Here is a 72,089-nt window from a genome sequence, read left to right as displayed (position 1 = left end):
TTGTGTTTCATGAAACAATTCCCCCTCCTAACTTTAACCCATTATTTTTCAAGGTGAGTTTATTTTTAAAATATATGTCCTTTCTAGCTGCATTGAAGTCTGTGCTCTCTCCCTCTCTTTATTTTCCTTGTATCTAGGTCTGTGCGGGAGTATGGAGAAGAGTGAGCAGTGCCAGCAACCTAGAACTTGTGTAGTGCCAGAGCCAATCAGAATCCCAACCTACCAAGTTCTGTTGTGCCCTCAGTTTTTGAGTTGGTGCAAAATAAGTTCACGCATCCCTCTGGAAACGCTTTAGCCCAGTCACTTCTCTCTTCATGTTTCACAGCTTGAGATCATTCAGATTCTTTTTACTATCTACCAGTCTACCCTCCTCACCCCCCAACAATGGACAAACCCAGAGCAGCTCAGGTTGTGGTTTGAGTGAGTATTGAGTAAAGCTTGAGCTTGTTTTCAGTAACAGACCCATATGTCCATATTGTACCTTCCCCGGGCATGAAAAAAATAACTTCTGCCACAGTCACTCTGGATTGTATCTGTATGATCCGCGATATCCCCGATGGTTCATCAGGACCACTTACTGCTGCTGTTCCAAGAAGCTTTACCAACACTCCCGTTCTCTTAGGGCCAGAAGTCTTTCTCCAGCCCCAGTGACATTTTTGTGGCTTTCTTTGGTTGCTTTAATCAGAAATTTGGCCCATGAATTTAAACTGGGCTTGTATTTGTGAACTCTTCCTATGAGCTTCCTAATTTCTACTGGCTGGTGGGAGGATGGGTTGTTAAAATAATTATTTGGGGGCAATTATTACTGTGGGTCAGCAAGGCCACGCTCTTGTGAGTTTTGTACTGTTTGTGCTACTTTTTTGTAAGTGGATCTTGATTTCGCCTAGACCACTTAATAAATAAATAATAAGTCCTCAGCCTTCATCAAACATGTTGCAATCAGATCTTAATTGATGCTGATGAGGCAGAACAAGATCTGGCTTGATCCTCTCTATTTTTGGCTCCTTTTACAAAGTCACTTTTCCATCCATAATCACACTTAAAAAATCTGTCTGTTTTAGAACCAAATCCTTTCAAAACTCACAAGCTGTGTCAGATCTGTCCAAAGACCCAAACAGGCTCCAACTGCCACATGGTAAATTCTACTGTTCAAGGGGCATATAGGGTAGCAGAAGCATCAGGATCCATTAGACTTGGGGCATATTACATTAAGGATGTGTCCTCCTGTTGGACTGAAAATCTCAGCAGAAGAGTATGTCAGACCAGCCACTTACAGGTGTTTGCACACATTTGCTAAGCAGTAAAGGGGAAGCTTAATGTTACCTTGTGTAAGGTGTGGCATTTTGCTGTTGACTGATTTTAGAAGACAAATTCTTCCGAGAAACTGAAGAGAGCAAGGAAGGGTTCTTCCTCTCTCCTTTTAATTTCATGATCATAACTCTTCCATTTAGCATTCATCATCTATGTCCTGTCTCCTACTCTGGCCTTGGGGGATGCCACATAGAACCATGTGGTCTGAACTATGGGCAGGTAAATTGCAGAGAAAACATGATTATCTATCTGCCTATTGTTCTCTGTGTCTTTGCCCCAGCATTATAGATGCCCACCAAAGTGGAAAGTTTTGAATAGATGCATGGGGCCATATTCAGCCTTGATATAACAGAGCACAATTCCAGTGAAGTTAGTACTGTTGTAACCATTTATACCAAAGCTGATTTTATTGTTAATCCAGGCAGAATAAATATTAGAATAGAATAAACCTAGTTCAGGTTTAGTGATGTTAAGAAACAGTCTGGGAATAGTTACATGAAATGGAGGAATTACTATGGACACTATATATACTATTTGTTGACACCAGCATGGTTGATGATAGGAAGAGAAACACCTCTTAAGGTCACAGTAATGCAGCCAGGTGCTTATGACAAATTTGCCATTAGAAATATGTGTTTTTTCCAGAATTATTTGCTACTTTAAAGTGAAGGACTTTCTATTTTTCTTTTTCCGGGTGATGTTGAGGTCTTTATTCTTATACAACTACTCATGCTACATATCCGGGCGGCTGATTTTTGTTAAATACTATTGAGAGTCACTCAAACTAACATCAGACATCACCAAGTATTATGCAAGATGAAATGCTACATAAAAAAGTAGAGTTTCAGGGAGCCCAGGCTCGAAGCCCCCATCGAACTAACGCCTGTGTTAGCCTTTTAATAGATCCCTCTCTAGTTTGTAGCAGTATTGCTTATCTAGCATTCACTTTTCATCTGCTTCGAATCCACAGTTGTCAGTTGAGTCTTCAGTATGTTCTGATTAAATTCTCACTGAATCTCTATGGGTACCCTGTCTCTTCACACTGAGAGAGACGAGAAAGAGAAAGCAGCGAAGTGGTCGAAAATCTTTTGCCAAACACAGATGGCATACTGATTGCTCTTTCAGCCTACCTGTGTCTATCTGTGGAGTTGCAGATGTTCTGGACACGTGCATGAAGAATTCCAATCCTTACACAGCATTCACTAGCGTAAGAATTTCCATCTAAGTCTTAATATTAAACTCATCATCTCATCATAGAGTTCTGAGAAATAAATAAAAATATTTAGGGTTTTTCTCTGGATAAATGCATGGTTGTGTGTATCTCTCTATACATGGAGATAAATAGAGTGGGAGAGGAAAACGACACTAAAATTACACTGCAGTTTGAATTTTAAAATTAACGACAAAAGCAGTTACAGTGCTTTGATGGTGAACACAGTGTATAAATGTGAAAGTGCTGAGTCCATAAAGAGTAAAAGATAGTTTTATGTCTCCGCTACCTGTCCCTTTCTTATATACAGCATTTCCCTTCTGAGCCCAAGTTTTTAAATAGTTTTTGGCAAACCTAGTCCATTTAGTTCAGTATTCCCTTCCGAGAAAAGGCAACATCTGATGAATCAGAGGAAAGTGAAACCTCCTTTCCATGCACTTACCAATTGTGCATTTAGGACATGGAGGAAAAATTCCTTCCCAATTGCTGTAGGTGATCATTTTATAGAGTTGCGCATGAGATTTGATTACACGTATAGTGGCTTTGATACCTTCAAATGGTGTTAGTTGTCATGAAACATCCAACCTTTTAAAAATCCAGTCATAGTATTTGACTCAATGATGTATGATGGCACTCAATTCCATGTCATACCTTTGCATGACAATGAGAATTTCTTTTGATCGGTGTTACATATACAACCTTTAATTTAATGAAGGAGACTTCCTCACCCCCCTTCTAGTATGGGGTAGGGTACAAAGAAAAAGGGAATGAACAGTTTTTACAAATGCCCTTCATAAGCAGCAGTTCTTCAATCAAGTCCACCCCAATTATTCTCCTTTCCAGGCTAAATTATTTATGTTTGTTGCAGTCTTTCAACATGTAGAATTAATAGGTCAGATTCCTGGGTGTGGTGTGACTCCTCTGTGCTGCATCACTGCTAGAATTTGGCTGTGAAATCAGTTCAACTGGCCACAAGAGGTTCATGCCAGTGTCGCTCCGAATAACATAGCCATTCCTGCAGCACACTTGCTGCCACTATAGAAGAAGCATCCTGAGCAAAGGGATGATATTCGAGGCTTTCACCCCACTGATCCTTAGTGCTATTTTGGGCATTTGGAGTTGTTGGCAGCCAGTGTAATTTAGGGCAACCTTTATGCTTCTTTAATTCGTGCCGGGAAACCAACCCTGAACATTGCTAGGAGTGGGGGAGTGCAAAGGTGAGCTTTACATCTTCTTCTTTCAGAGCTGTCCTGGGTCTGCCTTTCCCACATCCCCACCCTTGATCAGTACTCCAGGCTCCGTGGTGGTAGAGGGTCTGTTCCAATGTGAAAATCTTCACATCCTTTAATTAATATGTTTTTTACTGAAAGCTTTATGGGAGTGTTGTCACGGCTGCGATTCCTGCTCATCTACCCTGTAACTTGGCAGCATTTAAATGCGTGCTAAACAAATTTATCTCTCTTGCCCATCTCAAATATATACAAGCTACTTTATAATAACATTGTGCACCCCAGGGTGCGATTATACTCTGAGATAGCATCACCCATACAATGGTTGAAGGTCCTTGAATTTTAGCCACATGCCTAATCATGTGTTTTAATTCTTTCCAAACACTGTGCTTTTGTAGATCTCGGCAGTTCTGTACTTGTTACAACTAATATGGTTACTGATATACCTGATATCATAGCTGGCATCAATGAAGCAAACCATTTGGTCAGGCTAGACAGAGCTGCACCATGACTGCAGTCATCAGTCAGTTAATTTGCCAAATTACTGGCAAATTTATTCACTGCTTCCTTCTGTTGTTTTCTGCAAAGTGTTAATGCAACTCTGACCTGTGGCAATCCTCTGTTTTGGTTCTTCCTAACCTTGAAGCTCACTGTTCCACCTGGGTGTGTTTTCACCAGTTTTCCAAACCATCCCACTTCTCAAAGGAAGGAAACAGTATTTTCACCTGTAATCCCACACTTATTATCATATCAATTTGCAGGCATTCTCAATTAATTCCCAACACTGTTCCCTTTCTTCAGACTTCAGACCTGGTTAAGCCTGTGTTTCTGCCTGCCGCTGTCCCTGCATCCCTCCAATCTAGGCAGGTTGTCTTAAAAGTGTTTTGATATGAAAAGTAATTTTAATATAAGGAAAAATTGAGATGATTATTTTATTAATAACTCATGATATAGTAATGTAGGGCTTGTTCCTGCAATCACCGGTTACTTCTCATTTACACTAATGCACTTCTATACCGCTCTGCTAGTGTAAAGGGGCTTATAGTAAATTACATTTATACCCACTCTAAGTTCTCCTTATAGAGTCAGAGTGTAAATGCAAATTGATCCATGAGGGTTTACTACCAAAAGTAGTTCCAGAAAAGGTACTAGGCCTGATATTCCTTACATTTAAACCAGTGTAAACCAAGAGAAAATACATTAAAGACAATGGGCCTGATTCTCACATACACTAAGGTCCCTTTACACTGCTCTAAAGCAAATTATATTTACCATGCCAGGACAGTGCAGAGGGGCCTGACTGTAAATGAGAATCAGGCCCAGTGGCATCACTTAGGCACAAATGAGAAGAGAATAAAACCCCTAGGGATTACACCCTGTAATAACTGGCTGCAGGAATGGGCCCTTAGATCATAAACTAAGAGTACTTGCTTTCCCTGGAACGCTGCCTCTCTCTATCTTCTTATAATGTTTATTATCAAATAAACCAATCTAGACACTCTTTAACTGAAGTTTAATCCTGTCACTTTTAGAATTAACCCATTACCTTTACTTGATTGAGATCCAGGAATTGCAGAGCTTTGATACTTACGTGTTTTTACATGGATGAGATAACTGGCTCTGTGGATATGGGGAAAGCGGTGGATGTGATATGTATTGACTTTAGCAAAGCTTTTGATATGGTCTCCCACAGTATTCTTGCCAGCAAGTTTAAAAAGTATGGATTGGATGAATGGACTATAAGGTGGATAGAAAGCTGGCTAGATTGTCAGGCTCAACGGGTAGTGATCAGCGGCTCGATGTCTAGTTGGCAGCCGGTATCAAGCGGAGTGCCCCAGGGGTCAGTCCTGCGGCCGGTTTTGTTTAACATCTTTATTAATTATCTGGATGATAGGATTAATTGCACCCTCAGCAAGTTTGCAGATGACACTAAACTGGGGGGAGAGGTAGATATGCTGGACGGTAGAGATAGGGTCCAGACTGACCTAGACAAATTGGATGATTGGGTCAAAAGAAATCTGCTGAGGTTCAACAAGGACAAGTGCAGAGTCCTGCACTTAGGAAGGAAGAATCCCATGCACCACTACAGGCTGAGGACCAACTGGCTAAGCAGCAGTTCTGCAGAAAAGGACCTGGGGATTACAGTGGATGAGAAGCTGGATACAAGTCAGCAGTGTGCCCTTGTTGCCAAGAAGGCCAATGACATATTGGGCTGTATTAGTAGGGGCATTGCCAGCAGATTGAGGGAAGTGATTATTCCCCTCTATTCGGCACTGGAGTACTGCGGCCAGTTTTGGTCTCCTCACTACAGAAGGGATGTGGACAAATTGGAGAGAGTCCATCGGAGGGCAATGAAAATGATTAGGGGGCTGGGGCACACTGAGGAGAGGCTGAGGGAACTGGGCTTATTTAGTCTGAAGAAGAGAAGAGTGAAGGGGGATTTGATAGCAGCCTTCAACTACCCGAAGGAGGGTTCCAAACAGGATGGAGCTAGGCTGTTCTCAGTGGTAGCAGATGACAGAACAAGGAGTAATGGTCTCAAGTTGCAGTGGGGAAGGTCCAGGTTGGATATTAGGAAACACTATTTCACTAGGAGGGTGGTGAAGCACTGGAATGGGTTACCTAAGGAGTTGGTGAAGTCTCCATCCCTAGAGGTTTTTAAGGCCCGGCTTGATAAAGCCTTGGCTGGGATGATTTAGTTGGTGTTGGTCCTACTTTAAGCAGGGAATTGGACTAGATGACCTCCTGAGGTCTCCTCCAACCCTAATATTCTATGATTCTACAAGTAAAAAAACAACAACAACACTTTCAGACTCATTCTGGTTGCAGAAATGAGAGCATTTGAGACTGGCTTTGCTTTAGAAAGGGCAAATTTGCTAGAGCTGGGCAAAAATACCTCAAATTATTTTTCCATAAATGTATACTCTGAAAGAAAGTTGAATTCTCTTTGCCTGCATTCACTTTCAGTGGATGTTCTAGCAAATGAGTTTATAGACTGGAATATATGGCAAAATGGTGGGTTTTAAGTGAATGCTAAATAGTGTTTACAAAGAGTAAAATTTGATTTGTAAATTGTTGTAATTATTTTTTCTTAATTATTTATGCATTTTTATTTAGAACAATATACTCTCTGAGTGCCTGCTAATTATTTAAAATTACAGAATCACATCCACATTTCAATCACCTCATCCTTTCTATCAGGCAGCAGCTTCCAATACAAATAACAACACTCCAGCACATTTGCCTGTATTTCAGTAAACTCTGTTTTTTCTCAAAGGCCAGGAAAAATGAAAAAGCCCTGTAGCATGCCTTGAAAATTGAGAAATCCAAACAATTTTGGACCAGGACAGGCAGGCAGTCCAGAGCCCTGGGTCCCTTATGAAGAACGCCTTGTCAGCTACTCCTTTCTCTTATATCTAAGGGGATCTAGCATCAGTGCAACTGATTGCAACTGCTGCAATGTGTCACTTATTTCTATTGTGGTAATACGCTAGGCATATTTCAGAGACACCAAAAGACACAGTCCCTGCTCTGTAGAGCTTACAATTTGAAAGACTACTTGCACTCCAAATTTGATTCTAAGAAATTCACCATCTGACCTATGTCTCCAATCAAAACCTGAAATGTGAATATTGAACACTCACAGTGAAGTGGTCATGAGCAATCTACAGACTGAGGGTTATGTGTGGAAATAATTCAGTAAATGTTTTCCAATATCACATAAATCCAAGTAAAACATAAACCAGTGAACAGGAACAGTGAACAGGAAAAAGCAAATTTCATGAGTTTAATATTGCTACAGACTATTTGCTCAGTTTTGTCACTTACCCCAAAAGAGCAGGGTTTTGGTGTATGGTGAATTGTATTCTGCAATGTCTGCTGCTTTAAAAACCTAGCTTCAAGAGTCGTGTTTAGGTTCTGAAGCTTGCTATTGAGGTCACTTATCAGGGTATGCCCCACCACTTGAGTTGGGTGAAAAATTGTGACATTTTAAAAAATATTTTGGGTGAGTTTTCTCATATTTTGGAAAGGGTTGACCAACTGTACCCAGAACTGCTATTGAATAAGCTTCTTTCTTGCCATGTGTGCTCATGCAGATGAGTAAGTTGTCCCCCCTTTCTCCTCAGCCTGGGCTATCTGCCCAGTGCATTGGAGCACAGAAGGAGAGCTGCCTCTGTTAAGCTACATGCAGGTGGGCAGGTTATGGGTGGACCTCATGGCTCTACCTCCCACCATACCAATCATCAAAGCAGACCCGAGCTGGATTTGGGACTACACATTGCTGCATCCAATGGCCTGGGAATACACACTAACCAAGCTTAGAGGCACATTTCTCTCCCTGGAGTTTTTCTGAATTACCAGGACAGTAAAGTATGGAGCTTAAATTTGTTTTATAGCTCTAGCTGGAAGTTTCATCTGAACTTCCTCATCAGACTTTGATTTTCCATTTCACCTAAAGGGACACCATCAATTAGTTTAAGTTGCACGTTCAGATTTTTATTAAGCTACCAGAGACAATTTCACCTGTTGTTTTCAATTGAACCTCAAGAAAACTTTCCTCCTGTTTTCCAGTGATGGCTGCAGCGTGACATTTATCAGCAGTTTTAAAGGCTATGGAGCACATTTTCAGCTGATGTAAATGATCATAGCTCCACAATGGAGTTGTGACCATTTATACTGGCTGAGGCTCCGCCCCTCCTTACACAAATGATGGATCTCTTGGTGCTGAGGTGTCACAGCTCATACTTGAGACAAGCTCAGTTGCAAGTCCTGTGAAAATGGTGGTCACAAAGTTTGCCATTACCAGCCATTCTTTTCAGCTAAGTCTGCCTGACTGCACTAATTAGCTGTGCACACTATAAAAAGTCATTTAGGTACAATAAGAATGATTTTTATATAATGCCAAGGAAAACAAATGTGTGTTTTAAACAGTTTCACTCTAATAACATATTTTGAGCTCTTGTTAAATCCCCCAGTTCTAGAAAAAAAAACACCCTTTGGATTAGGATCACTTATAACTGGGAATGCTAAACTAGTTATGGAAGTGTGGAAAGTAATAGAACATATTTTAATGTTGAAATTATTCGAGAGGGTTAACTCTTGAGAGCTTATCTGCAACATCCAGCTTATGCCTTCACAAAATTCTAGTCACACATGTAAACTGAATTATGCAGGTCTTGTCAACAACTGCCTCAAAAGGGTATAACTGGTAAAGAGGAATAAGCAGGGAGGGGAGAGGTAAAAGTATGTGTTCATCCTTTTAGAAAAGGGGAAAAGACATCTTTTATCCAGTGTTTGAGAACTGCTTGTAGGGGTCAGAACATTTGTACTACTATGTCAAACCTAAGACAAAAGGCATTTGACTGAGAGGATAAACAGATGTAAATACCTAAATGGCAGTTGTTGGCATCTGTCCAAAGGTTACGGTTGTTCTCCCAAAGGTTGAGCTGATTAGACAACTAAAACAATGTCCTCTTTTTTTTTGTTGATTTCCAACCTCACTCTGCTTTTTCTAGAGTATTTATATTCTGAAAGACAATGTACATAAAAAAGTAAAGTAAATAAAGGCAAAATGAGGAAATTAGACCACATTCCAGCATGTCTGAATCTCTGTCCTCTCACAACCTTCTATAGAAGGAGACCACAACAGTTGCCAGAGAGAGGAAAAAATCAACCCGTGTGTCTTGGTACTGCACTGAAATACACCCAGAGAGATTTATAGCAGAGATGTATATGTGTCTGATTCTGCTCTCCCTATACGGTAGATTAAATCAGGAGTAATTCTAAGTTGGTGTAAAAGCCAGTGTAAAATTTCAGGCCTATATTCTTTACTAAGGGTATGGCCAAGATAGTTAGTGTGATCTTGGAACAATTAAAAAATTAAACCATTAAGACATATCAATCGTACTTTGTGTTGGACTGATAGGAAGGGAATTACAAATTGACTCTTCCCTTTTATGCATTCAATTTATATTCCAAGGTGAAGGTATACTGTATGCTAAATATTGTAAATAGTGTAACACATACTGTTCTTTTCAACTATCAATACCATGATATCTAAGCACCTATAGTGTGAGCCATTAGCTATCAATCTCTTATAATATTCTTAGTTGAGACGGGCTAATTCTTCAGGGACTGATCCAGTTCTGGAAGCTGCCAAAATTAGAATCTCCATGGTTAAACTGCTAATTCTAAACAGAAAGTGAAAAACTCAGGCTAGTTTCACTGTCCAAAATGTGTGGAGTGCAAAAAACTATACAACAGGCCCTTGTGTTATGACCTGTGCTCTGTTCTGCAAAGCCAGTGATTCTGGCTAGTGGGGCATTCTCCAACAGCTGCAGAACCAGTGTAGATTGGAGGGAGTTCTGAAATGTCTGGGGACTAAGTTGTGTTGCTATTCTCTCTCCTTCTCTCTCTCTCTCTGGGTTGTAAGGGTTTTCTGGGGTATTTTGCTGCTCTCTGCACTATATAGCAAAGGGTTTTGCTTTAACTCAGTCATTTGTTTTTCTGCAGCATTGTTCAGCTTTCCTTTGTGCTCGAGGTACCAGTATAGCTAAATATCAAATGTAAGACATAAAATATTGATGGATAAACTATTCTTACCTTGCAAACTGCCCTCCCTTGCTTTTGTTAATTCTTATATATGGTCCCTTTGTAGAAAAGTAAATCTTATTCTTACTAAACACTCATGGGATGGGGTGCTTTACAACACCTCACTTTAATTAATTAATGTTCTTACAAACTATTACTCTTTATCAGAGATTGAACACAGGTTTGGGGCAGAGATATACCCATTTGTAATACTTGGTTTTCTCCAAGAGATACTAAACTACTAATTGATAGATTTCCACTCCATACGGCTAAATGCAGTGCCTTGCATAATGACAGGTTTCAGAGTAACAGCCGTGTTAGTCTGTAACACGGCTGTTACTCTGTAAACTACTAATGTTAGTTAAGTAGGACTTTGGGGCCTGATTTTCAAAGGTGGCTGATAAAAAGAAATACATTGTTATCTTCAACCTGATTCTGTGAAGTGTTCCCTCCAATGAAGCGGGCAGTTTGTAGTAAATTGAAAACAGCAGATACCTAACCTCTTATAGTGCTAATTTCTGAAAAAACCAAACTATGCAGCTTCACTAGATGTATTTCCCAATCCACAAGTGTTTATAAGTATCTTTCCATTTGGATTGCAGCTGCTTTTGAAGGAACTCGTAAATGCATCTTCCAATCTCTATACAAAAGACTTTGGAAAACCAAGGGACCAATCCTGAGATGGCGTAAACCAGCATAACTCAGTTGAATTTCAATAGGATTACTCACGTCCTTAAGTGCTGTGCTGGATGAGGAGCAAAGTGTTTGGCATCTTGCAGTATCAGGCCTTAAATGTCAAAGAGGCTTAAGACTTTTGCTTGGCCTCACCCTGGCCTCACGTATAATTCACTATGCACCAGATTCTGCTGTTAGTTCTGGCCCAAACTTTGACCTTTTATTCAGGTTCAGTAGTACTTCACTCCTCAAGTAGAATCAGAGAATCTAGGAGAGATGAAAAGGGTCATTAGTCTAGCCCGCTGCCAAAATGCAGGATTTGTTGTGTCTAAACTATCCAAGACAGCCTCTTTTTGAAAACCTCCAGTGAAGGAGCTTCCATGACCTCCTGAGGCAGTCTGTTCCATTGTCCTGCTGTTCTTACAGTTAGAAAGTTTTTCCTGAAATTTAATCTAAATCTACTGTGCTGTAGTTTGAACCCATTGCCTCTTGTCCTGCCCTCTGTGGAAAGAGAGAACAACTTTTCTTCATTTTTCTATGGCAGCCTTTCAGGTATCTGAAGACTGCTATCATATCCCCTCCCCTTAATCTCCTGTTTTCCAAACTAAACGTACCCAGTTCCTTCAGCTTTTGTGGATATGGCTTGAGTTGCATCCCTTTGATCAAGTAGTGTGATTGATTTCTATTTGTGGAGTAAGATAGCATTTAGTACGAATAAAAGTTGCAGAATCTGGCCTCATGTAGTATCACAGCAATCTCACTATTGATTTCCCGTATCAAGGAATGTGGTGTACTAGAGCAGCATACATGGTATATGGAGATCTGGATTCTGGATTTAGCCTTGCCCCTGCCAATATATAAAGTAAGGAAAACAATATTTACTACCGATCTTGCAGAGGTTTTCTGGGAGGCACAATTAATTAACATTTGTAAGGTACTTTGAGATCTCTGGTGAAAAAAGACATATATTTATTGCTATTATTTTTAGAAGTAGAATTTTAAAACAATGCAAAAATCACAGAATGTCAAAAGCAGATGAAGACTGAGGGCTTGATTCTCCACTATCTTGCACCTCCTCTGCTCATTTCCCATTGTACAAAGAGTATAAAACTCCACTATTTGATAGCATTTGATAGTATTTTGGGCCCTTTTTGCACAGGTGAAAATGGCTGCTCAAAGGGGCGATGCTCTGTAATATCAAACCCTAAGATTTTACACACAGAGAAGCCAGACAATTAATGTAAGGTTCCCAGCGCACTTACAATTGACCATCATTGTTCACATGTAGCATTCTTGTAGTATATAAGCTGCAGGTGGAGTTGGCTCATAAAACTGGCCTATCTACCTCAAAGAGGGTCTTTCCAGCACTAGAGAGAATCTTTCACTGGCACAGAGACAGTATAGGGACTCCTAGTGAAGGAGAGAAGGTATTACTGGGGTCCCTCTAGACTGCACTGACCCTGGGCTTCTGCTTTAGCCTTTTGGGACCATTAGCAGCTGGTGTGAGTTAGAGCAGCCTCAGGCTCGTGATTTTTACAGCCTCTCATACAACCTACGCGGTGGGCATTTCAGCTGGAACCAGAGATCGAGCTCTATGATGTGTGGACAGTGTTAACATTGTGAGTGCTAATGTAATTGTGTTACCAGTCGTTGTGATGGTAAAATAATTTTATCTTAGCCTTGTCACAGTTTCTTTTAATTGAATTTTATTTAACATGAGTGTTGAAAGAGCCAGAGCTCAACACGTTCATGTTTGAGAGGGCAGGGCTCCTGCCTCATACTGAGAAAGAAGGACGATCAGCGAGTTATCTCAAGTGCCTGTACACAAATGCAAGAAGCCTGGGAAACAAGCAGGGAGAACTGGAAGTCCTGGAAAAGTCAAGGAATTATGATGTGATTGGAATAATAGAGACTTGGTGGGATAACTCACATGACTGGAGTACTGTCATGGATGGATATAAACTGTTCAGGAAGGACAGGCAGGGCAGAAAAGGTGGGCGAGTTGCACTGTATGTATGGGAGCAGCAGTATGACTGCTCAGAGCTGAAGTATGAAACTGCAGAAGAACCTGAGTGTCTCTGGATTAAGTTTAGAAGTGTGAGCAACAAGGGTGATGTCGTGGTGGGAGTCTGCTATAGACCATCGGACCAGGGGGATGAGGTGGACGAGGCTTTCTTCCGGCAACTAACGGAAGTTATTAGATCGCAGTCCCTGGTTCTCATGGGAGACTTCAATCACCCTGGTATCTGCTGGGAGAGCGGTGCACAGACAATCCAGGAAGTTTTTGGAAAGTGTAGGGGACAATTTCCTGGTGCAAGTGCTGGAGGAACCAACTAGGGGCAGAGCTCTTCTTGACCTGCTGCTCACAAACCGGGAAGAATTAGTAGGGGAAGCAAAAGTGGATGGGAACCTGGGAGGCAGTGACCATGAGATGATCAAGTTCAGGATCCTGACACAGGGAAGAAAAGAGAGCAGCAGAATATGGACCCTGGACTTCAGAAAAGCAGACTTTGACTCCCTCAGGGAACTGATGGGCAGGATCCCCTGGGAGAATAACATGAGGGGGAAAGGAGTCCAGGAGAGCTGGCTGTATTTTAAAGAATCCTTATTGAGGTTACAGGGACAAACCATCCTGATATGTAGAAAGAATAGTAAATTTGGCAGGCGACCAGCTTTGCTTAGCAGTGAAATCCTTGCTGATCTTAAACGCAAAAAAGAAGCTTACAAGAAGTGGAAGATTGGACAAATGACCAGGGAAGAGTATAAAGATATTGCTCGGGCATGCAAGAGTGAAATCAGGAAGGCCAAATCACACCTGGAGTTGCAGCTAGCAAGAGATGTTAAGAGTAACAAGAAGGGTTTCTTCAGGTGTGTTAGCAACAAGAAGAAAGTCAAGGAAAGTGTGGGCCCCTTACTGAATGAGGGAGGCAACCTAGTGACAGAGGATGTGGAAAAAGCTAATGTACTCAATGCTTTTTTGCCTCTGTCTTCACGAACAAGGTCAGCTCCCAGACTACTGCACTGGGCAGCACAGCATGGGGAGGTGACCAGCCCTCTGTGGAGAAAGAAGTGGTTCAGGACTATTTAGAAAAGCTGGACGAGTACAAGTCCATGGGGCCAGATGCGCTGCATCCGAGAGTGCTAAAGGAGTTGGCGGATGTGATTGCAGAGCCATTGGCCATTATCTTTGAAAACTCATGGCAATCGGAGGAAGTCCCGGATGACTAGAAAAAGGCTAATGTAGTGCCCATCTTTAAAAAAGGGAAGAAGGAGGATCCTGGAAACTACAGGGCAGTCAGCCTCACCTCAGTCCCTGGAAAAATCATGGAGCAGGTCCTCAAAGAATCAATTCTGAAGCATTTAGAGGAGAGGAAAGTGATCAGGAACAGTCAGCATGGATTCACCAAGGGCAAGTCATGCCTGACTAATCTAATTGCCTTCTATAATGAGATAACTGGCTCTGTGGATGAGGGGAAAGCGGTGGATGTGTTGTTCCTTGACTTTAGCAAAGCTTTTGACACAGTCTCCCACAGTATTCTTGCCAGCAAGTTAAAGAAGTATGGGCTGGATGAATGGATGATAAGGTGGATAGAAAGTTGGCTAGATTGTCGGGCTCAACGGGTAGTGATCAATGGCTCCATGTCTAGTTGGCAGCCAGTATCAAGTGGAGTGCCCCAAGGGTTGGTCCTGGGTCCAGTTTTGTTCATTATCTTCATAAATGATCTGGAAGATGGTGTGGATTGCACTCTCAGCAAGTTTGCAGATGACACTAAACTGGGAGGAGAGGTAGATACGTGGGAGGGTAGGGATAGGATACAGAGGGCCCTAGACAAATTAGAGGATTGGGCCAAAAGAAATCTGATGCGGTTCAACAAGGACAAGTGCAGAGTCCTGCACTTAGGATGGAAGAATCCCATGCACCGCTACAGACTAGGGACCGAATGGCTCGGCAGCAGTTCTGCAGAAAAGGACCTAGGGGTTACAGTGGATGAGAAGCTGGATATGAGTCAATGGTGTGCCCTTGTTGCCAAGAAGGCCAATGGCATTTTGGGATGTATATGTAGGGGCATTGCCAGCAGATCGAGGGACGTGATCGTTCCCCTCTATTCGACATTGGTGAGGCCCCATGTGGAGTCCTGTGTCCAGTTTTGGGCCCCACACTACAAGAAGGATGTGGAAAAATTGGAAAGAGTCCAGCGGAGGGCAACAAAAATGATTAGGGGACTGGAACACATGACTTATGAGGAGAGGCTGAGGGAACTGGGATTGTTTAGTCTGAGGAAGAGAAGAATGAGGGGGGATTTGATAGCTGCTTTCAACTACCTGAAAGGGGGTTCCAAAGAGGATGGATCTAGACTGTTCTCAGTGGTAGCTGATGACAGAACAAGGAATAATGGTCTCAAATTGCAGTGGGGGAGGTTTAGGTTGGATATTAGGAAAAACTTTTTCACTAGGAGGGTGGTGAAACACTGGAATGCGTTACCTAGGGAGTTCTACAGTTCTACCTTCCTTAGAAGTTTTTAAGGTCAGGCTTGACAAAGCCCTGGCTGGGATGTTTTAGTTGGGGATTGGTCCTGCTTTGAGCAGGGGATTGGACTAGATGACCTCCTGAGGTCTCTTCCAACCCTGATATTCTATGATTCTATGTTGAGCACCAGCCGCAGCTTTGAAACGTATGGCTTTGGTGGGCATTAGTCACATCCTTAACATTACCTTAATACAATTTTTGTGGCTTAATATTTACATTTTTTATTGATGCCTCAAGATAAATGGGAGGTTGATCCCAGAAGAAGCCTGGAGCAGGATTTTAATATGTTGCATTAATATAATATTTATGCAACGTTAAGGTTGCCAGGGAAAATAGAGGTGAGAAGAATCACAAAGGTGAAGGATTGCTACAGTTTTGCTGTAGAGAAAATGATTCTGTATATTTGGGGTGCATATTTGAGAACAATAGTGTATTTAAAAATAGGGGGGAAATGCTACAAAGGTGCAATGAGGCTGAATTAGTTTTGCCACAGGAACCTTAACCTTTGCATTTTTGAATAGTAACTCTGCAACTGTAGCATTGCACTAAAATAATGCCATACCAGAAAGTTTTCACTTGCTTAAGATCTTTGATTTCAGTGGTGGTTTACCTGAGTAAAGACTGAGTAAATCTGAGTAAGGAATTCAAAATTTGGTCTGTTTTTGTCCATTTTGTGAATGATTTAAGCCAACCCATCTCATTTTGAACCTTTTTGATATACATTCCGGTTTTCATTTGATATTTTCATTGACTCCTTACCCTAAGGTATCTATGGCACACATGTACCTTGAGGGATCATTCCTTCAGGCTATATGCAGAGACAGTAACCCTCAGTGCCTAGATCTTATCCCTTCTGCATGGAAAGAGGAGATTGGTCCTGCTTTGAGCAGGGGGTTGCACTAGATGACCTCCTGAGGTCCCTTCCAACCCCTGATATTCTATGATTCTGTGATTCTATGATGACATTGTCTACTCCCGAAATGGATGCTGCAGATGGTGTTCCATGTGTAGGAAGGAGAAGACCAGAAGGGACATTCCTCAACATCCAGCAGGGACCAGGCTGTTACCTTTTCTGAGCTCTGGTGCTCCTGCTTTGCAACTGGAGCATTTTTCACGGGGGGATCCTGGCAGAAATTGCTGGCATAAGAAACTCTGGAAGTGCAGTTGTCAGGGGACTCTAGACCTGATGTGAAGAAAGATCCATGGGGTTCGAGGGCCAGACAACAAGTTTCTTTTTCAGTGGAGCTACTCACAGGGTAAGGAGGAACTACCCAATGTTAACAGAATCAGGGCCTCTGCTTTCAACCAGTTCTTACTCAGCCAAGCTGAAACCAGTGGGAGTCTCACTGGGTAAGGAATAAGTAAAAACAGCATGAAGACTTGGCTCCACATGTCCCATGAAAGGAGGCACTTTGTATATTGCCCTAACCTCAGCTGTATATCTGTTTTCTTAGGAGAGGCAAGCGAAAGGTGGCAGCCTGGGTATTGGTTGTGGGCATGGGTAAGGCTGCAGTCCTTACCCATGCCAGAGAAGGACCTGCTGATGCCATAGTGGGCACACAATGGCTAAAGAAGCTGAAAGAAGGCTCCATCACACAGCTAGTTTCCAAATGTGTTTTTAATGAGGTATGGCGGTAGGTGGTGGGAGGGAGAGAATATGAATACACATGTCCTGGAGTTAGAAGTGTGTTTCTTATCAGTGCCAAACCACTGCCATTGCAATCCTTTCACTGAACCAATAATACATGTGCATTTCAAGGTGTGCACAGGCACAGAAGACCAGTCTTAACAAGAACATACACTAATGAGGTCCACGGCAGAGCAGTCTCAAAAGCCTCTCTCACCTGGGCTTTGAGGAGCTATTGAGTCGATCAGCATCCCGTCTTTTTAAAATTGGGGCGGGAATATTGTTTCCCAGCCTAATTCAAAATGGCAAAAGGGATCTAACTGTGATTCCAGTTTTAAAAGGAAAAAGAAAGAAATCTGTTTTGCACAGAGACCAAAAAAAAACAAAACAAAACAGTTTCATCCAAAACTGTATGAGCATGTGAAAATGGGAATAGAACAGGAACTGTTTCCTCCTTATCTATAGGGTTTGCTACCAAGTGAATACAGTGCTGTACTGCACACACCATGGATGTTGACTGTATTCATTAGTGTAACACAAGTGTCCTGCAGGCGTCCATCGTAGGCCTAAAACCAAATGTTTTAGTCCATGAAAAATGAGTGCTCTTATCTCTCTCCTTTACGACAGGGCACTTCAGTTATTGTAGAAGGAAGGCTGTAATTAATTTGGGCTGTTTCCCATAGGAATGCTAGATTGTTGTGGAGCCAGGATTCATGTTAGGACACATGCTCTAAGTTTGAATTGGTTGTGAGAGTAAATGGCTGCAGGTCAGGGTTACTTGTTTAGTCTGGGAAAAGTACACAGGCGTCCTTACAGGAGAAATAAGAGAAAGCGAGGAGGCTTCCTCCAGTGTTGAGTTTGGAATAACCAGTTTTAGATTAAGCTGTAGGCTAAATTCAGGGAGTAACCTGGGTGGAGAGTCTGACTCCTTGAAAGGCAGCCTCAGCATTTCAGTGACCAAGGACCCAATCCTGTGAGGCGGTGATCATTTTATGCCTGGTATACTGTGCTCTGAACTCTCCCTGATGTCAATGGGAGTTGAGGATGCACTGGATCAGAGAGGAGGTGCTCATCTTGGTTTTGGCTTCTGAAATCCAATATGTCCAATAAGCTTCTCTGATGAACTGCAGTGACTTTTGCTGGATCAGAAGGACAACGATACAAATAATGTAATAACAAAGGTAATCAGGTGAGAGGGTCCTATGTCCATCCCACTTGGTTCATGTTTTCAGGCTTCAACCCACAGACAGCTGCAACTGACATCAAACTGACCAGTTCTTTTTGAAGTCTGCCACATGAAATATTTTAGACCTTAAAGGCACAGTTCTTAACTGCGCAGTCCATGCACCACCAACATTTTGCAGAACTGGATCCTAAAGCCTCAACTTATGAAACTGTTCAGATATGTAGAGTTAAGCAGAAAAAAATCCTACCCTTCTCCAAAAGCGGAAAGATGACTTCAACTATAAGATACAAGTGCAAATTTAGGGCCAAATACACTTAATTTGAATAATGCCATACACTATAAGTGATCCTACTGAGCTCAAATGGAGGATTTGTGGAGGAAGGTACTATGTGTGTAAAAGTAGCACATTCTGGCCTCAGTACTGAGGAAACAATTTCATACAAAATCTGTCATAATTTATTTCCTATTGTCTTACATTTTGTGAAGAACAAAAAGTCCCATGACATGCCTGTCCCTTTTTTAGAGGGCTACTATGATGAGTAGAAAAACATATGATCTATTGCAACTGCATTCTAATCAAGTGCAGAATTATTGAGTTAGCCATTTGTGAGTAGAGATATAAGATTGTTTCTTCTTTTTTTTTTTTAACCAAACAGCTAGACTGAATGATACAGCACTGAAACAGAACCCCTAGGAATCAATTTGTTTTATTCACACGAGAACCACTGAAGGCGAGGAGCCGTTGCTTGCCACTGGTACGCTGAGCTAGAAGTATATTTATGAGTTTCCACAATCATTTACAAATAAGCTATAAGGACTGACTGCTTAATGGATGAAAGTCTGTAACACTTTTCAATATCGAGAAAATCTATTACAATGTGGCGCGAATATGATCCATGCTTTCAATGGAGGACCTTCAATTACAAGAGTGAACAGCGGCATGGTTCATACTAAATCTTGTTGTTAAAATGCCAAGTACTTACACATTCCAGTGTGAGAGCACATATTATGAGGCAACCTGGTCTAGTGAATAGGGCACTAGAATGGGAGACAGAAGCCCTCGGTTCTGCTCACAGCTCTGCTAATGACATACTGTGGGCAAGTTACTGCCTCTGTTTTCTGCTCCACCCTTTGTCTGTCTTGTCTATTAAGACTGTAAGCTCTTCAGGGCAGGAACTCTCTCTGACTGTTAGTACATATGTAGAACAAATGGTCCCTGATCTCACTTGGTGCCTCGAGCCCATACTGAAATAAAAATAAGAATAATAATTATGTTCACAACTGGCAAAGGAAAGGCCATCTATTTTCTCCATGAGGCTGAACAAATAGATGTATTACACCCCTTCCTCTCTGAAGTCTTTACGCCTTGTTAGAGGGGCTTTTTGGTCATATCTTTGCATGTCATGTCATTAGTTCTATGAAGGATGGAGTGCTTGTCATCATGTCACATAAGTAGTCAATACAAAGGATGCATTCCGGGTATTAGGTATTAGGAGGGAATATTGTCTAGCTATTTATGCAAGGATTTAAGAGTAAAAATTTTTCCATCTATTAAAATGGCTCTAACACTATTTATCCATATTATGTCAGTGTTAGGAGGCTTAATTCACATTTCTAAAGTAGGTCTGGTCATTAACACTTTTCATTTTTTGTTGAAAATTTGATGAAAATTTTTCGACTGTGTATCTTCACCCTGTTTTCAGTCAAAAAGTTCCTGAATGCCTCTACTGCACTTGTAAGTCCTTGAGGTGGGCAGGGAAGAGGGGCCACTGTATGTAAAAAGCAAAGAATTATTAACTTTAAAAAAATAAATCTGAAGATCCCAAACAAAGAACTGTAAGGATTAAAGTACACTACAAATGAAACAGTCAGCAGCTGACACTGGCAGTAATGGGTCTTCACAGACTTCAGAAGAAAGGCATGCTATGACTCAGCAAACTATCAGGAACAAAGAATTGAAGCAGCATGCGTTCATAAGACTGATGATATGTTGAATGTCCTACTATATGGGGAATCATTTAGTGCTCTTTTTTCTTTTGAATATTATATGTTTTAATTTAGAGAGGCTGACAGTTTTTAAACTTGCTCCCTAAAATCTTCCATTGTTTGGATTATAAGGTTTTGTTTATTTTTCAGTTTTCATAATGAATCAATTTACTTTGTAAAAAAGGACTTAGTCTAATCAAGGGCTAAGAAATATTACTGTGTGAGAATTTCAGATTCATTTTACCATGGAAGTGATTGTTTGCAGCTAAATTGATTTTGCAATATTCATATAATTAGTTGTCCCACTTACTATACTGCACAGTATGTTGTCATTCTGAAGATGTAGTTTTCTTGGTGATGTGTTTTGGATATGCTTTGAAACAACTCCTGTGGCATATGAGTCTCATGGTTTAGAGTTCAGATTATTCAAGATGAGTAATTTATCTGGAAATTGTAGCATTTTTCTGATACATTATTTATGAATGTATTACATATTTTTCATTTTTTTTATCAGCTCTCTGTAGGTCAGTGATATGGTTTGGTAAAATTCTTTTTTACTGACTTAAGACCTTACTAATCAAGGTCCTGATCTCTAGCTCTATCAAAATTATTGGGAGTTTTTTTAATGGGAGTTGGGTTGAGTCTTAAGGTAGCTAGACCATTTTAATTGAAGTATCCTTTAATGTTTCTATAGATTTCAGATGTTGCTGGTGTGTCTTTGTTATCGGTTTTAATTTGAGTTTTTATATAATTTTTCTATTCAGCTTGTGAAATTTCAAGTTCACTACTGGACATGATGTGAGGGACTGGTTACAGTAGCAGCCTGAACTACTGATTCAGCAAAGCATTGAAGTACTGTACATGGTGAACTTTAAGCCTCATTGGCTTCAGTGGGACATAAACAAGCATGTGCTTAAAGCTAAGCATGTGTTTAAGTATTTTGGGATAGTGCACTTGGGTCTAGAAATTGAGCAGAAAATCTGATAAGAACTCTCTCTCACACAAAAGTTCCAGTCCCTCCTGAATCTGGTTAGGATGGAAATATCTTTTGAACTGCGACTGTCATTATTTCAACAGTATTTTTTGTATTTCCACTTTTCAACTGGTAGAAACTGGGGTGCTCATATGTACCTGAACATTGAAAAATAAATCACTCAAACCTCCGGTTTGTTTTGGGTTTAATTGGTTCACCCATTCCTAATCTTAAATCACTGATTTGGATGGATGCAACCCCTATAGTTATATGCCGACATCTGTGGTCAGATAAAAGAACTGGGGTAGCGTGATTCACAAAACGAAAGCTAAGGAAAGAATCTCTTGCTTATTTGAGTCCCTTTGCAAGCTTTATCTGAAACAGCTGGATATGTCATTTAGTTTTTCAACACCTAAATTGTGAGGGGATGTAGGCTTAGTCTTGGTTCTATGCCTTTTCATGAAAAGTGTCTTTTACCCTAGTAGGTATGAGCCGACAGAAGGCAAATGTAGATCATACAGATAAGTGTAACGAATTTTTTTTTCTAATAATGAAATAAAAGACAGAATAGCTGCTGATTGTATCTGCATGGCTGGAAATACGCTGCACATTCTAACATGTAAACACAGATTTCCCCAGAATGAAGAGGTTTGACAGGATACTGGGCTGCATTTCTAGAGAGAGAGGGCCAAATTCAAGTGCGTGTCCCAGTTCTGATTTTGGCTCATATGCTTTATGTTCAAGCAGATGGAATCCAAACTAATGCAGGACTGATCTCACAGGCAATCAGTTTTGAAAAAGGATGGTGGATAAAACTGATATAATTCAACTCACTGTTACAACGTATTTGGCAACATTATAAATGAAAAAACATAGCACTTAAAACATAGGATATGCAAAGAATATACGTTTTTATGTGAGGAAGATATGTTGTGTCTTTGACTCTTTACATGTCAAGCATAATATGAATGAAATACACAAACACAGTGGGGTCCAGATAATGGTGGTTTACAATCTATACACAGAATGCAAGGCCTAGTTGTATATTCACACTGCTGCTCTGGCAGGTATCTAAACTGAATGAGCACAGCTTCACAGGTTCACAATCTGCTTAAAGAGATACTTTCCAATTACTATACCTTACAATCTCTCAAATAGTTTTTCTAATAAAGTTTAAAACGAATCACTGTTTAATATTTTTAAGTTCATTTCTCGAGACAACAATAATGTGCCTTTATGGTTCATATATAAGTGACTGTGGGTCAGATCCTATTTTAGGACGTATATCCAAATCTTTCACTGTGTGTATCTCCTGGTAGGGTTGGGAGCTAGACTGCTTGTGTACTCTATTAACTAAAGAGAAGGTTACTTTTGCAGTCACCATGCGAATCCACAATGCTCTACCATAAAGCATCTGTGTACAGCACTTCTACAGAAAAATCTATAGTGGTCCCAGGGGACTCTGGAAACTACACATAGGAGGGATTCAGCAGTTTTAAACTGATGGCTCTGCAGGCTACCTGAAGAATGCTAGGTTTAGCACCCTTCTCTGGTCTGTGGAAACTAAACATCTCCTTCTTCCCACTATATGTTGTTACATGGCCTTTGGGATTTTTTTTTCCACCGGTAGGGTATGGAGCAAACTAATGAATCTGAGCAAGGGCTAATTCCTACAGATGTTCCAAGCTATTAAAAATAAGAGGCTGTTTTCAATAATGAGCAAACAAACGCTTTGAAGACATCTAGTTAGGTTTATTGACTAATGGAGAAATCCCACCCCACACTTGCATGGGTACATAAGGTCTGAAAAGTGTCAGAAGCACCATTGTTACATGGCATGAAGTCTCTTCAAATGTATGTACGCTGGATCATCACTCTCTGTCAGCTTTCTAAGTGCTCACATGGGGAGAAGGGGCAATCCAAAGTTTCTGGTGGCAGCCTGGCTAGTCCACAATGATACAGATCCAAGGTTCCAAGTTCCTTTTATAGGGGGAGTGCGGGAGCAGCAAGAAATACAGCCTGTGGGATGGCACAGAGCTCAAAATGTCTAGTTTTGTGGCAGATCATCAGTGCATTTGAGTCTAAAATTTTTATTATTTATAATATCTTCTCTGGAGGGAAGTTACGGCTACTGGCTGTAATGCTCACACAAACAGACACACTGATAGTATTGCAACTCTTTATCATAAAAATTGAGTGAGCAAAGTTTGAGTGTATGGGCAGAGTGATATACTGAGGACTACCTGAGCTCCCATTGGCACTGCCAGATGAAATATGTTTGACCACAATGTTTGCTGCACTTATAACTAAATGCAAAACCAATCTCTCTGACTTCACTTTCCTGTAAACTCTCTCAAACACATGAGCATTTTCACACTTACAATATATTTTTTAAAAATGCCAGCCAACCACTTTAAAGATTGTTCCTGCCAGATTGGCTGGCAGAGAGAAAGAAAAAATATGCTTACTTTTCAATGCTCAGACACCACTGTGATTGCCAATCTTATAAAAGACTAGATAGGCACAACAGACCACAAAGGAGTTGCAGAGTCATTAATAATCCTGCACTGTACTAAGGAGTGTTCAAATCGCCTGTGACATACCAGACCTTTTTGGCTTCAAAAGAGCTGTTAGATTGTATCATCTCAAGAATCCTCGGATAAAAGAGTCCTCAATGAGACCTTGACAAAATGACTCAAAAGGAGTTGCTGTGGTCTACTGTATCAATAAGTTGTGCACTAAGGAGTCTGAGCTGTACCACAGTCCTGGACATGCTAGAATATGGACTTAGTTGGCATCAGTGTTAAAACAGGTCATGCACTGGAGTTGTCCAATATGATCTTTTAAAAAAACAAAAGAGTTGTCTTTTAGTTTTCATTAAGGAAGTTAGCAAAACAAAAATATTTTTCTTATCTTAAACCAACAGAGGCGTGAAATTTAAGGGCAAATTAAGTCTGACACTGCCTGATGGCTGGATCCTTAGCTGGTTTACATAGGAATAGTTCCATGCACTTCACCAGCTGGGGATCTGACCCTTAGCCTTTAATTGAACTTGTACCAGGATTGCTAAGGTCTCCGTGCTGCTTGTTAACTTGTGTAACCTACATCCCAACATATTTTATGACCACAGTGTGGCTTAAGGAAGGAGCAGATGCTTTAACTCGAAATCTTCTTGCGTTTGTCTATTTAAGTGACATCCTTAACCTGACTTTTACAGTGATCTGTCTCTGTGTATGACTATTTCTCTGGATGTGCACAGTTCCCTGCATGTGAATAGTTCTGTGTGTACTGGAGAAGAATTAATGTCTCCGTATAAGATAAGAGAAAGAGAATCGACAATTTTCAGAGTAACAGCCGTGTTAGTCTGTATTCGCAAAAAGAAAAGGAGTACTTGTGGCACCTTAGAGACTAACCAATTTATTTGAGCATAAGCTTTCATGAGCTACAGCTCACTTCTTCGGATGCATACTGTGGAAAGTGTAGAATATCTTTTTATATACACACAAAGCATGAAAAAATACCTTCTCCCACCCCACTCTCCTGCTGGTAATAGCTTATCTAAAGAGATCACTCTCCTTACAATGTGTATGATAATCAAGTCGGACCATTTCCAGCACAAATCCAGGTTTTCTCACCCCTCCTCCCCCCCCCACACAAACCCACTCTCCTGCTGGTAATAGCTTATCTAAAGTGACCACTCTCCTTACAATAAGAAAAGGAGTACTTGTGGCACCTTAGAGACTAACCAATTTATTAGAGCATGAGCTGTAGCTCACGAAAGCTCATGCTCTAATAAATTGGTTAGTCTCTAAGGTGCCACAAGTACTCCTTTTCTTTTTGTGAATACAGACTAACACGGCTGTTACTCTGAAACCTCTCCTTACAATGTGTATGATAATCAAGGTGGGCCATTTCCAGCACAAATCCAGGGTTTAACAAGAATGTCTGGGGGGAGGGGTGTAGGAAAAAACAAGGGGAAATAGGTTACCTTGCATAATGACTTAGCCACTCCCAGTCTCTGTTCAAGCCTAAGTTAATTGTATCCAATTTGCAAATGAATTCCAATTCAACAGTTTCTCGCTGGAGACTGGATTTGAAGTTATTTTGTTGTAATATAGCAACTTTCATGTCTGTAATCGCGTGACCAGAGAGATTGAAGTGTTCTCCGACTGGTTTATGAATGTTATAATGCTTGACATCTGATTTGTGTCCATTTATTCTTTTACGTAGAGACTGTCCAGTTTGACCAATGTACATGGCAGAGGGGCATTGCTGGCACATGATGGCATATATCACATTGGTGGATGTGCAGGTGAACGAGCCTCTGATAGTGTGGCTGATGTTATTAGGCCCTGTGGTGGTGTCCCCTGAATAGATATGTGGGCACAGTTGGCAACGGGCTTTGTTGCAAGGATAGGTTCCTGGGTTAGTGGTTCTGTTGTGTGGTATGTGGTTGTTGGTGAGTATTTGCTTCAGGTTGGGGGGCTGTCTGTAGGCAAGGACTGGCCTGTCTCCCAAGATTTGTGAGAGTGTTGGGTCATCCTTCAAGATAGGTTGTAGATCCTTAATAATGCTTTGGAGGGGTTTTAGTTGGGGGCTGAAGGTGACAGCTAGTGGCGTTCTGTTATTTTCTTTGTTAGGCCTGTCCTGTAGTAGGTGACTTCTGGGAACTCTTCTGGCTCTATCAATCTGTTTCTTCACTTCCGCAGGTGGGCATTGTAGTTGTAAGAATGCTTGATAGAGATCTTGTAGGTGTTTGTCTCTGTCTGAGGGGTTGAGGCAAATGCGGTTGTATCGCAGAGCTTGGCTGTAGATGATGGATCGTGTGGTGTGGTCAGGGTGAAAGCTGGAGGCATGTAGGTAGGAATAGCAGTCAGTAGGTTTCCGGTATAGGGTGGTGTTTATGTGACCATCGTTTATTAGCACTGTAGTGTCCAGGAAGTGGATCTCTTGTGTGCTGGGCTGAGAGTATAGTTGGAGATATAGTTGGAGATTGTGTGTGTGTGGGGGCAGGGGGGGGGTGAGAAAACCTGGATTTGTGCTGGAAATGGCCCGACTTGATTATCATACACATTGTAAGGAGAGTGATCACTTTAGATAAGCTATTACCAGCAGGAGAGTGGGGTGGGAGGAGTTATTTTTTCATGCTTTGTGTGTATATAAAAAGATATTCTACACTTTCCACAGTATGCATCCGATGAAGTGAGCTGTAGCTCACAAAAGCTTATGCTCAAATAAATTGGTTAGTCTCTAAGGTGCCACAAGTACTCCTTTTCTTTTTGAGAATCGACAATGACTCTTAGAGGGAGCTTCACTCTAGATACTGAGGAAGATTTTTTTACTGTGCTGAGCACAAGTCCTGCTGTTAATAATTGAAGGTTGCTTTGTGGAGAAAGTACTGTCCATATCCATCATTTTGAAGATGAATTTTTTCAGGTTCTCTCTGTTTTATGCCATATCAAACAATCCAGCAGTACGCAATTCACATGTCGCATGACCAGCTCCAAGTTTCCAGCCTTTGAAAAGTTTGCTATTTTGACTTAAGTATTGAGATACTTCTTTTCTATTACAAAGAAGATGCATCTTTTGAGGATTCAAAGACAGAAAAAAGAATATCCTCATTTTCCTTGACAGAATGCTTGCTGTGTTCTCCATGTTGAAGACTAGCAAATATGAACAGACAGGTTCACCCTTTTATCCCTTCTTGTTACCCAATATGGCTTTTAGGTCTTTCTCCAAATGAAGCACTCTGCAAGACATCAAGAGATGAAAGAGATGGAGAATGAACTCTGCTACACAGAGCTTATCAAGGCTTTAACATTTTGATTGATAATGCTCCTGTACCTGTGGCATATATATTAAAACCCTTCTGCAGTTGGGTGAATATATTTTAGGGATACACATGGTATTTTTTCTAAAGCTGGAGAAAGGAATGAGATTTTTACACTGGAGAATAGTCATATCCTGCTGTTGATTATGCAAGACTTCCATTACGGAACAGTGACAGGAAGTAGCCTTAAAAAGCAATTTGGTCTTTGCCTGAGATTCTCTTAAATGTGTCACTTTGTTGGTGTTTTTTGCTTGCAATTCCAAGAAGGAAATTAACACCTGCCTCTCAGAGGAGAAAAACAGAGTAAGAGTTGATAAATTGTTGACTACTATAGAACTCTTGTCCAATGTAGACAGATTGCTCTAGACCAAAGACCCAACTTCATCTAGAGCGAATAGACAGCCTACCCAGAGCAAAGCCCATGTTTGCTATACAAGGAAGAATTCCCCTTGGAGTCCCATCCCCCCCAAAACCAACATCTACCTCTTCTAGAAATAATCTTCTACAAGCATGTACACATGCTAAGCATTACTTCCAAAGCAAGTGGATTTCAGCCAATAGCAAAAGCTCCATGGGTCATATAGCTGTCCACTGTCCCAATTATTTAAGTTGAGTCTCAATTTTCTTTTCGAGGCACTGACTTTGATGCTACTGTTGTTATTCCTGTGCTAATGTTATCACCCCCGATCATTTTCAGCATGAATGTGTTTGATGATTCCCGTACAGTACAGAACTTTTTTGCCGTCGAAAGAAGCAGCACAGCCCACTTTTAATACAGTCCCCATTAAAAGCTGCCATTCTTAAATTAGCTCAGCAAAAATGTGCATTTTATAGGCAAGCAAGCAGTAATTGGACACTGTGGCTATGAGTGGCCCTTGTGGTGTTTGGACAAAGTCCAAATGTACCTTCTGTCTGTCTCTGACACAGGCAGACAATAGTAGTATTATTTACTGTGCTGGCTCTATGTAATTTGACAGGCCAGCTGCAAGAACAAAGAACTACTAACATTTTGCCCAGCCCTATTCCCAACTGAAGGCCCATCTACATTTCATAAATAATTTCCTAAGATACTGGATTCTTTTTCCTTTCTATAGCCTTTACTGTGCTAATTTAGAGAATAAAAGTTAGCTCAGCAAACAATATTCTCTTCCTGTTCTGTCATTCATGAAGCTCCAATTTTTGGACATAGTCCTTGAAATCTTCATCCTAGAGTTATTATTACATACAATTTGCCTATTAAGTTGAGCCCATGAGCATGGAGATAGCTCTTGTACTGACTTTCTCCTCATTCTAACTTTATCCAAATTATTGAAAGGATTGGGGGGGGGGGGGTGTCATTTTACTCAATCTAGCAACTGAGTGACTTCTTGTGATCCTGTTAGAATGCACAATAGATAACAATAAGCAACACACTAATGAATGCAAGAGGGAATATTAGCTAGTGGTTAATGTTAGTGTTAGGGATTCTTTGACCTATTCCTATTCTTTGACCTATTCTGCCACTGACTTGATTTGCATGTCCTTTGGCAGATTTTCAAAATATAAGCCATGTAAGAAAATGTATGTGCAATCATATGTCTAATTTACTGCAACTGCATGTACAAATTGGACATTTGCATATCGAAATGGTGAGTAAAGCACATTGTTAGATGTGCTGTTACATGCACATTTTTATGTGTGATTCCTGGCTTCCTAAAAATGTGAGCACCTGTAAAATGGGTATATACTACCTATAGGATAAGGGGAGTCTCATCCGGAGAAAGAATGCCCTCCCAAGAGTATTACTTCTAGAGCTGGCTGAAACAATTTAGATTCTGAATTCTGAATTTTTATTTATTTATTTATTTATTACAAAGAAAACAATACTATTTTTGTGAAAAACATGTCTCTTCTCTTGACCAGTTCTAATAACTTCCTCTTCCTTTAGTTCTTCATCTCACTCCTCCCATAGCAAATCCATACCTCCTGGTCTGAAGTCATGATCCACAATCAAACTTAGGGCGAGAATGCAACCCATCCTGATCCTGCTGTGCAGGAGAGTAAGACTACACCATCACAGGATGTGGAAATCAAGGATTGTGAGCTCATTATTCCCATACCGCCCCTGAGCAAGTAGACAGGGAGTAGTGGATGAGATAAAGTTAATGGCACCCAGTTAAACACTGCACTAAATTACTCCTGTGGGGAACAAAACAGGAGCTGGGAATTCTTTGAGTCGCAGTTGCCCCAGGGCTTCTCCTGGGGCGCTGCAACTACACACCACCCACTACACAGGGTGAGATGAAAAATTCTGTCTAACTCTCAGGTTGTAATTTCCATGGGGCATAGACTTTGCATTCTTATGTGTCTGTAAACTACAATTTGCATCTACAGCATGGTGCTCTGTAACTAATAATACTTACAACATAATATTGAGCTCATAGCATCATAGGGTTAGAGGGGACTACCAGGGTCATCTAGTCTAACCCCCTGCCAAGCTGCAGGATTTGTTGTGTCTAAACCATCCAAGACAGATGGCTGTCCAGCCGCCTTTTGAAAACCTCCAGTGAAGGAGCTTCCACAATTTCCCTAGGCAGTCTGTTCCATTGTCCTGCTGTTCTTACAATTAGGAAGTTTGTCCTGAGATTTAATCTAAATTTGCCATGCTGTAGTCACGTTTGTGAAGTATTGTGACATCCTCAACAGTGCATGATTATCCCCAGTTGCAACTGGCTACGTGAAACAGAAATAGGTAGAAACTGATGCCACCCTCTCAACTTTTAAATTTGATCCATAAAATAATTAATGAAAATAATTTTGCCTACTTAGTCAGGATTTATAGCCAATTAACTCGCTGCAAAATAAATGCCTCTAAATTATAGCACTGTGCAACAGCACTGTCCACTACACTCAAAAACATATTGCAAGTCTAAATGATAGACCTACAAAAGCAGTTCATGTGATTACTAATCAGCCAACTGGGGCATGCTCATTGCAAGGCTTGGTTTCTTTTAACTTGTCTGGCCGTTGGGAGTATGCTGCTGCCTGAAACCACTTTGACTGCCCACAGTGGTGAGCAGAGTTACTCCATCTGGACTACTTCAATGTTCATTCTAGGTGTTTTGTTTTGTTTGTTTTGATGGACTTAGAGAGGCCATTGATTGCCATCAAGAATCAGATCCAGTGAACGTCAGTAGGTACACACAACTAATGCACTAATTACTTATGCACGATATTACTGTACCACTAAATCTCTAAACCCTGAGTCTCCAGTTTCCAAAAAAGGAGGGCTCCAATGATGAGTTAAAGAAAAGCTGCAGTAAGTCAGGCTGGCAAAATATTTTATAACAGGTATTCACCCACATCCGAGGCATCCAAATTTCAGATATCAATCTCAATTAAAACGTACAGCCTGATGAGTGATATCAAACGTGACAAGTATTTTTTAGGATTCCTGGACTGCAGGCACTGACATGTAAGCTTGATTGCTTTCTCAGTGAAAAAGCCAGACCCTCTTAAAGATGGGGATAGGTTTCTTAAAATGACTAGTTTGACAGCAATAAAGACTGTATTTCTAAACTCAGAGGTGTATACCCTCCTTGATTTCTATTCTGATGACAGACAAACTAGGGAGCCAGCTGGTTTCAGTATGAAAACTTCACCAACACTATCTTTTAAAAAGGAGGGAAAGGTACCTTTTAAATAGGGAAAACACATCTTTGTTTGAATTGATCACATATTGCTTTATCTTAAGCAAATTTATCCCAAGTCTAAAGCTATCAAAGTCAGCTGCTTTACCGCAGGGATAACTTTGGTTCACAATACTCATTCTTTGGAATGCTCTTCCTCTAATACCATCCTTTAATGCACGTGGCCATGAAAAATAGGTATTTAAAAGTGTATACAGTTTTTGAGGTGTTAAAGTACCCAGTGCAGTATAATATAATTAACAGTCACTGAATACAGTGGGATGTACTCTGGTGTTCTGGATACTCATGGTTAGAAACATCTCCTAGGCATTTTTGCTGAAGTAGGTATGTACAGGGTAGTATTCAAGAAGAGCATAAACACCACTCGCACATGGAGTGAAATCCGAGTCCTACTGAAGTCAATGGGGGTTTTGCCATTGACTTCAAGTGGGCCTAGATTTCACTCAAGAAGGGCAGTCTATATTAGGCTGGCAGCAGATTTTTATTTTTATTCCCTTTTTACCGATAATTGTTGGTGTGGTTTTAAAAAAATAAACAACAAGAGGAATAGGTGTTATTTTCATCCAGCCTATTTGTGATCTCCAGGCAAGAAGAGAATTTCACTCTCAAGTATTTTTGACCTAGATTTAGGAGTCATTCCTTTTTTTAACAGCTGGGTTTACTGTTTTTGAAGAAAGCTCATCAGAAATTGCCTTGAGCATGTAAATAAATTCTGGTTGGGGCCTTAGCTGGCCCATCCGACCACAAACCACAATGATAAGGGTTAAGCCAGACCTCTCATAGAGTCCCTTTTAAACTCAGCCACAAATGATGGGGATCAGTATGATCTGCTGGCCACAGAATAATAGATCTTAACCCTGGTTAAGGTTTTCACATAACACTGACTCATTGTCAGGAAAGCTACAGCTACAGTTCCTCTGCTTATGAAATTGCTGCTCAATATTCTTTTCTAGACATAATTATTAACTAATTGAAACAATTATATTATATCTACAAAGAGGAAATGTGAGACAGTTCTGAATACTTGAGAATGGTTATTTCTGCAGGGATATGAGGTTTCATTTGATAAGATAGAGGGGTGTAAAATCAGAAACCAAAAGAATTTAAAAAAAAAAAGTGTAGCAGGCTGAGGCAATGTATTATAAAATGGTAGCTTTGCAGCCGTGTTACTATAACTTGACATGGTAGAAAAACGACAAACTTGTTTTTTACAAAACAAGTTGTTTTTGGTTTGCAATGAACCCTTTTTTCCAGAATTGGTCATTTTTTTCTTTCCCCCCTTTATTAAAAAAACTCAAAATATTATTGATATTTTCCGAAAAGAAAAGAAAAGAAAAAAGAATAAAAGATATACATTTGTTTAATGGTTTCTGGTCAACAAAAGAATTTGCAAACCATTGATATCTTTTCCAATAAAAAAGTTGAAATAAACTGCAAGAAGGCACATTTGGAATGAAAAACAAAAATGAATGCTGACCATGATTCACAAAAGATATTTTCAGAAAAAGACCATTTTTAATGGAAAAAAATATTTAAAAATCTTGCAACCCATTCTCGTTATCTGTGTCTGGACAAAAAAACATAAAGACAGTTGCCATCACAAGCAGCTTTCCATGGAGAAGACAAAGTTATAACATAATTTGGTCCTATCCATGCAGGAAAGACCAAATCACATCACAGCACACTTGGAGGATGAATGTGCTGCACAGTCTCCAAGTCTGTTCATTGTCAGATAATGCTTATACAATTGTATGGGTGTATATAGTTATATGTACATATTCATAGTACAGTAGAAGGGTTACAAACACCACAGTTACGAACTGACCAGTCAACCACACATCTCATTTGGAACCAGAGGTATGCAATCAGGCAGCTGCAGAGACACACACACAAAAAACCAAAGCAAACACAGTACAGTGCCGTGTTAAATGTAAACTACTAAAAAAAAAGAAAAAGGAGGACTGTGGCACCTTAGAGACTAACAAATTTATTTGAGCATAAGCTTTCATGAGCTACAGCTCACTTCATCAGATGCATGCAGTGGAAAATACAGTGAGCTATTACCTTACCTGATCACTCTCGTTACAGTGTGTATGGTAACACCCTTTGTTTCATGTTCTCTGTGTATATAAAATCTCCCCACTGTATTTTCTACTGCATGCATCCGATGAAGTGAGCTGTAGCTCACGAAAGCTTATGCTCAAATAAATTTGTTAGTCTCTAAGGTGCCACAAGTCCTCCTTTTCTTTTTGCAGATACAGACTAACACGGCTGCTACTCTGAAATCTAAAAAAATAAAGGGAAAGTTTAAAAAAAAGATTTGACAAGGTGCGGAAACTGTTTGTGTGCTTGTTTCATTTAAATTAAGATGGTTAAAAGCATCTTTTTTCTTCTGCATAGTAAAGTTTCAAAGCTGTATTAAGTCAATGTTCAGTTGTAAACTTTTGAAAGAAAAAATTTTGCTCAGAGTTGCAAACATTTCAGATTTCAGAGTAACAGCCGTGTTAGTCTGTATTCGCAAAAAGAAAAGGAGGACTTGTGGCACCTTAGAGACTAACCAATTTATTAGAGCATAAGCTTTCGTGAGCTACAGCTCACTTCTTCAGATGCATATCGTGGAAACTGCAGCAGGCTTTATATATACACAGAGAATATGAAACAATACCTATTCCCACCCCACTGTCCTGCTGGTAATAGCTTATCTAAAGTGATTTCCAGCACAAATCCAGGTTTTCTCACCCTCCACCCCCCCACACAAATTCACTCTCCTGCTGGTGATAGCCCATCCAAAGTGATAACTCTTTACACAATGTGCATGACAATTAAGCTGGGCTATTTCCTGCATAAATCCAGGTTCCACATCCCCCCCACCCCCATACACACACAAACTCACTCTCCTGCTGGTAATAGCTCATCCAAACTGACCACTCTTCAAGTTAAAATCCAAGTTAAACCAGAACATCTGGGGGGGGGGGTAGGAAAAAACAAGAGGAAACAGGCTACCTTGCATAATGACTTAGCCACTCCAAGTCTCTATTTAAGCCTAAATTAATAGTATCCAATTTGCAAATGAATTCCAATTCAGCAGTTTCTCGCTGGAGTCTGGATTTGAAGTTTTTTTGTTTTAAGATAGCGACCTTCGTGTCTGTGATCGCGTGACCAGAGAGATTGAAGTGTTCTCCGACTGGTTTATGAATGTTATAATTCTTGACATCTGATTTGTGTCCATTTATTCTTTTACGTAGAGACTGTCCAGTTTGACCAATGTACATGGCAGAGGGGCATTGCTGGCACATGATAGCATATATCACATTGGTGGATGTGCAGGTGAACGAGCCTCTGATAGTGTGGCTGATGTTATTAGGCCCTGTGATGGTGTCCCCTGAATAGATATGTGGGCACAGTTGGCAACGGGCTTTGTTGCAAGGATAAGTTCCTGGGTTAGTGGTTCTGTTGTGTGGTATGTGGTTGTTGGTGAGTATTTAAACAACCTCCATTCCTGAGGTGTTTGTAACTCTATGGTTCTACTGTATATTAAGACATTATAGATGCCCATTGATGATCTGAATACTCACAAACCCAAAACAATAGAAAGGACTGCTCATAAATATCAATCAAACCACTCCAGAAAATAAAATGTGAATTTAATTTAAAAGAATTAATACTAATATACTTCATCTGAGAAGAGGCAGTATTAGTTAGGGACCTATTGCAGTATACAAAAAGGCATTGACTTATCTTTCCTCTTCCTTTTTGCCCCCCTCAAATTAAGGTGTGCATGTTTTCCATCCTGAGGATTGGCATAGTTAGAGCTACAGACCAAATTCTGCTTTCAGTCACACCAGAGAAACCCTTTTGATTTCCATGAGGGAAGACCCAGAGTAACTGAATGAAGAATATAACGGCTACTGAATTCCATTCCAGATGTGGATGCATTTAACTGTTGAGCAAAGTGATTCCTGTTTATGGGACTCTTCAAGATTAAAGGCCCTATAAAACAGGACCAGTTTTACTATGCTCCACACATATAACCCACAGCTGCATTAGGGGCAAAGCAGGACAAAATTTACACCAGTTAAATGTTACATGATACTATTAATTATATTTGTGAATAACTTTTAGTTCTATGATGGAAGTAAGAAAATAGCATATACAGCAGAATGAGCAAAATCCAGTACTTGGACTTCTGAAGGTTGAAACGCCATCAGAGAAGAATCACTACTGTACATGTTACTCTGTTACTTGTCTATTAAATGTTCCACAACACATAATCAACTGATTGTGGAAATATTCTTAGCTGCGCAGTATTCACTGCTGACAAAACTGCTATCAAAATGGAATGTTTGATTCTATTTGAAGGTCAACATAACTTATTTTAAATAATGTAAATATATGTTAATAAAGCTGAAGAAGCTGTTAACCTATATCATACAGTCAACTATGAAAATCTAATACTGTTGATTTGAAAGGTTTCTGTTAAATGACCATTAGTAACTGTTACCAATGTGGTAATGAGATAGTGTTATTAACTGGATATGGAACAGATGAAATCTATAGAAAAGACCTAATTCTTTTAAGGGATATTAAATAACAAAACAGCTATCTGAAAATATTTCATTCTCCACACGCTTATTCTATGGTATATCATTGCCCCAATAGGCCAGGTCTTTTACACAATTTTTTTCCCCACCTTGTTCTGAAATATAATAATACAATCATAGAAATGTAGGGCTGGAAGGGACCTTGAGAATCAATTGAATCCAACCTCCTGCACTGAGACAGGACCAAGTATACCTAGAGATCCTTGATAGGTGTTCTTAAAAACCTCCAATGATGGGGATTCCACAACCTCCCTTGGAAGTCGATTCCAGAGCTTAATGACACTTATTAGGAAAAACATTTTAACTATATCTAGCCTAAATCTCCCTTGCTGCAGATTAAGCCCATTATTTCTTGTCCTATCTCCAGTGAACCTGGAGAACAATTGATTACAGTCCTTTTTATAACAGCAATTAACATATCTGAAGATTGTGATTTGGCTGGGAAAGTTTAGTCCTGAGAAGAGAAGACTGAGGAGAGACCTGATAGCAAATGTCAAATTAACCCCTTCTTGTGTATTAAAGAGTCCAATCGCCCTCACTAGAGTCTTCAGCCCTGGCTCTGGGCCCTTTAAATTCAGCTGGGATCACAAATAAGCCTTGTTCTCTTCTTTGAGGTTTATACCACTTTAGCCATGGCTGGTAGAAGAACCCTAGCCTACCTACTACTCCAGTTTCCAACCCAGGAACCCTATGAACTGTGGCCACATACTGCTTGATTCAATTTGTTGCTGCTGCTTCCCTGGGCATCTTCCTTCCTGGCCCCTTTAACTTCACTTTTACCACAGGGTTAAGGTTCTTAGGTCCTCCCTCTCCCTGAAAAAACAAATATGCAAAATGCAGCCAGAAAATCAACATTGGTTATGCCACAAGCAAAATTTGGGCAGAAAGGAGATCCCTTCTTCACCCCTCTGGTTCCAGCCAGGAACTGACTTGCTAAGCCCCTGCAGCTCCTTTTACCTGAGGCCCTGATTGGTTGTTGTTGGCTCCTCTAGCCTTTGGAGGACCAGGTTTCTGGTTTCCAAAATGGCCGCACCAGAGAATCATCTCTAGGCAAGCCTGGAGAGCCCACCTTTGCTGCTCTGTTCTTTTCAGTTTGTGGCTTCTGAGGTTGGGGTGCAGAGAGCTGCAAAGGCCGACAAAACCTCTTCACACACTTCTATACCAATATTCCAGTCATGAGACTTATCCAAACAACTTTCTGTGAAACCAGTAGAGTAATAATTTAGCTTATGTACTAATACTGCCAGTTCTTCCTGTTTATTCCCTGTATTCCTTACATTTGTGTATAGACATTTAAGATATTGAGCAGATTCCCCCACTGATTTCCCTCTTGTTGCTCTGATGACTTCATTGCAATTTCCCATGTGCCCTCCAGCATATAGCCTTCTGTTAAGGTTGCCTCTTTATGCTTAACTGTGGGGTTTTGTCACCTGCCCCCTTTGAACCTACTTTAAAGCCTTCCTCACTGAGGTTGGCAAGTGGGTGCATGAAGATGCTCTTCCCCTTCTTGGTTAGGTGGACCCCATCTCTTCTCAACAGTAAGTGGCACTCATTACTCTTAGAGTGGATGGATCAGTTCTAGGATGGTAATTCCTATGTATTATAAGACAAAGAAATAAGCCTAGTGTTTAAATGTAATAATATTGATATTTAGTTCATATATTTTTTGTGACATTATTACTATTTGTATTGCAGTAGTGCCTAGGAGTCCTTAGTCATGACCCAGGATGCCAACATGCTAGAGTCTGTACAAATATAGAACAAAAAGATGGTCCCTGCAATTTGGAAATGAGGCTAGATTAAAAGTCCTGGATAAAAGTCACCATCTTCCAGTTATCAGTAACGTGAGGTATTCCTTGCCTCCTCTTGATTTTTGATCACTGATGCTCTGTACCTTTCCCACCGTTTCTGGACTCATAGCTTTCTTTTACCATCTAGCACCAAACTTACAAAGTTGAAGGTATATTCAGCAGGCTCAAGTTCAGTTAGTGCCTCCTTAATTCTCTGTCCACACTTCGTCCTTGCTCATAACGATCAGTCCTGCTTTCATGAAGATTTGTTGCTGAGCAGCTTTTCTGCAGCAAGACATTAAAAAAAGCCTTTTCTGTACACTGCATTAGTAAATGTCATTGGTGAAGACAGTCTAGTGGCTGGACACAATAGGAGTCTGGCACTTTCATTATGACTAGATGTTTATCGTGGAAGCTGCTGACTAACTTACAGTAACTAAAATAAAATTTTCCAAAATAGACACAGATGATAAAAACAGATAATCACAGCAGATGGACAATAGAACCATGGAGCACACTCAAGGCTCTGCTAGGTGTACTTCATGGCCTCATTATAACCAGTAAATGGATCTTAAGTCACACTGTCATCTACTCAAAGCTCTTCCTTATTTTCAAGGCCTGTCTCATCTTCCCACTTCAGCTAACATGGCAGTAGTCCAGTCATGTGCCTTGGCATCACTTGGCTCTCAGATAACAATTGAGTGTTATTCTGTTAATGTCCTTAGAATCACCACGCTTACTTGTCCCACCTCTAATCAGAAGGTCTACCTGGGCAGAGAAATATGATTCCTGTCTGACCACATGCACAGTTCTTCAACCACTCAATGCCCTGGATTCCACACATGGGTGGAGAAATCTTTCCTCAAATGTAGCCAGTCAAGAGGGGTTTAGACAAACAGGCTCGAGATGATGGAAAAGGAAAAGTATCCAGCTGGTACACAAGCACACAAAGAAAAACAAACACCTTGAGGTAATTGTGAGTTCCAGGCACAGGCCCATACTGGGTCAGTGTTGGCAGATATAGAATCATAGAATCATAGAATATCAGGGTTGGAAGGGACCCCAGAAGGTCATCTAGTCCAACCCCCTGCTCAAAGCAGGACCAATTCCCAGTTAAATCATCCCAGCCAGGGCTTTGTCAAGCCTGACCTTAAAAACCTCTAAGGAAGAAGATTCTACCACCTCCCTAGGTAACTCATTCCAGTGTTTCACCACCCTCTTAGTGAAAAAGTTTTTCCTAATATCCAATCTAAACCTCCCCCACTGCAACTTGAGACCATTACTCCTCGTTCTGTCATCTGCTACCATTGAGAACAGTCTAGAGCCATCCTCTTTGGAACCCCCTTTCAGGTAGTTGAAAGCAGCTATCAAATCCCCCCTCATTCTTCTCTTCTGCAGGCTAAACAATCCCAGCTCCCTCAGCCTCTCCTCATAAGTCATGTGTTCCAGTCCCCTAATCATTTTCGTTGCTCTTCGCTGTACTCTCTCCAATTTATCCACATCCTTCTTGAAGTGTGGGGCCCAAAACTGGACACAGTACTCCAGATGAGGCCTCACCAATGTCGAATAGAGGGGAACGATCACGTCCCTCGATCTGCTCGCTATGCCCCTACTTATACATCCCAAAATGCCATTGGCCTTCTTGGCAACAAGGGCACACTGCTGACTCATATCCAGCTTCTCGTCCACTGTCACCCCTAGGTCCTTTTCTGCAGAACTGCTGCCTAGCCATTCGGTCCCTAGTCTGTAGCTGTGCATTGGGTTCTTCCGTCCTAAGTGCAGGACCCTGCACTTATCCTTATTGAACCTCATCAGATTCCTTTTGGCCCAATCTTCCAATTGGTCTAGGTCCTTCTGTATCCTATCCCTCCCCTCCAGCGTATCTACCACTCCTCCCAGTTTAGTATCATCCGCAAATTTGCTGAGAGTGCAATCCACACCATCCTCCAGATCATTTATGAAGATATTGAATAAAACCGGCCCCAGGACCGACCCTTGGGGCACTCCACTTGATACCGGCTGCCAACTAGACATGGAGCCATTGATCACTACCCGTTGAGCCCGACAATCTAGCCAGCTTTCTACCCACCTTATAGTGCATTCATCCAGCCCATACTTCCTTAACTTGCTGACAAGAATACTATGGGAGACCGTGTCAAAAGCTTTGCTAAAGTCAAGAAACAATACATCCACTGCTTTCCCTTCATCCACAGAACCAGTAATCTCATCATAAAAGGCGATTAGATTAGTCAGGCATGACCTTCCCTTGGTGAATCCATGCTGGCTGTTCCTGATCACTTTCCTCTCATGCAAGTGCTTCAGGATTGATTCTTTCAGGACCTGCTCCATGATTTTTCCAGGGACTGAGGTGAGGCTGACTGGCCTGTAGTTCCCAGGATCTTCCTTCTTCCCTTTTTTAAAGATTGGCACTACATTAGCCTTTTTCCAGTCATCCGGGACTTCCCCGGTTCGCCACGAGTTTTCAAAGATAATGGCCAGTGGCTCTGCAATCACAGCCGCCAATTCCTTCAGCACTCTCGGATGCAACTCGTCCGGCCCCATGGACTTGTGCACGTCCAGCTTTTCTAAATAGTCCCTAACCACCTCTATCTCCACAGAGGGCTGGCCATCTCTTCTGCATTTTGTGATGCCCAGCGCAGCAGTCTGGGAGCTGACCTTGTTAGTGAAAACAGAGGCAAAAAAAGCATTGAGTACATTAGCTTTTTCCACATCCTCTGTCACTAGGTTGCCTCCCTCATTCAGTAAGGGGCCCACACATTCCTTGGCTTTCTTCTTGTTGCCAACATACCTGAAGAAACCCTTCTTGCTACTCTTGACATCTCTGGCTAGCTGCAGCTCCAGGTGCGATTTGGCCCTCCTGATAACATTCCTACATGCCCGAGCAATATTTTTATACTCTTCCCTGGTCATATGTCCAACCTTCCACTTCTTGTAAGCTTCTTTTTTATGTTTAAGATCCGCTAGGATTTCACCATTAAGCCAAGCTGGTCGCCTGCCATATTTACTATTCTTTCAACTCATCGGGATGGTTTGTCCCTGTAACCTCAACAGGGATTCCTTGAAATACAGCCAGCTCTCCTGGACTCCTTTCCCCTTCAAGTTAGTCCCCCAGGGGATCCTGGCCATCCGTTCCCTGAGGGAGTCGAAGTCGAATATCACCAAAGAATTCAGTTGTCCTTGCCTACAGTAAATTAGCAAGTTCTTTGAGAATAGGACACTGAGCACTTAAGGCAGGGGTGGGCAAACTTTTTGGCCCAAGGGCCACATTGGGGTGCGAAATGGTATGGAGGGCCAGGTAGGGAAGGCTGTGCCTCCCCAAAGAGCCTGGCCCCCGCCCCCTATCCACCCCCTCCCACTTCCTGCCCCCTAACCCATCCAACCCCCCCTGCTCCTTCTCTGACTGCCCCCTCCTGGGAGCCCCCTCCCCTAACCACCCTGGGACCCACTATCCAAATGCCACCTGCTCCCTGACCCCTGATCGCCCTCTCCTGGGACCCCCCGCCCCTAACTCCCCCCCTTGGACACCACCCAACCCCTCACCCCTATCCACAACCCCACCCCCTGACAGGCCCCCCCAGGACCCCAGCCCCTATCCAACTCTCCCTGTTCCTTGTCCTCTGACTGCCCCAACCCCTGTCCACTCCCCTGCCCCTGACAAGCCCCCTGGGTCCCCCTGCCCCTTTATCCAACCCCCCTGCTACCCATCCCCTGATTACCCCTCCCCCAAACCTCTGCCCCATCCAACTGCCCCCTGCTCCCCGTCCCCTGACAGCCCCCCCCCGGATCCTCTGCCCCTTATGCAACCCCCCGCTGCTGCCCCCTTACCATGCCGCTCAGAGCAGCAGGAGCTAACAGCCCCTCTGCCCAGCTGGAGCCAGCCATGCAGCGGCGTTGCTGCTGGGGAGGGGGAGACCAGGGGAGGGGCCGGGGGCTAGCTTCCCTGGCCAGGAGCGCAAGAGCTGGGCAGGATGGTCCTGCGGGCCACATAGTTTGTCCACCTCTGACTTAAGGCAAAAGTCAAATAAATTAAAATCCAGTGTGTTGCTACAGCATAACTTCAACATAAGGCTCTTTGCTGCCTAATGAGACTATGTGTGGCCTCTGTATTCAGCCTACCAGTTTAATTGAAAGTTACTATAGGGAAAAAAGCCTTTTAAAAACATAGGTACATTTTAAAAGAACTTAAATGGTTTAAGAGCTTAAGACCCATTGACTTTAATAAGGATCCTAAGTACCTAAGGCCTTGTCTGCAGCAGAACATTGTACTGCTTTAAATAGGGAAAGCCTCTAAATCACTAAGGCACTCTTGAAAATGTTACCATGATCAGAGCACAAACTCTTAATTTTGGCTCCCAGGAATAGCTGTAAAGACAAGTGAGGATACTCAGGACTGATTCAGACCTCACTTATGCCCGTTTGGCACTTGTATATCCCTACTTGCTTCAGTGAAATTACTCCTGATTCACAATGGACTAAGTGAGAGCAGAACCAGGATTTCAATTTCTGTTCCTCCTTGCCTCAGCTATTCCTTAATAGTCATCACTGGGTGGATTTCTTGTTTTAAGCTCTTTGTTCAGAGTGTAGCACAATGGACCCTCAGTCCTGATTGGGACCTCCTGTAACATAAATAAATAATAATCACAATAATGAATTATAATGCAAAGGAACAACATTTGGGCATCAAAAAAGTCATATACATTTTTGAAAAATGGTTTTTATTTTAATAGTTTACTGTTTATTTTGAGCAGCTACCAGGTATTTGCAATGTTCACCCTATGGAATGTTGTAGGATTTTTAAGATAATGCAGGGTTCCCTTCTGGCACATCTTTTTAAAGAGTCATAGCACCCTGTTGTTATTATTTTTCCCATGATGAGGATAACTTGATAACTATAGCCCTTTGGGATCTCTTGGCAAATGCCTCAGTTTTTTGGGCTACTGCTCACTCTCCTGATCAGGGAACATGCATTAGGATGAAGCCAGATGAGCAAGAGACAAGGTTTAAGAGACATTCAAACATTTTAACCCCACATCCATAGAATGCAGTATCTTGTTTTACTAAGCTTAGAAAAAACATCAGATAAGCCTTTCACAGTCAAGTGCAGCCTGTTTAATATAGTATATAATACACAGTAAAATCCTATTTAAATATATATTGGATCTCATACAAACAACAAAAAGGTAATTCTCAGTGTATGTAAACACAGCGAAGGGGAGGGATGCACTTCTGTTACACAAACTGACCTTTGCAGAATTCTTCAAATTTAGTAATGAAACTGATAGATTCACATGATGCATATGCAGCAAGCCTCTTTGTCTTCATGTCTTTGTGCTCATTATAAAGGCATGGATGCAGAGCATGGTTTACAGAGTGATGATAAAATACACCATGGCACCTGGGCTCCCTGCAGAGCTCTGAAGATTTATCTGTCTTTAGATGAGGTACTGTACAGGGATAGCTCAATCCCATCGTTGTGCTGGTGAACTTAAACCTGGACTTGAAAGGATCTGGCTAGAAGAATAATTTAGTTTTTGGCCATTCTAGAGTTTGTCCTCCTGGGTCTGTGTTTTAATAAAGGACATCAGTTTACTCAATTGTGCTGACTTGTGTTTTTTTTGTTTTGTGATTTAAACTATGTGTATTAAGAGGTCTAATAGTAGTTTTATCTCAAAAAATAAATAAATCCTCTGCTTTAGTTGAACAGAGCATGTCTGCTCTTTGTGCTAACATGCATAGAATGAAGACCTTGAAGAAGGGTACGTGGCTGAAACTAGATTGTAAGCAGAGAGTAGTAAATCCATGCCACTATATGAACAGTGTTCTAAGCTTTAAATTGGTGCATTACTTACATTTGCAAGGGTATTGAAAATATAAAATCCTTCTTCATACGGTGGACACTAATGTCGTGTTAACATGTTTTTTTAAATGGGACCTTCTTCATCAAATGAGTGCTTTTGAAATGACTTTATTAATCCAATCTGAAATCCTCCTTCTAATGATTTTAAAACTCACGGGCCCTTCTTTCTTTCAGCAGTTATAACATATATAGAATCAAAATAATCCTCCACATCATGTCTTGTGAATTTCTGAGCCTAATCAATGTTTTGTGATGGGCAGGTTGTAAAATTCACTATCTCTAACAAATAATTAATTTGAAAGACTTACCTAATGTAAAAATATGATATTAAAAATGTGACTGATGTGAGATTTGGGTTAGTCTGATGTTATGGTTATCATTATCTATTTATATTATGGAAGAACAGAATGGCCCAGCTGTGATCAAGACCTCTTTGTGCTAGGCACTGAACAAACAAACAAATAGTAAGAAACAGTCTCTTACCCAAAGAGCTCACAGTTCTAAAAAGACAATACAGATATCCCTATTTGATGGGGAACTGAGGTCCATACTGTAGCACACCATGCAAGGCCCCAGTCCTGCTACTATGGATGCAGATGCTTTACTTTAAGCATGTAAGTAGTCCCAAGAAGTCACTAGTGAAATTACAGTGACTTCAGTGGGACTAGTCACATTCTACTTGTGGGATCAGGGCCCCTATGATGTCCCCAAGGGCCACACAGGAAGTTTCTGGTAGAGTCAGCAATGGAACCCAGATTGCCTGTGCCCGTCAATGAGCTTACACCATCAATGAATTTATTTAGGATAATCACTTTAAATCAGGGAGAAAACAACAAATGGACAAACTATTCTCCTGGTGCCTGCTACAGCCCATGATTTACAGCTCCACAACCAGTTTCCTTTCCGTTCTACAGTATTTCCACTCAGAAACATCGACAGGACACTACTGTCCCTCCCTTAAAATTAGAGATGGGTCCAAAGTCCAGGACCCAAGTACCCCTGAATTTTGGAAAATTCCAGATCTAAACTTTGCACCTCAGGCCTACCTCTTATTACAATAAAAATGACTAGAGGTTGTATGGATGCAATAATGAGTATCTGCCCCTCTCCTATTCCCCACAAGTTGGGAGCTCCAAGTTTCTGGTATGTTGCCCAATCACATTCTGCGGTACTACAGAATGAGGATGTTCTTCCACATGGCCAGTTCTTCGTTCATAGCTCTTGATCTTGGGAGACTGATCTCTTCCTGCTTGAGTAGTGTAGATGAGCTCCCAGTTGATTCACTTCAGCTAGACTTCTTTACTTTCCTATGTACACTCTGCCTTTAAGGGGCCTACGCTTTGAATGGGTAAACCTGGACATGTCTCTGGAGTTGCTTGTTACTGTAGGAAAGTGGAGGAAGAATACATCAGGGCTCTTTCCACCAAGGAAGGGGTTTGGCATCTGGCAAGCAGCTGGTTCAAGGCTCTTGTCAGGAAGGGCAGGGTTTAGCAGATTTGCAGGTACAAACTGGATTTTTTTGTAACTGGGAGCAGTGAGAGGGTTTGGCATTTGTGAAGGAGTTTGGGTCAGAGCTCATTACTGGGGAGGAACTGGGAGGTAGGTTGTTTGGTTTTTGCCATAGGAAGAGGATGGCTTAGTGAATGAGGACCTTCAGGGCTCTTTCTGAGGAACTGTTATATAACTATAATAGGATGTCCAGATACTATAGTCATGGGCACCTTGGATGTGTAAACAATAACAGCAATAGCAGTGATTAATAGTGAACAATGCAAATGCTTAAATCAGTGAAATGTTCCTGCTTTACAGAGATGGGCAAAATGGCTGTCTTGGTTTTGCTTCTGGCCTTAAAATCTAGGACTGTGTTGCTTTTCAAAAGGAGTGTAATTCTGTATCCAGACCCCAATTTATTGAGCCTCATCGGAACTCACAGGGAAGGTGAATGGGTTGTTGAGTGAAGGGTTCTGGTTCTGGCCCCTCTCTCGCCCTTTTCCCCATCCATTTCAAGTAAATTTCAAATCATGTGCTGCAAACATGGTGCTGTCAGCAAGCATGTGTTTAACTAAAAACATACACTTTGTGCTATTAGTAGATAGCTGCTGAGGGGCGATAGTATTTATGGGTGATGACAGAGAGAAGAAAGACATTCATGCTTTGTACTATTAAGCTTATGACAGTGCTCTTATTTTCCTCTTTTGCCAGTGCCTCTGTACTTCAGAAAAGCGAGAATTGCACTGCAAAGGGATGCTGCTGCCTCTACATATCTAGAGGTAAGTGAGCTGGTGAGAAGAAAAGATAAATCAACCATATAGGAGAAAATACTACCCATACCACTATGGCTAAACAACACAATAAAAGAAACAGTGATAGGCAAAAAGGCATCCTTTAAAAAGCAGAAGTTAAATCCCAGTGAAGAAAATAGAAAGGAGCATAAACTCTGGCAAATAAAGCGTAAAAATAGAATTAGGAAGGCCAAAAAAGAATTTGAAGAACAGTTAGCCAAAGACTCAAAAAGTAATAGCAAATTTTTTTTTAAGTACATCAGAAGCAGGAAGCATGCTAAACAACCATTGGGGCCACTGGACGATTGAGATGCTAAAGGAGCACTTAAGGACAATAAGGCCATTTGCAGAGAAACTAAATGAATTCTTTGCAATGGTCTTCACGGTTGAGGATGTGAGGGAGATTCCCAAACCAGTCTTTTTAGGTGATAAATCTGAGGAACTGTCCCAGACTGAGATGTCATTAGAAGAGGTTTTGGAATAAATTGGTAAATTAAACTGTAATAAGTCACCAGGAACAGATGGTATTGACCTAAGAGTTCTGAAGGAACTCAAATGTGAAATTGGAGGACTACTAACTGTAGTCTGTAACCTGTCATTTAAATCAGCTTCTGTACCAAATGACTGGAGGATAGCTAACGTGACACCAATTTTTAAAAAGGTCTCCAGAGGTGATCCTGGCAATTATAGTCTGGTAAGACTGACTTCAGTTCTGGGCAAACTGGTTGAAACTATAGTAAAGAACAAAATTGTCAGACATATAGATTAACATAATTTGTTGGGGAATAGTCAACATGTTTTTTGTAAAGGGAAATCATGTCTCACCTATCTACTAGAATTTTTTGAGGGGAGGGGGTCAACAAGTATGTGGAGAAGGGGGATCCAATGGATACAGTATATTTAGATTTTCAGAAAGCCTTAGACAAGGTCTCTCACCAAAGGCTCTTAAGCAAAGTAAGCAGTTGTGGGGTAAGAGGGAAGGTTCTCACAGGGCTTCGTAACTGGTTAAAAGATAGGAAACAAAGGGTAGGAATAAATGGTCAGTTTTCAGAATGGAGAGACAAAAATAGTGGTGTCCCCTGGGGGTCTGTACTGGGCCTAGTCCTATTTAACATATTTATAAATGATCTGGAAAAAGAGGTAAACAGCGAGGTGGCAAAATTTGCGGATGATAAAAAACTACTCAAGATAGTTAAATCCCAGGCAGACTGCAAAGCGCTACAAAAGGATCTCTCAAAACTGGGTGACTGGGCAACAAAATAGCATATGAAATTCACTGTTGACAAATGCAAAGTAATGCACATTGGAAAACATAATCCCAAATATACATATAAAATGATGGGGTCTAAATTAGCTGTTATCACTCAAGAAAGAGATCTTGGAGTCATTGTGGATAGTTCTCTGAAAACATCCATTCAATATGCAGCAGCAGTCAAAAAAAGCAAACAGAATGTTGGAAATCATTATGAAAGGGATAGATAATAAGACAGAAAATATCATATTCCCGCTATATAAATCCATAGTATGCCCACATCTTGAATACTGCATGCAGATGTGGTCGCCCCATCTCAAAAGAGATATATTGGAATTGGAAAAAGTTCAGAAAAGGGCAACCAAACATGATTAGGGGTGTGGAATGGCTTCAGGATGAGGAGAGATAAATCAGCCTGGGACTTTTCAATTTGGAAAAGAGATGACTAAATGGGGATATGCTAGAGGTCTATAAAATCATGCTTCATGTGGAGAAAGTAAACAAGGAAGTGCTTTTTACTCCTTCTCATAACACAAGAACTAGGGGCCAACAAATTAAATTAATAGACAGCAGGTTTAAAACAAACAAAAGGAAGTATTTTTTCACACAACACACAGTCAACCTCCTTGCCAGAGGATCTTGTGAAGGCCAAGACTATAAAAGGGTTAAAAAAAAACTAGATAAAAAAAACTAGATTCCTTCTAGGGCACCTGGCATGGGCCACTGTCAGAGGACAGGATACTGGGCTAGATGGACCTTTCTTCTGACCCAGCATGGCCATTCTTATCTTCTGATGTTACCTACTGCTGCTTGTGCCAGATGCAGAGCTATCATACACACTGTAACGAGAGTGATCACTTAAGATGAGCTAATACCAGCAGGAGAGCGGAGGCGGGGGGAGAAAACGTTTTGTCGTGATAATCAAGGTGGGCCATTTCCAGCAGTTGACAAGAACGTCTGAGGAACGGGGTGGGGGGGGGAATAAACATGGGGAAATAGTTTTATTTTGTGTAATGACCCATCCACTCCCAGTCTCTATTCAAGCCTCAGTTAATTGTATCCAGTTTGGAAATTAATTCCAATTCAGCAGTCTCTCATTGGAGTCTGTTTTTGAAGTCTTTTTGTTGTAATATTGCGACTTTTAGGTCTGTAATCAAGTGACCAGAGAGATTGAAGTGTTCTCCGACTGGTTTATGAATGTTATAATTCTTGACATCTGATTTGTGTCCATTTATTCTTTTACGTAGAGACTGTCCAGTTTGACCAATGTACATGGCAGAGGAGCATTGCTGGCACATGATGGTATATATCACATTGGTAGATGTGCAGGTGAACGAGCATCTGATAGTGTGGCTGATGTGATTAGGCCCTATGATGGTGTCCCCTGAATAGATATGTAGACACAGTTTGCAACGGGCTTTGTTGCAAGGATAGGTTCCTGGGTTAGTGGTTCTGTTGTGTGGTATGTGGTTGCTGGTGAGTATTTGCTTCAGGTTTGGGGGCTGTCTGTAAGCAAGAACTGGCCTGTCTCCCAAGATCTGTGAGAGTGATGGGTCGTCCTTCAGGATAGGTTGTAGATCCTTGATAATGCGTTGGAGAGGTTTTAGTTGGGGGCTGAAGGTGACGGCTAGTGGCGTTCTGTTATTTTCTTTGTTAGGCCTTGTCATAAATATAAAGGGAAGGGTAAACCCCTTTGAAATCCCTCCTGGCCAGGGGAAAGCTCCTCTCACCTGTAAAGGGTTAAGAAGCTAAAGGTAACCTCGCTGGCACCTGACCAAAATGACCAATGAGGAGACAAGATACTTTCAAAAGCTGGGAGGAGGGAGAGAAACAAAGGGTCTGTAGTTGTCTGTAGTCGTCTTGGCCGGGGACAGAACAGGAATGGAGTCTTAGAACTTTTAGTAAGTAATCTAGCTAGGTATGTGTTAGATTATGATTTCTTTAAATGGCTGAGAAAAGAATTGTGCTGAATAGAATAACTATTTCTGTCTGTGTATCTTTTTTGTAACTTAAGGTTTTGCCTAGAGGGGTTCTCTATGTTTTTGAATCTAATTACCCTGTAAGATATCTACCATCCTGATTTTACAGGGGGGATTTCTTTATTTCTATTTACTTCTATTTTTTATTAAAAGTCTTCTTGTAAAACACTGAATGCTTTTTCATTGTTCTCAGATCCAAGGGTTTGGGTCTGTGGTCACCTATGCAAATTGGTGAGGCTTTTTATCCAACATTTCCCAGGAAAGGGGGGGTGCAAGTGTTGGGAGGATTGTTCATTGTTCTTAAGATCCAAGGGTCTGGGTCTGTAGACACCTAGGCAAATTGGTGAGGCTTTTTACCAAACCTTGTCCAGGAAGTGGGGTGCAAGGTTTTGGGAAGTATTTTGGGGGGAAGGACGCGTCCAAACAGCTCTTCCCCAGTAACCAGTATTAGTTTGGTGGTGGTAGCGGCCAGTCCAAGGATAACGGTGTAATATTTTGTACCTTGGGGAAGTTTTGACCTAAGCTGGTAAAGATAAGCTTAGGAGGTTTTTCATGCAGGTCCCCACATCTGTACCCTAGAGTTCAGAGTGGGGGAGGAACTGTGACAGGCCTGTCCTGTAGTAGGTGACTTCTGGGTACTCTTCTGGCTCTGTCAATCTGTTTCTTCACTTTAGCAGGTGGGTATTGTAGTTGTAAGAATGCTTGATAGAGATCTTGTAGGTGTTTGTCTCTGTCTGAGGGGTTGGAGCAAATGTGGTTGTATCGTAGAGCTTGGCTGTAGACAATGGATCGTGTGGTATGATCTGGGTGAAAGCTGGAGGCATGTAGGTAGGAATAGTGGTCAGTAGGTTTCCGGTATAGGGTGGTGTTTATGTGACCATCGTTGATTAGCACTGTAGTGTCCAGGAAGTGGATCTCTTGTGTGGACTGGTCAATGAAGGTTCTATGCCTCAGGTGTGCAAGGGAGAACACATAGAGCTGTACTACTTACACCTGCTGCAGAAATGTTCTTCACACACTGTCCATGGGTGCAAGCAAAAGAGCAGAGAGGGCAAGACTGAGAATGAGGGATTGTTTTATAGCAAATAGAATGATTTAATGTTGGCTCAGAATGTAGGAGTTCCTGCTGTGGAATTCAGTCTCATTGTGCCCTAGAGTACCTGGGACTGTTTCTATGGCCAGAGACTCAGGCCACTTGCTGCCTCTTTGTGGCTGTGAGAGGCCACCAGTCAAACTAGATATCACCTCCCCCACTGCCGTCAGGGATTCCTAGCTACAGTATTTTTGCCTCAGTCCTGTGTGGGTGTGATGTGAGTTTCTTGTACCTTTTCCCCTTCTCTTTCCCCAGTGCACCCATGCACAACCAGTCAGAATTTATCCCTGAATAACAAAATTTCTTGCAGATCAGAACAGAGGTGACATTTATACCAGTCTCAAAGGGATGGGAAACAACTCCAGGGCCTTTCCAGAGAATAAATCCAGGGGTGTGTAACATATTTATTCTATATTCTCATTTTGCCTGATAGAGGTGAATTCACAGAGGCAATGGCAGACTAGATTTTTTCCTGCTGTGTGACCTGGGGTCTTTGTTGTGCTTGAAAAAAAAAGAGAGTTGTTTTATGAGGTGGACGCACCTCTGGGGTTTTACTGTCTCAGCAGACTAATGTTCAATGGTCTATTATCTCCGTAGTTTCTGAAGACATGAAACTGAATTCTAGTAGCAATGGTTCAGCTAGAGAGCATGTGGGTGAGTAGAAAGTTCCCAGTCTGCGGTGATGCTTTTACATTCACTCTGGAATGGAGAGGCAGAGAAATGACTGGTGGGGATCCCACAAGCCAAACAGCAGACATGGAAGAAATTGGTGATTATCTGCTTGACTAAAGCTAGCAGGGAGAAAACTTGCAGTTGATCAGTTATGTGCCTTACACAATGATTGCTTCCAAAGGCAGCATAAATAGAAGGATCCTATGAGCAGAGTGGAGAGGGGGTGGCACTATAAGTGTTTATATTCAGGTTTTTTACTAATTCTGGGATGGATTTTTATGCCCTTATGCCACAAATTCAATGGGACTACTTCTAGGATAAGTTATGTGTGTGGAAGGGTATCAGAACCTGGCCCCTGGTGAGAGCTATGTATTAAAGGGCACATAGGGATGGGAAGTGTGCATGGTGCACCATCCTTCTGGCTGGTGCAGCTTATTTAACCTGGTGTGCCCAGCCAGCTCCATGAATCTGTGCAGACACCTCCCTACCTGATTTGGGGTTATTTGTGCCACTGGGGGGACTATGAGATAGCCGGTTTTGTGGAAATCTGTTCATAGAAAAACATGTGTTCTTTTTGTTTTGTTTTTCCTTATCTGATTTCCACATAGGCAAGTGGCTTGCAAAATACTGCAATTACTAACATGACTATGTACTAACAATGGGCCAAATCCAGAAAAAACATCCTCATATTTTAGGATGTTGAAAGCCCATATCCAGATCTGAAGTCTGCAAATGTTCCCAGTCTTTATAGTGGTCCATACCAAAACCTATACATTGGACAGCTGAAATGTAGATCTGGATCTAAATGTTGCAGCTGGACCTCAGCTGTAATATTTAATGTCAATTTTTGTATGGAAGTATATGAATACAGTAGATTCAGTTTAGACTTAGTACGTTATGTTTGTTTCAGATGCTGCTAAAATATAACAATTATTTTAGTCTAATTATACCTTGTAACATATCCTAGAACAATGTCTCTATCTTTCCTTGCATCTCTGTGTGCTTTCACATATAATCACTTGTATTATTATTTACAGCTCCATATCTTCTATCTATCAGTTGTCGCAGAGCTCCAACCTTGTCTCAGTGTGTCCCGTGCTTCCTGGCGGATTACGCTAGCCTCACAGGCTCACTGTGACTCTCTATGTAGCCCTTCTCTCTCTAGAAGCCATTTTTATCATAAACCAGCAAGGAGGTTGGTGAGAGAACTCCCACAGTCTCTGTTGTCCCTAAGGGCTTATTCCAGAACAGTTTAGCCTCCTGTCCTGGCAGGGGCCTGTCTTCCTCTCCCAGGAGGTGTTTCAGTAGTGGCGGGTTGTGGGGACCCCGGGCCCGCCCTCTACTCCGGGTTCTGGCTCAGGGACCCTAATGGCAGCAGCTGTTGGCAGCCAACCTTTCACTGCCAGAGTTGCTACATTTCCCTAGGCCACTTCCCCACAGCTCTCCTGCTTCTCTCTCTCAACGCCTTCTTCACCCTTACCTTATGGCTCCCTTTCCAGTGGTCTGAGGATGTCTTCATTACCCAGCTATTCAGCCACACTTTCTCTCCTCTAGCTCCCTGGCTTTCCTCAGACTGACTGGAGTGAGCCCTTTTATAGTATCAGAGGGGCCTTAATTAGTGTCAGGTGTTCACATTAGCTTAACAGCCTCACCTGACTCTTTGCAGGTTAATTGGAGTCAGGTGTTCTCATTAGCCTAACAGATTCAACTGACTCTTTGCAGGCTAATTGGAGTCATGTGTCCACCCTAGCTTGGAGCAGCGCCTGCTCTGGTCAGTCAGGGAACAGAAAACTGCTTTTCCAGTGGCCAGTATATCTGCCTTCTACTACTCCGCTGGACCCAACTGGCCTGGGTCTATCAGACTATCTATCTATCATGGAATTGTAACTAGAGTATACACATATATAGTCTATATGTACAGATACAAGTATCAGTTTTCCATAGTCAGAACAGTTACAGACGCTCCCCAGGTTATGCAAGACCCGACTTATGCAAATCCGCACTTACAGAAAAAGTTCCGTAAGCTAGAAATAGGAGGGTTTTTTTTTTCTTCCTGCGTAATGGACGGGTATACATTTTCCAACTTACGCAAAATTCGGGTTACGCAAGATGTTCCGGAATGGAACTACTGCGTAAGTTGGGGAGCATCTGTATAGGAATCCACACATTTGCTACAAGTAAAACAGATAACTAATTTCAAAGAAGAAATTGAGAAAAAAACCCATATGTTATAATTGAAATAAATTCAATTCACCTTTTTCTTTTTTTTTTTAACCATTCATTCTCTCTTTTCTCCTGCATCAAGTTTGCAGGAAAACACTCAGTTTTGACAAAGTCACATGGTTTTTAAGATCCATATAAAATAAAGTTTTGCGTATGTTAAATGGTGACTAGATTGTGCTTCACACTGTTTTCCAGGACAAGAGCACATTATTTCACTATCTTGCCTGAAAGTGGAATGTAGGATAGAAAGAAAGGTAAATGTGTCTAGTCCTTAGGTTACCCTTTCTGCAGTGCGTCAGTTCTTCACTAGACACTAGGATAAACAGTTGATTAAAAGCTAAAAAGTGTGTGTTGTCAAATTCTTTACACAAGGAATCTCCTCAGATAAACTATCCAAGCATAAATCTGAACAATGGGAAGCATCTTTGTTAGTAAAGTTTTAGAAAAAGAAGAATAAAACTATTTGAACATTAACACAAACATTCTTGAGGCAGGTATTCTTTTTATAATGCAATTTCTTTGTTGTGATCATCAGAATTATTAGCCTAGATCTAGGAATCTTATGAAGCTATAGTTGACTGTTGTTGCTTTTAGAGCATGTTTTACTTAAAGCTGTGAAAATGAATGGAGACTGAAAATATTAAATTTGTGTAAATTCTTCGGAAGGGTTTTAGTTGCTGTTTAATCCCGCACTCTCTTACTCTCCCCCAGTTCTGATCTAGATTGATGTGAAGTTCAAATACACAGAGAATGGCATAGAAAGAGGCATCACAGCTAGAAGAGGACATCCGGTCGGACTGATGTAATCACCCAAATGCCTTTCTAGTTCAGCTCTAATTGAGGCTGGCATTGACTTGGCAGCACAAAAGGAAATTTTGTTGATGAAGTTTCATCATTGTTAAGTGAGAGGATCAGCCTTAGGTAAGATCACCAAGTGTGTAGTAGAAATCAGCAGGTCACATTCTGATTTCGGTTGTACCAGTGTAAATCCATTAAAGGAAATGTTTACTTTAATAGATTTACCCCACAGCTATATGAATAGAGAATTTGGGCTAAGTAGTTTCCAAAGGCATTTTTTACATTATACTCACAGGACTGTATGTTAAATTGCATGGTATAAGCCATGTGATACACTCTATTTATACAAAGGCAACTATGCATTATAGTCCACTCAACCACCAATGCTTTTTCCACCAGGGGATGAGGGGTGAGATGGGTGAGGTATCAGAAGAACAGCCATTGCATGCCACATGTTCCCCTCTCAGAGTAGCAGAGCCTATGATGTAATTTACACTATGAATTACTACTGCTGTAAGTAGAGGTCACTTCTTCTCTACAACTATCAGAGGCTCTAGAGGAGGGTGGTGCATAGAGTTGACAGGCCCCCCAAAAGAGGACCCTGTGTATAAGCCTGAGTGCCACTGATTCTTAACTGTCTTCCTGCTACTTTCAAGCTTACACTAGAAATTCTGTTCATTGCCTTTCCTGCTCCACATGTTGGCCAATCCCATGAAGTGAATGAGCAGCCTTTCAACAGTCAATATTTCAGGAGACTTGCTTTTCTCTCTGCTCTTTTAACCATGATGTGGCCATAAATATTTTGTCCCCTTTATGGAGCCTTCTTTTTGCTGCTTTGTGCTGATTGACATCCGAGGTAGGGAACAACAAAAGGCACTGGAAAGGAAGAGAGGCTGCAATTCCAGAGATGGATCAGGGATTTCGTGGCTAGAAGCTCCTGAAAAGTGGGAAGGCAAAGGAAGAGAAACACTGCAAAAAATGTCATATTATTGGATATCACCAGATGGTGCTACCATAGGAAAGCCTTACACATCCTGTTATCTGAATGTAGATGCAGTTAGATCTTGAAAGAAATAATATGTTGTTAGTTGCAGTGCAGTTCCTTTGGGAAGCTGTTACATTTGCAAGTGAAATTAGTTCATTGTCTGAGTCTATCTCCATTAAATCATCTTTAGGTGAAGAGCTGCTGCCTATTGAATATATCTCATGCAGCAAACAAAAAACACTACATGATGTCAAAGAATTTCAGTGCACTTCCACAATTTGTGCATATAGCAAGTTCACCTGATATTAGGAGCATCTTAGAATTCAGAATGAGAAAGAGATGTCATAGAGTCCAGGAGAGAAGGTTCCAGAAGTGTGGAGCAGTAAAGCAGTTGGAAGTAGCTGAGGAATGTCAGGAGACAACTAATTTTCTCTCATCTCAAATTGATTAATAATTTGTATTTTTAGGCCAACATAAATGCCTTCTGGGACAGAATTAAATGGCACAGAAGAGTTCAAACTACATAGTTCAGGCCAGCATCCCTGAGAAGTTTGAGGGGCTTTGGTTTTGGCCTTTCTCTAATAAACCAGATTTCATCCCTAATTAGAAACAATGAGTTTGATCTTTTTTTCCCATGTGCACTTTATTGCTTATGAATCTACTGTTGAGAGCTGTCACTTTGGCTTAAAACTTTCTTCTCAGCAGCAGACAGGAATCCTTTCTGCTTCTGGAGTCTATAAGTTTGGTAAATGTTTGTGCCTTACCCTGAGGTCAGTGATGTCTGTAGTTTAATTTAAGACATTAGAGAGAAACAATTAGTTTGCCTGGTGCCTAAACGGCTGCTGAATAAACAACCACAGGAGCTAAATTCTTTAGAAAAAATCCTCATAACTTTGTTTATCTGGACTCTCTGTTGGCATACAGATGCAAGAAATTGCTTCAGTTAATTTTAATTCTTCCCATTTCCCCAGCATTGTGCTATTTTACCCAGCAAATAAATGTAGCAGGAAGATACCTATAGATGTTCTCAGCAGCTGGAGGGTTTATGATCTAACCTAAAAAATGCAAGTTCGTTTTCTTGTAGTAATTAATACCAGCTACATTTCTGCTAAATGCTTCTGTGTGCATCTTAGAGCTCTCTGGGTCTCAGCAGCAGGTTGTAGACCTGAGGGGCATATCCAATCCATTTTTAATTTCAGTTCACAACACCTTACTTTTGCTGAATGGCTTGCAAACCCCGGTGAACCGTTATAACCCCTAAATCCCTGGTTTCACGTAGGAATAAATACCCAACTCCTAATTTAACTTTTAAAGCAACCGACTTAACCATGTCATCCAGCAGACCCATTTAAAATTTACTTTATATAAGAAATAATAATTTATTTAGGAATATTTTAGGCAACCAGAACTGGATGCAATTACGTCTAGATGCTAAAAATACACCAAGACAGAATGTGTTGGTTTTTAACTAAAAGGTTCTTTATTAAGGTGGAATCAACAAGTGCTAAAGGAAACTTTGGTAATTCTAGAGAAAAATATCTTGTTAGCCTGGAGGGGCCTTTGGGCTTAAATTCATAAATACCCTTCAGTATGACCTTGCTGGACTATATGGAGAATCTAGTCCACATTTTTTAAAAAAAAGATGTCCTGAGATTCTTGAGTTGAGGGAGAGATGGCCCATTTTCAGTGCCTTCCACCTTGTACTAGGGATGTCCTTAAGAATGCAGATGATTTAACTGGGAATTGGTCCTGCTTCGAGCAGGGGGTTGGACTAGATGACCTTCTGGGGTCCCTTCCAACCCTGATATTCTATGATTCTATGTTCCTATAATTGTTGATAGTGTATTCAGTAAACAGTCCAAATTGCTTCCATGCACCTGAGATCGAGGAGAAAGTGGCGGAGTTTCTGTCAGCCTTACATATATGATCATGTTTTGAGGTATTCTTGGAAGCAACAAAGTACTCAATGATATAAAGAGAACTAAAATAAGACATTTATTTTCACAAGAAGATGATGTGTTGTATGTTCCTGATTTGCACAAGCCATAGGGAACACAAATCTCCAATAAGTGGTCTGTGCTGTAAGATACTTTACCAGCAGTTGGTGTCAGACTGTAGTTTTGAAATCTGTCTGGATTCAGGTTAATTAAAAAAAAAAGGAAACATTGACTCTATCATTTGGTATCCGGATGAAGCTAAGACTTTCCTACAAACGTATATATAGGATGCAAATGATGTAAGGAGACAGATGAGGAAAAAGAGGATGAGAAAAGAGTTAACAATATATGTTCCAGAAACTCCCAGTTGAAGGTGAAATGAAATATCGACTATTAGGATGTTGATCCGATCTTTGGTAACTCTTATAATTACTGCAGAGGTGGGCAAATTTCTGGTGACAGCTGTTTATGAGAGAGTTAGAAGTCAAGGCACTTTCCCATTTTTTATTGACTTGCCTTGCTCATCTTCCTGTGCCCTTCTTCCCCCACACCACCATTTGCTAAATTCAGCAAGGAAACTTGAACTCAAAGCACTGAAAACTTTTGTATTGTTTAGGTTTGCTCATTTTTCACTGTTCTTTTGAGAATTTATAGTAGAATTAATAACAGTAGATGTGGTGAAAAGAGAATGTGGGATTTTATCCATTTCATGGCTGGTCTATCACAGTAAAGGGTAAATCAATGCAAATAGACATTCCATATTTGAGGTCTATACCAAAATGCATCATGCTAACAGAAAAAGTTCATGTGTTTCCCTTGTCCATGTTTTATTGAAGAATAGTAAATTATGCCCAGCTGACAAAGGGTTATACTTTGCATTAAGCTATTGTGGAGGGGAGAAGTTGGGGAAATCACTTCCTATCACATGTTTTCCTGTCTCATTTTGAATCAATTGAGCCCAACTGATGGTAACTCAATGATTATTCCAGCTGGCTCTAGGCTGAGCTCCTGGATTGTTTGTTTGCTAGAGAAGCCCATTTGTATGTCTGGACTGTGTGTAATTTTTACCAGAATGAAAAAGGTGCGTAGTAATCATTATCATCATCATCATCAGTAATTGTGCCAGTGTCTGAGATCCAGAAATGAAACTGCTTCTTCTGCTTTCCTTGTTCCAGCTGAATATGATGCAAAATCCAAAGAAAACTCCATTCATGATTAGTGTTACACTTGACTTTTTGTATTATTTCCATTTTAATAATCTACAGAAACGTTTGATTTTCAACTGAGTGTGTTTGTTTAATTAATGCTTGCAAGGTACTTTGATAATCTAAATGAAAGATTCTGTAGAAGTGCAAAGTATTTGTGTTATGCTCAAATTATTAAATATGTGCACATTTAAAAAATTCTTCCTCATTGTTTTAATTGTTACTGTATATGCATTTGCAAAAAACAGTTAAAAGCCATGTCAAAGTTGGGTTTGTACTTTTATTCCCTGAATGTACAGTACATTTTTTTGCTGGGGGGGGTTGTGGGAATTAGGGGGAAGGAGTTATAGACACAAAGACAGAAACCAGTACTGAATTTAATATAATTACCATGCAGCAAACTACTACATAGCCTTTTTTTTTAAATCACAGATGCTTTAATATAAGTAAATTGAACCTTTGCTTGGCCTTTTAGTTCACATAATCCCTACCTCACTTTTTTATCCTTCTGGTATGAGCAGATGGGAAATAGGAATCTCAAATTACTGTCCTCCCATTTCTCCTAGTGCCATATTCTCAACTCTATCTGGACCTTTCTAATTGTGTGATTTTCCCATTTACTTCTTCACTGTCTCATTCTTAAAGGAGCACAATGTTATATGATGGGCGTCCAAGACCACTACTGAGGCTGTTGTCAAATTAGAACTAATCCCTTTTTGGTCAACAAACTATCATTTCCTTAAACCCATGAGGGACATGTGCAGTTCATATTCAGTACATCCATAGGGCTAGATGGCACAGTTTATTGATGCCCCAGTAAGTGCCTCCACTGGGCAGTGCCCCTCTTGGATTACTGCTCCTCCCCAGGGAAGTTAGGTGAGAGTGTGCCTCAAGAGAAGTACGATCCCTCCCAGAGCTCCAGAGAGCAAAGGACGAGCGTGCATGTAACATAAATCCGTGGAGGGGTGCAGCTGCCTTCCCTCTCCTGATTTAGCTAACACTGCCTCCTCCTCCTTAATCGTTCCCTGCCCTGTTTTGCAGGCTTTGTACTTTTGGGGATATGATGAGAGAACAGGCTGTGAAGGAGGGATTTTACTGGCACTCTTCCTGAGTGCATCAACGGAAGGCTCAGGCACGTTCTACCCATTGGCATTCTGGGACTCTGTTGCATCTGGTGTCATATCTTCACTAGTAAATTTTTAATAATTGTGTGCATAAGGATGTTCTATAAATTGCTGAGGCAATAACAGACAGTAAAACAAGTAAAAGTTAATCACCCAAGTTCACTTAAGGAATGGTATAACTCCGCGATACTCAGACCTCAGTGGCTCACGAGCCAAATTAGCGATCAACATTACCCAAAAGAGCCACAGTCATGTGAATTCATTGTTTCATTTATTATAGTACTATGTATTTAATCACACGGTGTCTGCCTATTATGTGCTACAAAGAGCTGCAGGAGATACATTATAGAGCCACTTGTGGCTTAGGAGCCTCAGTCTGAATATCACTCGTATAACTAAAGGATTTTATTTTGGATGATAAGAGTTTAATAGAACTAACTGCTATGGTCTAGATTTGCAAAATCAACTACTGATGTTGGATGGCCAAGCTTTTGGACATAACACACATCTTTAAAGGGCCTGGTTTTCAGAAAACACTGAGCATCCATCCTCAAAAAATCAAGCCCTTTTATCTCAGATCTCAGATTGTATACTATGATAATATGTAATTAGTATTGCTAATTTGTAACTTATAATTTTATAACTAATAAGTAGAGCTGGTTGAAATGTTCCAAATTTAGAAAGCTAAATCAAAACTACTTTTATCTCAGTTAAATTAGACCAGATTATTCAACCTGGTAAGAGCCTAACAATTAAAGGCCCAAGCCTGGAAAGAGTTACAATCATCAATATAAATCCTGATCCTGCAGCTGGGTCTGTGCAGGTGGAATCTTGTGTCTGTTCAGAGACCCTTTGACTTAAATAGCACTGAGCATGGAAAGATGGATTGGAGACATAGTTATTAGAGTCATATGGGAGTAACTCTTTCCAGAATCAAGCTATCAATGTCCCCTGGAGTATTGGTAAGAAATTTAAAAAATATACACATGTTGCTTCCTCAATCACAGAGTTTGAAAACAGAATGTAAAACTGAAGTAAAAACTATTTCATTCAAATTCTGATTAAATTGAATCAATCAAGGGAAACTAATTTGCATAATTGGACTTTTCTTCACTAAACTCATTTTTACTCACTTTATCCTCAGTTCAAAAATTTCACAACGCTATTCCATTCATGAAGCAAATACTTTAAAACATCTCTGACAAGGCAAAATGTAGCAAGAAAAAGAAATGAAACAGTAAATCTCAGCAAAGAAAAAATGTGCCAGGAAAGAAATGTTTCCTTCTAACCTTTCTGGGGGGATATAAACATTTAGGTACTGCTGGGAAGATACAATTTATTTACTATTACAATTTAACTCCAGACCTTTGTCATCAGTCTTTCTTGATCTGAAGGAGACTCAAAGATTACAATAAGAATTTGATTCAAAGGTTTAAAATCCAATAAAAATATGGATGCTGGAATTTTCTTAGGAATCAGGAAATATGTAAACATCTTTTATAGAGTCAGTAGATGTGGAATTAAAAAATACGAGACAGTGGTACTGAAATTAGTTCAGTATATGGATGCAAGAAGTCCAAGAATATATAATGTTGTTTGCCTTCAGAAATTTGTGTAGGACCTCGATATTTCGACGGATTGCTGGATCTTTTTGGTTTGTGTTTGTACAGCATTTATTACAATGTGTCCTGGTCCATGACTAGGACTCACCATGGTGATACAAATAATTAATAATAATAATAATTAGTTGCCTTACTTGTGACTTTGTGCTCTCTTCCTAAGTTTGAAGTTGGCATATACTTTCTTCTGCTATTTTAGCCCTCTAGGGACCATAGCCAGCTGGCATAGTTTAGAGAAGCTCTGAGGCTGCTCTTATCTACAATGGAGGCCAATGCAGAATTGGCTTCAGGATCAGGGAGTTGCATCCACCTCCCTGTGGCTCCTTCGTCTGCTGTGCGCAGTGGAAATTGCTGTAGCCTCAGCTATGGGTAATCAGAGCAGCCACAATTATATCTAGGCTTGGCAGAATTAAATTTTTTGAAAATAATTTCAATGGATAAGATTGATGTTCATCTCTAAGCATTTTTTCAATTTTTATTGATGTAAAATTGTGGGAAAATTTTATTGTGGTAAAATATGCGGGGCAGTCACACAATGGGGTGTCAAACAAAAATGATTTAATATCAGTAACTAAGATTAAAAAAGCTGAAGCTTTATGACTAATGCAACACAAATTGTCAGCATCTCAAAATATAATGTAAATATCCTTAAATGAAATCCTCAAGTTCTGCAGCAGCATTTTTCTCACTTTCATAGAATCTCAGGGTCAGAAGGGACCTCAGGAGGTCATCTAGTCCAACCCCCTGCTCAAAGCAGGACTAATCCCCAATTTTTGCCCCAGATCCCTAAATGGCCCCCTCAAGGATTGAACTCAAAACTCTGGGTTTAGCAGGCCAATGCTCAAACCACTGAACTATCCCACTCCCCTTTCCCTATCTGTACATTTTGATTATTATCTATGGCAATCTTTTTTGTCGGTTTGTATGTGTATGGTGAAATTGAGGTTTAACAACATTTACCAATAAAAATCTAATCCTTCTTAAGCCTACATACATTAGTTAGGGAGTAACATTTCAAGAACATGCAAGTCCCTTTTTCAGAAGTGACACAGGCACTTAGGAGAGAGACAAAGAAGGTGAGGTAACAGTAGTTAGTCCAATAAAAGATATTACCTCACCTAACTCTCTCACATCTTAGGATGAACATGGCTACAACAACACTGCAACAGGCCCTTAGTGTCCTTTCAATTTTAGCTAGGGTATTTTTTAGAAGTTATGTAAATTCTCATGCTTAACTAACTGATTGGGAGAAATATCTTCTGGGGTAGGTTATTTAATAATTGTCCATCATAGGTTGTTTTTGCACTTTTAGTTTTACCATCTGGCACTAGTTGCTGCCAGAGACAGGAATTTCCATGAGCAGACAAGCAGTCTATCTCGAACTAGATCCTATGTTCTTCTGAGAGAGAACCAGCACCATGTGAGCATCCTGCAGACCACCAAGGAGTCCTCCATGAACTATAGTTTGGAAAACTGTCCCTTGAACAGATAGCCATAGGTCACATTAAATTTGAATTCAGTGGTGTGCAGACCTCAAACAAGAAGTTGCCACAGTTGCTTGGCCTATTGATGTTGACTGTGTGTGTGTTTCATGAGGGGAGTGTGTATCACAAGAGAGAGGGGTGAGAGTTCAAGGGTGTAGGCTGGGAAGAAAGGATCCTGGAGAATGGATGGAGTCAATCTCTATTGTACAATAACGGGCAGTATAGATAAACTTTATAAACTTTTTGATGCTTATGCAAACCCGGGCACACTTTTGAAAGCTCACTTCTCAGTAATCAAGTTACCTTTGTCTGATTCATTTAATAATGGGAAATTACACAGGTTTATAGTCTGATGCCATTTAATTCAAAATCCGTTCCCCAGCATGTCCATGATAGTAGGTTAGACTGTTGCTGCAGAAGCAGACAAACTGGGAAGGGAAACCACAAAGCTGGTTTCAAAAACATGAGCAAACAGAACCTGGTGTTAGCTGGGCTAGGCTTGCGTGAGCAGCATGTTTCTAAAAGGCAGATGATTAAAATGAACATAACCATTATGATACTTTGCCTTCATTTGACACATACATCTGCACCGTAGGTGATGCACTGTATCTTTTCCTGTATCTATATTTTGAACCTTGTTGTTCAGCACAGTGATAACAGCAACGCCCTGTGTGCTGGCTGTGGTGGTGTGAGCAAACCATTTCCTGTTTGGATTAAATATGATTATTTTCAGCTGATGTAAGATATGCACAGGGAAACTTCCAGCAGCAAGTCTAGCACGGCTCCTTGTGGCATGGCTAAAATAGGGTCCTTTCTGTGGTTCAGCTGGCAAGGCTCGTGGGCTTGGACCACAAAGGTCCCAAATTGAGTCTCAGCTTCAGGTGTGTCCAGACACCAGAGGAAGGAGATTGCTGATTTACTCTAGTGTCCGATCACCAAGCAGACTTAAAAGTTGTACTTAAGGATACATTTTAAGCCCTGGTCTTTGATTTTGCACACCCACTTTGGTTCATGCACCTTTTTGCCTGCTCTCATGTGGGTATGCATCAGTTTTGTGCATACAAATTGGGAAGCTGTCTAACTGCCCAACTTTCACATATAGGTTTTGCTTGCAGAACATGGGTTTGTGCTCACTTTGGTTTGGTTATGCCTCATCTAGTATGTAAATTAGAGGGCGGGAAATTATGTAAAGAAAGAAAGAAAACTCTTTGAAGCTTGTAGATTTCTTCTGCTAACACCCCCTGAATAATAACAGGTTTATAAATCCATTAAGCCAGCCTTGCGCTGGATGAACTGAATATCAACACAATAGCTAATCCTGAAGTCGAGTGGGACAACTTTTGACTCTCATGTGGTAGTTAGCAGATTGGAGTAGCTTTGCTGAGACCCAAATGTTTGAACGGAAAAGACTTCTGTGGCCAAACCCTGGTCGGAAGCAAGTACACTGCATCTGCACTATTCTGTGAGAAAGCCAGGCACAGGTGTTATGAATGCTCCTTCACACAGCTCTGCTAAATTATGTGGTGGCTTTGGTGGTTTTATAATGAGGACAAATGTCCACTGGGAACTAGCCTGAGACCACTATTCTCATTTCTCTCGTTACTTACATGAGATTCCATTCTGACTGAGCCCCCGCACTAAACCAAGACTACTGGAAAGAGACAGAATAAGGTTTTATGTAGCTTAGCTTAAGAAAATAAAGTAATGAATTGGGATATTTTTCTTTTGAGGATGGATCAAGTCATTTCTAGTTTCTATTATAGCTCACTTCCCTGTACCTACCTTGACTTAGATATCTTATTCACAGTATTTCTAACTTATGAATACTGTTAAAATAGGGGTTTTATTGCTGTTGTGGAAATCTAATGTTATAAAGCACCATACAAAACAATATCAGGTGTGGAACCTTACAGATAAATAACATGCAAACACCAAAACATGCTTCTCCAAGTATGACAGTGAGGAGGAAGATTTGGGTGCTTTCCCCTTCCTTTTCCCATCTGTTCTCAATGACACAAAACTCCTCCCTCTAGTTTAAAGGAACAACATACACCCTGCAAAGCCTCTCTTCTCTGCACAATATGTGACATCTGTATGTGACAGATGGGCTTAAAGGTTTCTTCATCACTAGCTTTATTTCCTAGGATCTATGTCTGTAGCACCTAAGATCCCTTTATTTTTTCAAAACACACACACACACACACACAAAAACAACAAAAAAGCAAAATAGGGCTAAAACTTGCTGGCACCTGAAGTCAAAGGAGTTTACATTATCCTAAACCAAGTACAGTGGTCACCATTGAAATGGCAGGATTGCCCCATCGGATATTACCCATAGATATTGCTATGTTAAATATAGGGGGAAGCGGAGTTATATCCGATACCAATGTAGGAATTGGCAAAAAGAAAAGGAGTACTTGTGGCACCTTAGAGACTAACAAATTTATTTGAGCATAAGCTTTCGTGAGCTACAGCTCACTTCATCAGATGCAAGTGAGCTGTAGCTCACGAAAGCTTATGCTCAAATAAATTTGTTAGTCTCTAAGGTGCCACAAGTACTCCTTTTCTTTTTGCGAATACAGACTAACACGGCTGCTACTCTGAATGTAGGAATTGTTAGGATTGATTTTAGTTTTTTTTAAATGATGATCTCTGTATCAATAACCTTGGGTTGCTAAATCTGGTTTTCCCTAAAAACAACTGTGCTGAAATGAAAGTTCCCATCTGAAAGTGAAAAAAATTACTTTCTTCTGACATTTTCACACAGAAAGAATATCCAGCACCCCTGTGGTCACCATGGCATGCATTGCATTCTGGGCTACATTATGGCTGACCTTGCATGCATACACAAGTCAGGGAGAAAGTGTAGCAGCTGTTCCCTCCCTGGCACCCTTGCATAGCTGTTAGCCACCGGATGGCAAAGCTATTGCTGTCTAGCCAAGATTTTTCAAAAAAAACTAGTGATTTGGAGTGCTGTAATTTTGGGGTACCTTAAAGAGACCTGATTCTGAGGATGTGTGTTTAGCACTTTCTGAAAGTTAAGCTCCCTTATGGTATCTTAGGCTCCCAAAATTTAAGGAACTGAAATCAGTCACTTTTTAAAAGTCTTCTTATCTTCCAGTCTCTTTAAATTTATACCATTCTAATCACCATGGCATAAATCAGGGTCTGAGGACTGAAGGAGACCAAAGCCCTGAGGTAAGTGGGAAAGCAGGATACCGGGAGGAAGCACAGGCAGGAATGTCTGTGAGGGGAGGGCTCCTGCCTCATACTGGCAATGAGGGGCGATCAACAGGTTATCTCAAGTGCTTATATACAAATGCACAAAGCCTTGGAAACAAGCAGGGAGAACTGGAGGTCCTGGTGATGTCAAGGAACTATGACGTGATCGGAATAACAGAGACTTGGTGGGATAACTCATATGACTGGAGTACTGTCATGGATGGTTATAAACTGTTAAGGAAGGACAGGCAGGGCAGAAAAGGTGGGGGAGTAGCACTGTATGTAAGGGAGCAGTATGACTGCTCAGAGCTCCGGTACGAAACTGCAGAAAAACCTGAGTGTCTCTGGATTAAGTTTAGAAGTGTGTGCAACAAGAGTGATGTAGTGGTGGGAGTCTGCTATAGACCACCGGACCAGGGGGATTAGGTGGATGAGGCTTTCTTCCGGCAGCTCACGGAAGCTACTAGATCGCATGCCCTGATTCTCATGGGTGACTTTAATTTTCCTGATATCTGCTGGGGGAGCAATACAGCGGTGCATAGACAATCCAGGAAGTTTTTGAAAAGCGTAGGGGACAATTTCCTGGCGCAAGTGCTAGAGGAGCCAACTAGGGGGGGTGCTTTTCTTGACCTGCTGCTCACAAACCGGGTAGAATTAGTGGGGGAAGCAAAAGTGGATGGGAATCTGGGAGGCAGTGACCATGAGTTGGTTGAGTTCAGGATCCTGACGCAGGGAAGAAAGGTAAGCAGCAGGATACGGACCCTGGACTTCAGGAAAGCAGACTTCGACTCCCTCAGGGAACGGATGGCCAGGATCCCCTGGGGGACTAACTTGAAGGGGAAAGGAGTCCAGGAGAGCTGGCTGTATTTCAAGGAATCCCTGTTGAGGTTACAGGGACAAACCATCCCGATGAGTCGAAAGAATAGTAAATATGGCAGGCGACCAACTTGGCTTAATGATGAAATCCTAGCGGATCTTAAACATAAAAAAGAAGCTTACAAGAAGTGGAAGGTTGGACATATGACCAGGGAAGAGTATAAAAATATTGCTCGGGCATGTAGGAATGTTATCATGAGGGCCAAATCGCACCTGGAGCTGCAGCTAGCCAGAGATGTCAAGAGTAACAAGAAGGGTTTCTTCAGGTATGTTGGCAACAAGAAGAAAGCCAAGGAATGTGTGGGCCCCTTACTGAATGAGGGAGGCAACCTAGTGACAGAGGATGTGGAAAAAGCTAATGTACTCAATGCTTTTTTTGCCTCTGTTTTCACTAACAAGGTCAGCTCCCAGACTGCTGCGCTGGGCATCACAAAATGCGGAAGAGATGGCCAGCCCTCTGTGGAGATAGAGGCGGTTAGGGACTATTTAGAAAAGCTGGACGTGCACAAGTCCATGGTGCCGGACGAGTTGCATCCGAGAGTGCTGAAGGAATTGGCGGCTGTGATTGCAGAGCCACTGGCCATTATCTTTGAAAACTCGTGGCGAACCGGGGAAGTCCCGGATGACTGGAAAAAGGCTAATGTAGTGCCAATCTTTAAAAAAGGGAAGAAGGAAGATCCTGGGAACTACAGGCCAGTCAGCCTCACCTCAGTCCCTGGAAAAATCATGGAGCAGGTCCTGAAAGAATCAATCCTGAAGCACTTGCATGAGAGGAAAGTGATCAGGAACAGCCAGCATGGATTCACCAAGGGAAGGTCATGCCTGACTAATCTAATCGCCTTTTATGATGAGATTACTGGTTCTGTGGATGAAGGGAAAGCAGTGGATGTATTGTTTCTTGACTTTAGCAAAGCTTTTGACACGGTCTCCCATAGTATTCTTGTCAGCAAGTTAAGGAAGTATGGGCTGGATGAATGCACTATAAGGTGGGTAGAAAGCTGGCTAAATTGTCGGGCTCAACGGGTAGTGATCAATGGCTCCATGTCTAGTTGGCAGCCGGTATCAAGTGGAGTGCCCCAAGGGTCGGTCCTGGGGCCGGTTTTATTCAATATCTTCATAAATGATCTGGAGGATGGTGTGGATTGCACTCTCAGCAAATTTGCGGATGATACTAAACTGGGAGGAGTGGTAGATACGCTGGAGGGGAGGGATAGGATACAGAAGGACCTAGACCAATTGGAAGATTGGGCCAAAAGGAATCTGATGAGGTTCAATAAGGATAACTGCAGGGTCCTGCACTTAGGACGGAAGAACCCAATGCACAGCTACAGACTAGGGACCGAATGGCTAGGCAGCAGTTCTGCAGAAAAGGACCTAGGGGTGACAGTGGACGAGAAGCTGGATATGAGTCAGCAGTGTGCCCTTATTGCCAAGAAGGCCAATGGCATTTTGGGATGTATAAGTAGGGGCATAGCGAGCAGATCGAGGGACGTGATCGTTCCCCTCTATTCGACATTGGTGAGGCCTCATCTGGAGTACTGTGTCCAGTTTTGGGCCCCACACTTCAAGAAGGATGTGGATAAATTGGAGAGAGTCCAGCGAAGGGCAACAAAAATGATTAGGGGACTGGAACACATGACTTATGAGGAGAGGCTGAGGGAGCTGGGATTGTTTAGCCTGCAGAAGAGAAGAATGAGGGGGGATTTGATAGCTGCTTTCAACTACCTGAAAGGGGGTTCCAAAGAGGATGGCTCTAGACTGTTCTCAATGGTAGCAGATGACAGAACGAGGAGTAATGGTCTCAAGTTGCAGTGGGGGAGGTTTAGATTGGATATTAGGAAAAACTTTTTCACTAAGAGGGTGGTGAAACACTGGAATGCGTTACCTAGGGAGGTGGTAGAATCTCCTTCCTTAGAGGTTTTTAAGGTCAGGCTTGACAAAGCCCTGGCTGGGATGATTTAACTGGGAATTGGTCCTGCTTTGAGCAGGGGGTTGGACTAGATGACCTTCTGGGGTCCCTTCCAACCCTGATATTCTATGATTCTATGATTCTATGCTCCTCCTCTCCTTCTCCCACTTTTTCACTGATGATTGTTTCCCTTCCCACTTTTGCTCTCACTGTCCCACCACAGCTCACCCCATCCCCGTGTCTGCTTCAATGTTTCCCCCCTCTAGTCCTCCTTTCTCCACATGGCTGCTCCTAATACTGCCTCTATGTCCATGCAGGTGCTTCACCTGGCAGCTTATTGGTCCCTCCTTCACTTCCTGCCAGCTTCCTCTCTCCCAGCAGCAGCTATCTCCAGCTCTACTTTGCCCCACCCTTTGCTGTGAACAGTGGGACTGCTGCTGCTGCTGAGAGAAGCAGACATGAGGAGGAGCTGCTGACCTGTTGCTTAAGGAACAACTCAGTTTAGAGAAGATGCCTCTTGCTGTCAGACAGACCCAGGATGCCGGCAATCACCCAGCATGCATTGGGAAAACCCAGGACTGTTCTGTTGGAAGCTATGAATCATACTAGAGGGAGAGAAAGCATTTAATGTTAAACCAAAGCAGGTAAATTCAAACTAGGGGGAAAGGCCCACACACGTAGGCCTTTGCTATGTTATCTAAAAGAAATGGATATTTTAACTAAATAGGGTTCTTGGAGGTGTGTGTGTGTGGGTTCACACTGGAGAAAAGGAAGGGAGAATGAGGAAAATGGGAAAGCTTCAATGATCAAAGAGTGCTCATTCAAACAGATCTGAAAAATCAAGGAACCAACTCATTAGCTAATGTGTTTACTCAGCCTGCAACACAGCTACCCCAAAGCTAAACAGAACCTCTGATGTTGAACAACATTGGTGACAGAACACAGCCATGCCACATTCCTGTGAAGATTGGAAACCATGCCATGCACCTGCCATTGACTTGAATGCAGCTTTGTCACAAAGTGCATCATTGATTTGAGACATTAACATGGAAGAGAAGACTTTCCCTGGGACTGACAATAGCATAATACCTCTAGAGTTGCTACATGCAGGTTTATTGCCCTTTTTGACCAGAGGGAAGAAGTATTCAGGGACAATATTGGTATGCTAAATGGTCTGGAAGAGCCTATGCAGCCATGGTACAACAATAAATACTCTCGCCTATTTTCAGCAACTCAGGAGTAATTTTACAAACCCCTGGTGACTTCCCAGACTTCACCTTATGGTCTACAGTCCAGATCTCTTCTTGGTTGAAGGAAGGTGGCTCTACTGGAACTTCCTGCACTTCAGGTGGAAGAGGGACTACAGATAACAGACAATTAAGGAGTGTTTTGAATTGATCTTTCCACGGACACAACTGACCCTGCGGACTCTGGCTGACGCTGCCATCCCAAATCGTTACTGGAAAAACTGGTGCCACAGTCTTCTGCAAATACTACTAAAGTTGAATAGAGGGTATACAGATCATGCCCAGTGGCAGCCTGTTCTGAACCGGCTGCCTGGTCAACCAGCGGGGATTCCTTATCTTTCTTACATAATGAGTTGACAACGTCCCAAAGTGGAACCCATTCAGCCTGTGCTTTTGCTCTTGCCAACCTTTCTTTGAAGACCAAATAGTAGCCTCTTTTCTTCTTAGTTATAGCTGCTACGAGAACAGTTTCACTGATCCATACGTGGTGTTTGAAGGGCCGAGGCCCCAGCACTGAGCTGGCAGTCATCAGCACAGATGATCTGACACAACGCCATTCCTTATCAGATGACAGAGTGAGTGAGACTTCAGTCTCTAATGATTTCATGGCTTTATGATGGTCAGAATAGAAAGCCACCTGATAGATTAGTTGTAATAAGAGCTTTTAGTTGAATCAGGCTCATTTTGACCATTGTCTGTCTGCAAAGTTGGAGGGGTACTTTTGTCAGCAGAAGCCAATGGTGAGTGTCAAGTTCATCATTGCTGCGAACTCCTATGTCTATGACCACTGACTGCCAATTACTATTAATGAGGACATGATCAATAACAGTCCTGGTGAGACCATCTAGGCTGCACCAGGTCTGCTTGTGAATCTTTGGATGACTGAAGAGTGAGTCAGCAATCACCATATCTTTGGCAGCTGCAAACTCTAGCAGTCACTGACCATTTCTATTGTTCTGCCTGATAACAAACTTCCTGAGCGTATTTTCCCTGGTGTCATTATCCTTTCCTACCTACAAATTAAAGTCACTCAGGATCATGAAGACATTTCTTCTCCAAGTTTCATTAAAGACTGACAGCAGTTGTGGGTAACAATTATTTGCAGCCACATTGTTGGCCTTTGTGTTTGTGGAATCATACATCACGATTATGGTGAGATGCCCACAGCTGGTATGGAATTGGACATTGATAAGTCACTTATTAATCACCTGCCAACCCTGCAATGCCCAGTGGGCATTGGGTGGAAATGCAATGGCCACCTGTTGTTGGAGCATCCTATCTGGGCTCACTGAGAACAAAACCATATAGTCCTCAACTTTCTTTTCGCTGCTTCTTTGCCAGTGAACTTCAGACAAATCACAGATGTCAGTGTTCACAATTTTCCACTGCTTGATGAGGAGAACAGCTTTAACGGTTTTAGACAATGTTTGAACATTTCAGGCACCAGTTTTACATTTGTTACTAACATGCAGGATCCTGGAACAGTACTTTTGCCTCAATAGTAAGGAAAGCCTAAGTCCTTTCAGCTGCAAGGATAACAGACCAGGTGTTCATAAGTGGTCAGCCTCAGTACAAAGAACCTTACAACATGAACAAACTGACCCTAAAAGGGCTCAATCAGCACTGAGTGGTTTATGGATAAGCTTGCAGAGGCAGCTGTTGGTAGCGTGGAGTTGAACACCATTATGCTTTGAGGTCTCAAATGTGCCAGTGACATTGTTCTGTTGGCTCAGCTTGGTGAATCAATGCAGCTGGTGGCTGATGTGGTTGGGTAAAAAGCAGCACCCATTGGCCTGGTTATTAATCCAGATAAAACCAAGTTCCTGGCCATTACCATCAAACAGCCTCTATCTCTAGATTACAACCAGCTCAATATTAACCTGTCTGGATGGGACATTAAGGAGACGGCAGCTGTCAAATATTTGGGCATGGTCATAGCCAGTGCTGGACATTACTCAAAAGATGTGGATACTTTTATAGCAGCAGCTGCTGTCAATTTTTGGGCCCTTCAGTGGCATCTGTGGATTTACAGTTACACCAGCTGTGGTGTATGGGAACAAAATGGGGGTTTTGAGGAAGGCTGAAGAACTGGATAGAGGTTTTTGATTCCCATTGTCTCCATCAGCTGCTCCCTATCAAGTAGCTGTGTCCCCCTGCCCTTTAACCTGGATACCTACACTGCTTTGCTGAAGGAGCTCCCACCTGGGCTGCTCACATGCAAATCACTCCCAGCTACACTTGTGTGTGTGTGTGCAGCAGCCAGATACACTTGGGCTTTTACCAGCCTGATTACACTGCAGGGTGACCCCAACTCACTCCAGGTCCCAGATTTCCCCCCAGAACATATGTCCTGTACTGCCCAGCCCTCTCCTGGGCAATACAAATGTATATAGGTCCATTATTTAATCAATGAAAATGATGTGCACAGATTTTGCTACCTCAAATTGAGTTTCCCCAAACACTTCAATTTAAACATTCTGGATTAGATAAAACAATAAAACTAGTTTATTAACTACAAAGAGAGATTTTAAGTGGACACACGTAAGGAGGCATAAAGATAGAACACAATTAATGCCTAATTTAACAAACTATGTTAAATTCAAACTCACCACATGCTGTCAACCATTTTACTGGTCAACCTTCTTAGGCCAGGACCCTTTCTCCAGTTCGGTGTCTGCTTCCTTTGTTCCTTCTGGTGTAGTGAATCAATGGATAGGGGGAGAGAGAGAGGAGGAGGGGGTCCCTTGGGGTGTTTCCCATTTCTTTTTATAGTCTCCTCTCCTCATTAAGAAGCATCTCCTGCTGGGATCATGGCAACAGGCAGACTGTGTGGACAGACATCACAAAATTGCCAGTAATGGACATAGACTGAATATAAAATCAGACCACCTTAAGCACCTTGCCAGAGATTGATCTATGTGGTGCTTGATTTGCAAGAAGACCATGTCCCTTTCAGATTTGCCATGATGATGGTGATAAATAGGCCTTCTTGGTGTTGTTCAGATATTCTGCACCCCCGACTGATTGGTTTTCAGCAATGCAATAGGATCCCTAGATATTAACAAACATGTCTACATG

This window comes from Lepidochelys kempii, chromosome 6 (assembly GCF_965140285.1).
Source record: "Lepidochelys kempii isolate rLepKem1 chromosome 6, rLepKem1.hap1, whole genome shotgun sequence".
In the NCBI taxonomy this organism is placed as follows: domain Eukaryota; kingdom Metazoa; phylum Chordata; order Testudines; family Cheloniidae; genus Lepidochelys; species Lepidochelys kempii.
The sequence above is the reverse complement of the archived record's forward strand: the minus strand, read 5'-3'. Positions refer to the sequence as shown.